The sequence below is a fragment of the Theobroma cacao genome, chromosome 1, assembly GCF_053813885.1.
Source record: "Theobroma cacao isolate CCN51 chromosome 1, ASM5381388v1, whole genome shotgun sequence".
NCBI lineage: Eukaryota > Viridiplantae > Streptophyta > Magnoliopsida > Malvales > Malvaceae > Theobroma > Theobroma cacao.
In genome coordinates, this window is record NC_142639.1 from 16,395,951 (window position 1) to 16,468,039 (window position 72,089).

Below are 72,089 nucleotides of genomic sequence, written 5' to 3' on the forward strand. Positions count from 1 at the left end.
TGCATATGTTGAACATCTATTCAAATGCATATTTTTTTAGTTCCATGAATACTTGAGTATTAGGGAAATAAATTGAATATCCATATGAATGCTCATTTATTCTAGGCTCATGATTTTTCTCCTAATATTTGATCTATTGAGGATCTCTAACAATTTGTGCTGAGCTTATGATTTCTTAAGGGGGAGTCAATTATTGTCATTGATATCATAACGAATTAAGATCTTCAACAACAAGGTTTGGTGAGAATTCAACATTTGGTGTTCTTCGCTACCGGTAACATCTTTCTAAACACCAAAATAGATATTGTGCCTTATATCGCCTCTCACTTAAACTTGAATGTTGAAATGCATAATTGGTATCAAGCTTTAAGTTTTCTCAATTAGTGTCTAGCTTAAAAATTAGCATCAAGCTTTATAATTGTCTCTCCTCTCTTGAGCTTTAAATTTAATCATATCTTTCTTAAATATTTTAAGCCTTGAAGTTGATATGCTTGGAATGCTTAATGATAAGGGAAGTCTTTACTAGTGCTTTACCAATTGATATAATGAGCTTTAAAAAGATTTCATCTCTCATAATTGATATTGTGCTTTACTAAAGGAGAGATTTTACTTATATCTATCAATTGGTATATTGAGTTTTAACACTTGGTATTGGAGTTCAAACATGGCTTATGTGCTTATTGAACATCTTTTTGATAATCTTTGTTGGACTTCATAATCGTTATGCACACATTTGGCTTGTAGTATATATTCATGTGGTTAAGTGCATATATATGATGACTTGGTGACTTTATGGTTACATATTCATGGTCTTCATGCTTATATTCTTGATGGATTTTGCTAACCATTATCTCTTGAGCTTAAGTGTTTAATGCTCACTCTTCTTAACCTTTTTGATATAACAAAAAGGAAAGTTTATGAGCAAATTTAATTTTATGCATATGTTGAGGGGGAGATTTTAAACTCATTTCAAATGCAAATTATGCTCATAGTTTTGTCATATCAAAAAAGGGGAGATAAGTAGAATTTAGAGTGGTTTAGTCCAAGACCTACATCCACTACCTTGATTGTTCAACTAAGGATTTTTCAATCAATCCACTAAGAATGGTGAAATTCACAAGCTTTCTCCAAGCTTTACAATGGCTTTTACCAGGCTTAGCCAAAACCTTTCACAATGGTTTTTATCAAAATCAACCAAAACCCAAAGTGATTTTTCAAAAACTCAACCACAACCTTTAACAATGGTTTTTCACGAGCTCAACCAAAACCCAAAGTGGTTTTTCAAAGGCTCAACCACAACCTACAACAATGGATTTTCACAGGATCAATCAAAACCCAACAACTAACTTTTCAAGGCTAAGTTAAAACCTATTTACTCAACAACCAAGCTGACCCAAGCTTGATCAACCCCTTCGAGTACCTTGCACACTCTAAGTAATCAAGAAATGAAGAAAAGATGAAGTACAATTGATCACCTAGCTTATCTACGATGTACAAAGCTAAGCTCAAACACTTTTTCAAAGGATATGAGTGAAATACATGTGAAAAGAGAAGGTTTTTGGTCTTCTAAGCTCAAAATCACTTTGGATCACTTCTCTCTCTTATTTTTGACTATTGGAAAGGCTTTAAATTCTTGCAAAATCAATTCTGCCCGTTGGAGACAGAAACTAGCTATTTCTAGTTGTTATTTTGTCTTTTAGTGCTCAATTCAAATTTTTTGGCAAAATGATCTTAGTTGACTAACTACACTCTTAGTTGACTAAGTTGTCTCTGTTTTCTAATCCCAGTTTTTGACAGTGAGCTCTTAGTTGACTAACTTCCTTCTTAGTTGATTAAGTTGTTTTTGTCTCGAAGTCTAGATTTCTAGCAGTAGGCTCTTAGTCGACTAACTTACTTCTTGGTCGACTAAGTCTTCTCTATTTCTGAACCAGCCATCTTCATTTTTGAGTTATTAATTTATTATTGACATACATTTTGTCCTGCACACTCAAGTAGTAGAGTTAGACATATATGAATGGGAATATTTTAATATCATCAAAAACTTATGGAGCCGACAATCTTCCTTTTTTTTTTGGATGATGACAAAACATTCCTTGATTAATAGCACAGTGTCTATTAGCTCTTTTTGTTCTGCACAAGATGAGGAATTTCTCCCCTTGAGTGTTTGCTCCTCCTTAATGTATGCATGATCTTTTCAAGTTATTTTGTTATCCAACTTAGCAGGTCAGTTAATTTTTTATCTATTTCTTAATGAAAATAACAAGCATTGATTCAAACATTTGATAGAGCATATTCATGAATTGTCTTACGAGCTTGCAGAGTTGCCAGTTATAAGTAACAAGATATTATTAATATTATGACCATTTATACCATCATCAGCATATTATCAACAAACCATATCCATTTTAGAATCAAATGTCATTAACAAGCCAACAAAGATAACATAAAAGCATAACAAAAGTAAGTCATCAGCATCCAAATCCTAACCATCAGCAATTATCACAGCAGAATGCCAAATCCTAACCATCAGCAATTATCACAGCAGAATATCATAACTAACTAAGCATCACACACATAAATTAAACATGAAAACCTATCAAACTCTATTTAACTTAGTCTTCCTTCTCTCTTTTTTCTTTTTCATCATTAAACAAGATATTCAAAATTCCCCTTTAATGAGTGCATCCAGATTTTCCTTTAATCTTCAAATCAAACTTTAATGAATGAGAATCTTAAGCACTCATACACTTAAGTCATACAAGCTTATAGATATAGTTCAATAACTTCAAGAGTCAAGCTTGTGTCTATGTAAAACCAAATGTATGGGAGTTAAATCATTTCAAGAAATTGTCAAAGATTACTCAAATAATGTTCAAGCAAATTTGATCATTTTTTCATAATCAAAACTATAATAATTTTAAAGCTAACACACAGCACGAAGGTTGATCCTAGGATGAGCCAAAGAATGAAGTAGCTACTTAAAAGACTTAGAATCAACCCCTTAATGCTTGTAGGCCAATTGCAAGATGAAACAAAATGTAAAGAAGATATTGGAAGCTCAGAAGATCAACACCCTAACATAAAAAGGTTGATCCTAGGAAAAAGTAGAAGAAAAGTTAAGCTATTGGATTTTTGGAAGGTCGACCCTCATAATCCCAAGGTCAATCCTTGAAGAAGAAAGGAATAAATAATACAAACACGTGGACCTAGGATCGACACCCATGTTTAAAAGCTCGATCTTACAATTAAAATTGAAGACAAATTTGAAGCAAGGATTGACACCCTTAACTACCAAGGTCGATCCCAGAGTCGCAGTAGACTAGCATTTAATGCTCCAACGACTAGTTTTTGGTCCAATTGGTATCTAACAACTCTAATTGATTGAGAGGCTTTAAAAGGAAGCTTCCTACCTAATTTGAAAGCCAAGAAGACTATAAAAATCATCTCCACACTTGAGAAAAAGCTTCAAGCACATTTATTCACTTCTCATAGAGCTTTTAAGTCTTTTTTCAAGCATTCATTGAGCCGATTTTTCTAACATCTTTGTACCGATCTCTTTCAAGCTTAACCTTGTAGCTCATTAGCCTTTAAAAGGCATTTATAGCTCTTCATTTATTGTAAACTTTTGTGTGGTTATACCTTAATCGATTGAAAAGGTAGTGTTGAGAGGGTATATTTAACCTAAGTAAAAGGTAGAGACGCTATAGTCTCATCCTTAAAAAAAAAAAAAAAAAACTAATGTAAAGGTTATTCTTGAGCCTTAAAAAGTATTTTCATAGTGGATTCAAAATTTTTTAGTGAACTAAAGGAAAAAACGTAGACAAAGAGGCCGAACCTCTATAAAAATATTATGTTCTTATTTTTACATTGCTTTGATTTTTAGTGTTACAATTTGTTTCTAAAAAAAATCAATTTTCACTAAAATTGCAAAGAATTTTCAAAAAAGTCAATTCACCCCCTTCCACTAACATTATTGTTACTTAAGTTATTATTATTAAAAATTATCAATTAAATATATAAATAAAATAATAATATAATATTATTTTATATGTCATTATAATTATCTTCATAAGTTAATAATAAGTGCAATATCATATATTATTAATAATATATGTTCATTGGTATTATTATTTATATACTTAAATTATTATTATTATTAATGTATATAGTTATATTTTTTTTTGAAAGGTTAGTTATATTATATATAGACTAATAGGTTAATTTTAACATAACATAAGTTCATATATAATAGATAGAATTTAATAATATAGTATTTTAATAATATATGGTTAGAAAATAAATATTATTTATTTATATTATTAACAATATATATTATATGTAATTTATAATATAGTATAATATTATTACGTAATAACTAGATTACATATTGATATGTATAATACAATTTACTATTAAATTTACATGATAAGTGCTATCTTTTCTTTATAATGACATTTAATATATTTTTATTTTCTATTTGTTTTTATGATAAGGGCAATTATTGCAGTCAAAGGCGATGGGCCGACTACTGACAGTCTCTAAGCTTTTCAACCGCACCCGCACGCATTTGAAAAGGAACAGAGATTTTGTAGATGGAAAGTCCAAGTCTGTCAATGCAAGAAAAATCTACAGTTCTGTTTATTTTATAATTTTATATTTTTTGAATTGCCATTATTATTTCACACCTTTTATTTTAGAAATTAATTAGTTTATTGATTTTTTTTTTTTGTAGCAAACCTATGCTTCTGCATTTTCATAGAATTATGGCTATGAGTCTGCGTCTTGACTGAAGTTATTGGAAGGGTGCGGACCAACTTCACCTATATTCACAGATTTGGCACTAAGTTCCCGACTGCATCATTACTTGATGAAGCTACACGAGTGCTCCAACATCTGAGTTTGCATGTGGTCTTATACCCTTCCGCCAACGTTGCAATCCTGCCACCGATTTCTAACAAGGCTTATGAGACGTTGAAGCTAGAAGTAAATTCTGTCAAGAGCATGATACAAAATTTGTACTCAACCATTACGGAGCTCGTTCACTAAGTCAAGGGAAACGCCTCTGGTTCTTCGTTAAAACAGACGGAGCTAGTCTAATGTTGAAGACATTGCTCCGAGGGACGACAAGACTTCTTAGGCTTCACTGCTTTTGTAAAATAATATGATGGATATAAATTTTTTTATTTATAATAAATTTGTACATTGTTAACAAATTTGTTCATAATGAAATGTCAACTTATTGATTTCATTTAAGAATTATTATTATGAGCTTAGTCAAATCAAATCTGTGCATTTAACTAACAATTGTTTTTTCTTTTAGTTAGAGCATGCTAGTGAGTGGAAACTAAATTTTTTTGGGGGTTTGAATTTAGTGTTTGCCTTTTTAGTGTTTTGTACCCTTTGTAATTTACACGGTTATAGTAAATTCTTCTCTCGTCTGCAGATGTAGACAATAAGTGTCAAATAACGTTAAATATTGTCATTTGTATGTTAAAAATTCATTGATTTGGTCACATAAAACCAACCAAACAAAAAGACCATACAATCTAACTGAAATCCACAAAATTTAATGTCCAAATCAGCGGTACCAAAACAGGCCAGCACCATCCGAGATTCAATCTTCGTGTCCTAAAATCTTCCCCAACGTGTCATCTTTTCACTGGCTACCAACATAGTACCATATTTAATGCTACATAATTCCCCTCCAACTACTGCATGCGCTCATCGTGTCCTTTCAAAAACGGCTCGCTCTTTCTCAGTCCTTCACCATTTCCAGCAACCCACCAAAACGCCTCCTTTAACCCTTTCTCTCCCTCAATCTCAAATATAATTTCTTTTAATCTTTTGAAAGGAAAACGGAAGAAAACATAAAGAGATGGGGAGGAAGAGAAGTTCACCAGTGACCCAGCTGTTCTTATGGATAAGAGGGCAGTCGACGGAGGTGAAGATCTTCCTTGCAGCAGTGCCTTTGCTATTTTCTTTGGTGGCATTGAAGCTTCTGGTGAAAGATCACAATCACTTTTTTATTGCCTCTGAACTCATCCATGTGGCTGGGATTTCTGTCTTGGCTTATAAGCTTACTACCAAGAAAACATGTTCCGGTATCGATATATCATCCTCTGTTTCTTCTTTTTTATTTTTTGTATATTTCGTGTAACTGATATTCTCTTAAGGTTGATTTCGATATGTTTTATTCAGAAATATGGTGATGATTTTATATCCAAATGAGTCTAATATCCGAATGGTGTTTACTAATTAGAAATGGCTAGCTTATTGGAGTTATATGTGTCGATGCAGGATAGTGGACGATTGGGTGTAAGAAATTTGCAATATTCAAACATTATGACACTTGTTTTCCATCTAATTTCTCTCTTTCATTTGGTAAGATGGGAAATGGGAGTAATTGTGAAAAATCAGTAAAAGGATCAAATTGGTGAGAAGGAAAACGATCTGAACAAAATTAAACTGGAGAAGGATTCGCATTGTTTCATTAAACAAAAAATAGAATAAATAAACACTTTCAATGAAACATTTTTTGTTAAAATAATTAAATTGTTAGCAAGTAACATCAACTTCGAAAGTAATTGCATAAGAAATACAAACATTTTTAATGTATAACTCGCCTCCATGATGATTCAGATTTTTTTTTTTTTTAGTGTTGGTGATGCCCTTTTGTACGACATACATGGCAATAATCAAGTTTTCTCTTCCTGCTTCAGGCCTTTCACTGAAGTCTCAAGAACTCACAGCAATATTCTTAGCTGTAAGACTTGTCTGCAGTTTCATGTTGGAAGGTGACATTCATACATTGCTAGATTTTGCCACCCTCATTTTTACTGCATGGGTTGTATTTATGATTCGATACAAGTTGAAGTCAACTTATATCAAGGAGCTAGATAACTTTCCAATCTACTATATGGTAAATGCATTCTTCAGTTGTTATATATATTGATTAAACCATGTTAGATTCTTCTCTATAAACTTAGAATGGATGTATATGCTATTTTTATTTTTATTTTTCCAACATTATCATATATATACACACATAGTAGAGATATCGTCTGTAGCATTATGAGTTATAGATTCATAGACGACCATCCCAGCTCTGCTATATGGATTTGATTGATTAAAGTATTTCATTAGAGACTAGCACTTTGTTTAGAACGAAATGAAAATGGAATTCATTCCATTTGTAAGTCAATCCTACAATATAATATTCGTATCCAAATGATAATATAGAGTATTGGGAACACTATATATTAAACTATAGAATTCATTTTTAAATCAGGAAATTAATGAGTATTGAACCAAAAATAAAATAAAAGAACTCGCAGTTCCTTTCATTTTTTCATGGATTTAGTTTGCAATTTATATTAATTTTGAATAATTTGCAAAGAGTAATAAAATCAGGAAAGTATATATAATTGATCATTGGAAATCTACAAATTTGTTTTAAGGATCCTCAAGACTTTGCAAAATGTGGAAATTGAGATACTGGTGGATTATTAGTCTGTGTTTGACATACTCTTGAAATCCAACTTGTACAGTAAATGAAGGTTAATAGGCTTGAATTAATAGAAAAGCAAGTGTCTGGTTTTCATAGAATACTATGTACTATTTGCTAAAGATGACAAAAAAGTAAGAGCCATGGAGTACTTAACGAAATTACTCAAGGATAAAAATCCAGTATAGAGTATGACTGTGATCTATGTTACACAGGTGGTGCCTTCTGCTATCCTTGCTGTGTTAATCCATCCATATAACACACATATATACATAAGTCAAGTTCTCTGGGCCTTTTGTGTTTATTTGGAGGCAGTTTCAGTGCTGCCACAGCTTCGTATGATGCAGAATGCAAAGGTTTCAGCTCCATTTCCGATTCATTCATATATTTACTTTATTACTTTTTGTTTGTCAGTATATTAGCTAACGAGTACCTTGTTTAAGATGATTGAACCATTCACAGCCCACTATGTATTTGCACTGGGTGTGGCAAGATTCCTGGCGTGCGCTCATTGGATCATCAAGGTTAGAAAATCATGCTTGACACATACTGGAGCTCATTGAAACTCCTCATGACATGAATAAAAGTATTCCTAATTACCAAATTAATCGCTTAAAGCATAGAAAAAATCATGAAAAATACCCTTTTATAAGCAGTTGAAATTGTTGAAGTTAATGCTTGCATGTGTCAAGTGGACAAAATGAAAAGTGAAAATCCACTTGGATATTATGCATGTTTGTATGTGTTTTACTTAGTGCTGAAAACCACTACGTGTAGCTATGCATGTTACTATAATAATCATGTTTTACACTTGTTTCTCAAGTATTAACAAGTGTTATATCTGTTGATGATTTGTGTTAATGAAGCTGTTTATATATTTGTTGAAAATGAATGAAACTGGTGTGGCCTTCTCTCTTTGTTTATCTGTGTTTAAGAGATATAAAACAGAGGCTGCATCTAGCAGCCATTTACTCCCTTTCTCCCAAAATTATAACAGAAATAATTAGAAGATTCATATATATTAAAACATTATTGTTCCTATTTCCATGAAAGGTTTATGAGACTGGGGGCAGATATCTTTTCTTGGTCGGAGCTGGGCACTTTTGGTTCCCCGTGGCTGTCTTTGCAGAAATTGTTCAAACCTTCATCTTGGCAGACTTTTGTTACTATTACATTAAGAGGTGAGGCATTTTTTTTTTCAAACACACTTTCTTCCACCTCTCTTTCTCTTAAAGTCAATTAATTACTCAGTCAATTATTACTCAAACAGCGAATTAGTATTGTAAAATCAGGTAATAATATCTTAGATTGGTTCTTTTGCAGTTTCATGGAGGGCCGACTGATAATGAGGATGCCAGTTTAGAAATTTTAAATTTAAACGGTAATAATGAACATTCAGTTCATCTGTTTTCAGGTTTTTTTAACTCAAAACAAGCATATGGTGGCATCAAAGGCTTAACTTCGGTGGTTTTTTTTTTTCTGGCTTGTCTTTTTCTCCTAACTTTGAGATATAGTACAAATCAAAACAATTTTTGAGACTTAAGTTATACAATTTTAATGCAACTTTGGAAGTGATTGCAAGGGTTTGAGTGTTGAGGTACATTCATTCATTCCAACGAAGATATTGGGCACACAATCTTCGTTGGCGTGCTGAAGTGAAATCCATCATTTATCATCTACCATATATTGAAACTCAACTACAAGGGTGTGCTGTAGTTTTGGGTGCCTGAGAACCTGACAGCTGGTTTTTCTTCTTGTCGTTTTCTCTAGGATGAAAATTTTCAAAATTTTTAAAATAATTTTTCTTGATTGCCAATTAACCAAACAAAAAACAGGAGAGTTGAGCGAAAGGGGATGGTAAGAGAGAAGAGAAAACGGCGCAAAGGGCGGCAAGGCGAAGGACCGGTGGCCGGAGCAGCCAAGAGAGAGTGGAGGAAGGAGGAGAGAAAGAAACGATTTCGGCCGGAGCAAAAAGATTCTGGCGACAATAAGAGTTCAAAGTTCAAACCCGCCATTCAAGCGATCCAAGCTCACAGTTTCTAAAAATATACAGAGAAATTTGAGAGAGATTGGCTTAAAAATAATAATGAAGTGTACAGTACCCAATAGCTTTTTGTGCGATGGTTACCTTTTAAGTGTACAGATAATTTATGCTCTACTCAGAATTTTATGCCATAGGAAGTTTTTGGCAGATCAACTTGAGATTTACAATGGCATGTCGGTTTGAAAGATTAATAAAATTATTTTTTTAAAAAAATAATATAAAGAAGCAAGAAAGGCTGGACAAATTATTGATCATGGTTCAAAGAAACGTTAAACTTTATGCATAATAATTTAAAGGTATAATATTTTAAAAAATTCTTACCGAATTTGATAAAATTCAAATAAATTTTATAATTTTATTTCGTTTAATTAAGTTTTTATATTTTTATTTTAAACCAAACAACCCTTTATATTTTTATTTGAGATCAAATGAACTTTTATAACTAATAATTAATTTAGTGACATTGATATGTTAAGCTAATATATTACAATTGATGATAATACTACATGTAGGCATATTATAATTGATAATGACGTAACATGCTAATTTAACATGATAACATATTCATGTGATATTTTTTACCCTCCACATCAATACCTTATGGATATAAAATAACAAGTAATATTTTAACTATTTACAATTAGTCAATCATTAGTTATAAGGACTTATTTAATCCAAAATAAAAGTACAAAGACTTGATTGAATGCAATAAAAAAATAAAAATTTATTTAAATTTTCTTGAATAGTTTAAGGACTTATTTGAACATTATGTTTTTTTTCTTCCCATTATACTAATTTTGATTAGTATATATATTGTATTAGCTATGACTCAATATTGGCAAATTCATCCAAAGTTACATGATATTTGATTCTTGATTTAAAATTTGATATCGAAAACAATATTAATCAAATTAATTGTTGGAATTCGTTAGGATTTAATGCATTAAAATCTTTTTTGTTTTAATCTACAACTCTAAGTACAATCCTTAACTTTTTCTGTAAACAAAAAAAAAGGAGATTTAATCATATCTTTATACAATGAATCTCTAGTGTCACCATCATAGGGTTTTTTATACAAGCTTACATTATATAAACCCACACAAAACATTATAGTCTAGCCCAATTTATTATATCATAATTGAGACTACAATATTGTTTCTTTATCAAGATCAAATTAACTTAACTTGATTTTCATAAAATTCTAAAATAATTTAAATAATGTAATTCCACATTTTGATTATTTAGAAAAATCTAACACACCCCTACTTGAACTACATTATTGAAATCAAATTTTGAAAACTCATTTTCTTAAAAATGACTTACAAGCTATAACAACTTAAAATTTATGAGCCTAATTTAAAAATCAAACTAGTCTTGAGACTACGTCGAAAGATCTTTTTGTTTAATAAAATTTGTGATATAGAAAAGTGACAGTAACTACATCTATTAAGAAACAGTACTAACTATAATTACATATCTCGGTCAATCTTATCCACATGAAGTCAATGTGGTAGTATAGCAATGAACAACAACAAGAATTTATTTCATGTGCTGAATTCATTTGTCGATCACTTTATTCTCTACTTTAAGCAACCTACTCTTGCAATAGAAACATTTATGGTTCAATCAATAAACTTGGATGTCTACCTTATATATCTCTAGATATAGTTTTTGTATCAAAGACATACCTTTAAGGCTATCAATTTATGCTTCAATTTATGCTTAAAATTGACATATGCTGTAAAACCAGACCCTATAAACACATGTCATGATATACATGCACTGAATAACATGTTATTACTCTAAGAAAGTCCCTAAGAATAGACGAAACCTGGTATTGTACCTAACGGTACACATGAGTTGATTTAACCTCGAACTAGTTCAAATAGGAATCGTAGGATGAAATTTAATATTTTACAATCCAGGAATGACTAAAAATGATTGTTCGGAGTTTGAAGGTTCATTTGGGGAAAAATTGAAAATTTTGATGTTCAGGGGCAAAATCGTCATTTTACCACCTAAGATAATAATTTGATCATGGAGTGAAATTTTTGACCAAGATTAACTATTTGGAGTATAATTTAATGATAGGAAGTGAAAATTTTCAATTTTGGCAATTTTCGAAACATAGGGGCAAAACGGTAATTTTGTTACCCCGAGATAAATAGTAATTTTCACCACCCAAAACTTGTCAAAATCATAGGATTTATTTATTTTTGGTATGAATAACTATGGTATTTTAAGTGGTGAAAAATTGAAGTGTAAAGGACAAAATTTTAAAAACGGACCAATGGAAAAGTGACACATGACACTTTTTAATGATTTAATATTATTTTAAAGGAAAATCAGCCCATTTAAACCCCACATCAGGTGATGGTCGGCCATAAGGAGAAAATAAGAGAGAAAATAGAGAGGAAAGGAAGAAAAGAGAAAAACCAAAGGAAAACTAGAAAATTCAAAGGGAAATTCACGTTTTTCGTCCGTTTACACGTCTAACGATAAGATTTTTCGACTTTAACTTGATTTCTACCTTTCCTATGCCTTTGTTTCCATTTAGCATGCTTGAGGAGAGAGATCAAAAAGTGATACCAAGGGCTGGCCGAATTTCAAGGGGAAGGATTTTGAAATTTTTATGGTTTGATTCTTAGTTAAATTGGTAGTTTTAGTTAGTTAAATGTGTATAGAAATCAAATTGGGCAAGAAAGCATGAAATTCTCATAATACCCACCCTTGGCCGAATATTCAATGATGTACAATGATGATGAACTGATTTTATTCTAAGAGAAATGAAGAGAAAATAACGAAAAATGGTTAAATGTGATAGAAAAACAAAGTGAAAAATTAATCGAGTTAATGTCCCATTTTTGACCGAATTTTTCAAGGAGGAAAGTGAGCTGATTTTGATGATTTTAGAAGGTTATTGGCTGATATTTAATGGTTAGAAATGTTGGAGAGAAAATGGGACAATTTAGAGCTAAAATGGAGCGCGTTAACAATTTATCGGGTAAAGTGCCAAAAATAGGTTAATATCGCGTTTAAGCCGTTTTAGGCTATTGCATTTCATACCATGCATTAGTATAGGATTTAAGTCAATTATATAGTGATTTAGCATCAATGTGGTGAATTGTGTAATTTTTGCAATGTGTCTAGGAGGAGAGCCTTCTAGTAAAGGCTAGGAAGTCGTACCCGACAAAAAGTGATCGGGGCACCTAGAAAGCATTTAATTTGTACAAACGGTGAGTAAACCTATTATTATTGTAAATTATCTAGAGTTTATTTTTAAATGCTCTTTATGTATTTTATGAAACGAAAATGAGATTAAAATGGGACTTTTGATGTTTTAGAAATAAATGTGACAAATAAATATATTGTGTTGATTATCTGAAATAAGAAACTTTTGATTATGAAATTGAGTAATTGGAGGCTGTCAATTGTCTTGAAAAATATATTTTCCTATGAATGGCTTATGATATATGAGTATATGTGGCTATATTTTATAATTGCATTGGGAATTTATGTAAGCTGTCTTTTACTATGCAAGCTAGGTAAATAAATAAAAGCCACGTTATACTGTCAAAATTTTATTAAAATTGGTGGGTTTAGTCACTGCAGTGATGGGTTTTCCTGGACTGCCTATTAGAGGGGTACGGTAATCCCGGTTACATAGTTACTCCGGTTGTAGAGGCGATGAGGGTAACTCCCGGGGTAGTGTTAGAGCTCACTTCACGTCGAACCCCCACGTGAATGTGTAACTCGGCCAACGCCAAGGAACGACTTGTTTTGAAAACTAACATGTGTTTAACATGTAAATATCTTAACAACCTTGACGGACTCGGTTAGATGCCTCAGCCAAGGTATCCCCGAGGACTAGTTTTTGACTTGAGCCCTGTTTCTAATAAAAGTCATAAGCCTTAACAACTGTTTTGGTAAATTACAAATATTTTATGGTTTAAGAAATAAATTGAAAACCTTATGAAATGGTTTGTGATTTGTTGTTTAAACTTACCTCCATTTTACTTGCCTTTAGATATTTATAATAATGTATGTTTACTCATTGGGATTGCAAAATCTTAACCACCTCCTTTCCAAATATTTCAGGCTTGTGGTAGCTTGTAGGTACTTAATTTTGTCAAGGATTCCAGTTGACCCCTCTATCTCATAAACAGTAGATTACTATCACCAACACTTGGTGTGTTTATGGGCCACTTGTCATTGTAATTATTATTGTACATTATAACTTTGTAAATTATTGTATGTATAAATTTTTTTTACTTCCATGTTACAAAAGATTACTTACACGTGTTTCTATAATTATTGTTTTATATAAAAATGCTATATTTTAATCAATATTTTGAATAGTAATGTTTGTCTATAAATCCTTTAAAAATAAATAAATAAATATTTTTGTCTTTTGATTTACTTGAGTTGGAAACGATCGGTAATTGTTTAAAACGGAATGTTTAACAACGATTGCACACAAGAAAAGCAAGAAACTGATACGTAAGCCTTGCGAGGTTCCAATTGGCATTCTAGGTAATGATTGTCAATCGGAACATCGCGACGGTTGTCATGGGCCCGAGGGAGGTTCCGGGTCGTGACAATTCAGTTGGTATCAGAGCTTTCGGTTTAAAAGTATATGGTTTTGAAAAAAGTTTTTGACTTTTAAAGTTCTTGGATTTAAAGTTATTTTAAAATAATTTACAATTTCAGTGTGGCCCAGTTAAGATTAGTTAGTTACAAGTAGTTACATATAGAGTTTTAAGTCGTCTAAACCAATTCTGTTCTTTTTGTAGATCATTATGCCTCTTCGACATGAGCTACCACCTATCACTAGATCTACCGGTAGGGGAAGAGGTCGCCCCAGACAAAGTCAGTCGGATTCCATAGAATAAGAGTCGGTTGCGTCTTCTTTTAGAGCAGCTCCTATTGCTGAGTCTACTGACATTCCTGTACCTCCTCCACCACCTATTGCTGCTCCTGACGTACCTGCCATGTCTCCCGAGGTAGCTCAAGCATTAGCGGCTTTTCTCGCTGCTCTTACGGGCCAAACTCAGGCTGGTCCAATTCCACCCGCTGTTTCCCCTGTAACAGCCCTAGTACCACCACCTCCTATTCCACCCCAAACACCAAACGTCTCCATTTCTAAGAAATTGAAAGAAGCTAGACAGTTAGGTTGTGTCTCATTTACTGGTGAGTTGGATGCGACCGTAGCTAAAGATTGGGTTATTCAGGTATCGGAGACACTAACAGATATGGGATTAGATGATGAGATGAAATTGAAGGTGGCTACAGGGTTATTTGAGAAGAGAGCTCGTACCTGGTGGAGTTCAGTAAAGTCTCGCTCTCCTATACTGCTAACTTGGTCGAATTTCCTCCTAGAGTTTGATGGTCAGTACTACACCTATTTCCATCAAAAAGAGAAAAAAAGAGAATTTCTGAGCTTGAAACAAGGGAACATGACCATTGAGGAGTATGAAACTCGTTTTAACGAACTGATGTCTTATGTACCTGAGTTGGTGAGATTGAAGCAAGACCAGGTGAACTACTTTGAGGAGGGACTCCGTAATGAGATACGAGAGCGTATGATAGTGATTGGCAAGGAGTCGTATAAGGAAGTTGTTCAAATGGCCTTATGGGCTGAGAAGCTCGCCACTAAGAATAGACGGATCCGAGCTGAGTTCGTAAAGAAAAAGAATCCGCCTACGTTCCCGGGTCAGTCTTCAAAGAGAGGCAGAGAATCGACATCTACTGCAAGAAGTACTACCTTAGAGCTTGTGGCATCCACTAGACCTCCATCTTAGCAGTCACAGCCGAGATCTTCTAGATTTGATCAGCTAGTGATGAGTAGTCAGGGGGGGACTTCAGGAGGATTGGACAAATGCCGTAATTACGAAGGATTTCATGTTGGGTCATGTAGAAGCCTGTAAAATGTTTTCAATGCGGCCAATAGGGGCATAGCAAGAGAGATTGTCTGTCACGACCCAGAACTCCCATCGAGCTCGTGACAACCACCGTAAAGCCTCGACAGACATTCTTCCCCTAAATGTCTTTCGAGACCTCGCAAGGCTTTTGTACTAGTTTTTCCATTCCTCTCTCTCTTTTCTTTTTTTTTGAATAATAAAATAAAATAAAAATATTAATTAAAATAATCTATTTTAATGTAGAACAATATATATATATATATATATATATATATTTGAAACATTAAAAATTAATTTTTTACACATAAAAACAAAATAAATTTATACATACTGTAATATAGAAAATTGGAGTATGCAATTTAAATTACAATGACACATGGGCCCCTAAATAACTGAGAAGGTTTAAGTCTATAACCTTGCTTTCTAGGATGCAACTTTGAAATTTACTTCTCGATGCAATTGACAGTCTATTGCCTTATCTGAACCTAAAAAATGTATAAGAAGAACGGGTGAGATTATAAAATCCCAATGAGTAGACAGACATCATCAAAATAATCTAAAGCCGAGTAATAGGAGACAGTTAAAATAATTCATCCTAACCCATATAAATAATTGGATTTCATCCAATTACTCAACATGGCTTATGCACTTTTCAAAAACTTGGCCCTTGCCAAAAATTCATTCTTAGGGATGCCCCGCGAAGGCATCTTACCAAGACCGCCAAGGCTGTTTATTGTCACACACACAAACACATTTCACCTATGACAACACAGCCGTTCCTCGGCGTTGGCTGAGTCCCAATTTCACGTGGTGGCCAGCGTGAAGTGTACTCAAATCCTACCTTTGGAGTTATCCTATGCGCCTCTCCAATCGAGGTAAGCTCAATAATTGGGAACCATGCCCCTCTAATTAGGCTGGCCCACGGAACTCCCGTCACTGCAGTGCCCACTTTATAATCTACAAACCAATAAAATCACAATAGTATGACATGGCTCACTTAACACATTCAAGGCAAATCAAAGCAGTTCACATATTCTTAAAATCATAAAAATAACCAGTCATACCCACATTTATCATAAGCCATTTAATGTAAAATCATGGATAAACAACACAATCATAGTATAGGTCTCCAATTACTCTATTTTTGAAATCATTATTAAATTTTCAAAAATTTTATAAAATTATTCTATAAAATCCCATTTTCCCATTAAACACAATAATTTAACCATGAAAAATAAGGAGAAATGCATGGAAAGGATAAATCTTAAGCTAAGCTTGAAAAATCATACCTTTAAACACTTGATTCCTTGAAAAATCACACTTTTTCTTTGAATTTTCTCACTCTAGGGTTTGTTCTTATTTCTCTCTCTCTCTCTCCTGCTGGTATTGGCTGACCCTCCCGATGAAGAATTCTGGAATTTTCAAGCCTTTTAATAGGCTTAATAAAATATTATTATTATATTTACCTTTTAAATATTTTATTATTTTATTTTTTTTAGCCATCTTTTTGACTTTCTTTTTCTACCACTCAAACCTCTTCACTTATCCATGTCTTCCATGAAATTTCTCGACTTTTCCAAAGTTTTGGTGGAGTAAATTTTTAAAAATTACACTTTTACCCCTGTAAAGTGAAAAATTACATTTTTACCCCAAAAACTAAAAAATTGCCCATAGATATATTTTTCATCCCTTGTACTCATACCATTCTCCAATTTGTCAAATGTGATCTAAATTCTCTCAAAATCTCAAATTTTATCCGCAGGTGAAAAACTTACGATTTTGCCCCTAGATAGTGAAAATTTTGGTTTGACTCCGAATTGATATTCGAACTCCGAATTACCATTTTGAGTCATCCCTGAACTGTGAAACTCTTAATTTCACCTTAAAATTCCTATTTGAACTAGTTCGAGGCTTAATCGACTCAATGGTACCATTAGGGGCAATATCGTCTTTTAACTATTTCTCGAACTTCCTAAATATACAAACATTCTATCGAGCATGTGAATGACATTATAATTATTTTACAAAGCAGAGTTTGACATTGTCCTCAGTTGAGACGAGGTACAGTAGCTACTTCTACTCCTCCGACTTGTCCTAGTATACCCCGGAGAGACACTTCGGGATCACAATCTAGACAAGGCCTAGTGATACAGTCAGGCATGGGGAGTAATACCCCAGAGCAGCCATCTTCCAGACCGCAACCCTAAATTTTGACCATGATTTTTGCAGTGACTGAGGATGAAGCCCGGGTTCGACCTAGCACAGTGACAGGTACTATGATTGTGTTTGATAAAAATGCATATGTTTTGATAGATTCGGGCTCCGATAGATCATACGTGAGCATATCATTTGCATCATTCTCAGATAGGAACCTGTCACCATTAGAGGAAGAGATTGTAGTGCATACTCCTCTAGGCGAGCGGTTAGTAAGAAATACGTATCATAGAGACTGTGGTATTAAAGTTGGGGAAGAAGAATTTATGGGTGATTTAATCCCTTTGGAGATTCAGGATTTTGATTTGATCTTGGGTATGGATTGGTTGTCCACTCATAGAGCAAAGGTGGATTGTTTTAAGAAAGAAGTGATTCTCCAGAGTTTAGAGGGAGCAGAAGTTGTATTTACTGGGGAGCGTCGAGTATTACCGTTTTGTGTAATCTCGACCCTCAAAGCTTTGAAATTGGTGCGAAAGGGATATCCAGCATACTTGGCTCACATGATTGATATATCGAGGGAGGAACCTAAGTTAGAGAATGTCCCCATAGTAAGTGAGTTCCCTGATGTATTTCCTGATGAATTATCGGGACTTCCTCCCAATCATGAGCTCGAATTCACCATTGACTTATTTTCGAATACTGCCCCTATCTCTATTCCTCCATATAGAATGGCTCCGGCAGAGTTGAAGGAGTTGAAAGTACAATTGAAAGAGTTAGTGGACAAGGGTTTTATACACCCTAGTACATCTTCATAGGGAGCATCAATTTTATTTGTGAAAAAGAAAGACGGTATACTTCGGTTATGTATAAATTATCGACAGCTTAACAGAATGACCATTAAGAAAAAGTATCCGTTGTCGAGGATTGATGATCTTTTCGATCAATTACAGAGAGCTACAGTGTTTTCTAAGGTTGATCTGAGGTTTGGGTATCATCAATTGAAGATTAAAGAACAAGATGTAGACAGCGTTCAGAACTCGATATTGTCATTATGAGTTCTTGGTCATGCCTTTCAGGTTAACTAACACACCAGCAACTTTTATGGATCTCATGAACAGGGTGTTCCACCCTTACTTGGACAAGTTTGTTATTGTGTTCATTGATGACATCCTGGTTTACTCGAGAGATAATGATGAGCACGCTACCCACTTGAGTATAGTATTACAAACTTTGCGAGAAAGACAGTTGTATGCAAAGTTTTTGAAGTGTGAGTTTTGGTTACAGGAAGTGGTATTCTTGGGACACGTAGTATCGAGAGCTGGAATATATGTTGATCCTAAGAAGATAGAGGCAATTTTACAATGGGAGCAACCTAAGATAGTGACGGAGATTCGTAGTTTCCTCGAATTAACCGGTTATTATCAGAGGTTTGTTCAGGGGTTTTCCTTAATAGCAGCTCCTTTGACCTGTCTAACTCGTAAAGGAGTTAAGTTTAAGTGGGACGATGTGTGTGAAAGTTGATTTCAGAAGATAAAGAACCGGTTAACATCTACTCCAATATTGACACTTCCTGTGAATGGTAAGGGATTTGTAGTATATAGTGATGCCTCAAAGTTCGGGTTGGGGTGCGTACTGATGCAGGATGAAAAAGTTGTGGCTTATGCTTCTAGACAGCTAAAGAGGCATGAAGCAAATTACCCTACCCATGATTTAGAGTTAGCAGCAGTGGTGTTTGCTTTAAAAATCTGGAGGCATTACTTGTATGGTGAGCATTGTCGGATATTTACGGATCACAAAAGTTTAAAATATTTGCTCACTTAAAAGGAGCTTAATTTGAGGCAAAGGCGATGGTTGGAGTTGATAAAAGATTATGACTTGGTGATAGACTATCATCCAGGAAAGGCGAATGTTGTAGTTGATGCCTTAAGTCGTAAGTCTTCATTGTCTTTAGCCACACTTCAGAGTTGTTATTTTCCAACATTATTAGAGATGAAATCTCTTGGGGTCCAGTTGAGAAATGGTGATGATGGATCCTTATTGGCAAGCTTCATTGTGCGACCTTCGTTACTTAATCAGATCAAGGACATTCAGAGGTCTGATGATGAGTTAAGAAAAGAAATTCAAAAATTGACCGATGGGAGAGTTAGTGAGTTCAGATTCAGAGAGGATAACGTTTTGATGTTTAGAAACTGAGTTTATGTTCCTGAGGGAAACCAGCTGAGACAGGCGATCATGGAATAAGCCCATTTATCTGCCTATGCATTACATCCGGGAAGCACCAAGATGTATAGGACTATAAGGGAGAATTATTGGTGGCCAGGTATGAAGCGAGACGTAGCAGAATTCGTAGCAAAGTGTCTCGTATGTCAGCAAGTTAAGGCGGAGCATCAGAGGCCAGCAGGTACACTTCAGTCTTTACTTGTTCCCGAGTGGAAATGGGAGCATGTAACTATGGATTTTGTTTTGGGACTACCGCGGACACAGAGGGGAAATGATGCAATTTGGGTGATCGTAGATCGGTTGACTAAGTCCGCTCACGTTTTAGCTATCCATAGTACATACTCTATTGAGAAGTTGGCTCAGCTCTATATAGATGAGATTGTGAGGCTACATAGAGTTCCCGTTTCTATAGTGTCAAACTGAGATCCTCGATTCACTTCTCGATTTTGGCACGAAATTTTAAGAAGCTCTCGAAACCAAATTGAAATTTAGCACTACTTTTCACCCACAGACGGATGGTCAGTCAAAGAGGACTATCCAGACTATAGAGGATATGTTGAGGGCTTGTGTCATGGATTTTCTTGGGAGTTAGGATAGACACTTGCCGTTAGTGGAATTTGCTTACAATAATAACTTTCAGTCTAACATTGGTATGGCACCGTACGAAGCTTTATATGGAAGGAAATTTCAAACTCCACTTTATTGGGATGAAGTGGGTGAAAGAAAGTTAGTTAGTGTGGAATTGATCGATCTAACTAATGACAAGATCAAGGTTATATGAGAGAGGTTAAAGGTAGCCCAGGATAGGCAGAAGAGCTATGCAAATAAACGAAGAAAAGACTTGGAGTTTGAGATCGATGATAGAGTTTTTCTTAAGGTTTCCTGTGGAAAGGTGTGATTCGATTTGCAAAGCAAGGAAAGCTTAACCCGAGGTATATTGGACCATTCCGAATCATTGAGAGAATTGGACTAGTGGCTTATCGGTTAGAACTACCTCCGGAGTTAGATCGGATCCACAACATTTTCTATGTCTCCATGCTTAAGAAATATGTACCAGATCCCTCTCACATCCTTGAAGCACCTTCGATCGAGTTGCATGACGATTTGAAGTTCGAGGTGCAACCTGTGAGTATTTTGGATCGAAAGGATCGAGTATTGAGGAACAAGAGTATTTCAATGGTCAAAGTGTTGTGGAAAAGTGCTCGAATGGAGGAAATGACATGGGAAGTAGAGCATCAGATGAGGAACTAATACCCGTATCTATTTGTCGAATCTGGCAATTAAAATTTTGAGGTCAAAATTTTATTTTAAGGGGGGTAGAATTATAAAACCTGACCCTATAAACACATGTCATGACATACATGCACTGAGTAGCATGTTACTACGCTAAGAAAGTCCTTAAGAATAGATGAAACTCGGTATTGTACCTAACAATACACTTGAGTTGATTTAACCTCGAACTAGTTCAAATAGGAATTGTAGGATGAAATTTAATATTTTACAGTCCAGGAATGACTAAAAATGATTGTTCGGAGTTCAAGGATTCATTTGGGGAAAAATCGAAAATTTCGATGTTCAAGGGCAAAATCGTCATTTTGCCACCTAAGATAATAATTTAATCATGGAGTGAAATTTTTGACCAAGATTAATTATTTGGAGTATAATTTAATGATAGGAAGTGAAAATTTTCAATTCTGGCAATTTTCGAAACATAGGGGCAAAACGGTAATTTTGTCATCCCGAGGTAAAACCGTAATTTTCACCACCCAAAACTTGTCAAAATCATAGGATTTATTTACTTTTGGTATGAATAACTATGGTATTTTAAGTGGTGAAAAATTGAAGTGTAAAGGATGAAATTTTAAAAACGGGCCAATGGAAAAGTGACACATGGCACTTTTTAATGATTTAATATTATTTTAAAGGAAAATCAGCCCATTTAAACCCCACATCAGGTGATGGTCGGCCATAAGGAGAAAATAAGAGATTTTTACCTTTCCTATGCCTTTGTTTCCATTTAGCATGCTTGAGGAGAGAGATCAAAAAGTGATACCAAGGGCTGGCCGAATTTCAAGGGGAAGGATTTGGAAATTTTTATGGTTTGATTCTTAGTAAATTGGTAGTTTTAGTTAGTTAAATGTGTATAGAAATCAAACTGGGCAAGAAAGCATGAAATTCTCACAATACCCACCCTTGGCCGAATATTCAATGATGTACAATGATGGTGAACTGATTTTTATTCTAAGAGAAATGAAGAGAAAATGATGAAAAATGGTTAAATGTGATAGGAAAACAAAGTGAAAAATTAACCGAGTTAATGTTCCATTTTTGACCGAATTTTTCAAGGAGGAAAGTGAGCTGATTTTGATGATTTTAGAAGGTTATTGGCTGATATTTAATGGTTAGAAATGTTGGAGAGAAAATGGGACAATTTAGAGCTAAATGGAGCGCGTTAGTAATTTATCGGGTAAAATGCCAAAAATAGGTTAATACCGCGTTTAAACCGTTTTAGGCTATTGCATTTCATACCATGCATTAGTATAGGATTTAAGTCAATTATATAGTGATTTAGCATCAATGTGGTGAATTGTGTAATTTTTGCAATGTGTCTAGGAGGAGAGCCTTCAGGTAAAGGTAAGGAAGTCGTACCCGACGAACAGTGATCGGGGCACCTAGAAAGCATTTAATTTGTACAAACGGTCAGTAAACCTATTATTATTGTAAATTATCTAGAGTTTATTTTTAAATGCTCTTTATGTATTTTATGAAACGAAAATGAGATTAAAATGGGACTTTTGATGTTTTAGAAATAAATATGACAAATAAATATATTGTGTTGATTATCTGAAATAAGAAACTTTTGATTATGAAATTGAGTAATTGGAGGCTGCCAATTGTCTTGAAAAATATATTTTCCTATGAATGGCTTATGATATATGAGTATATGTGGCTATATTTTATAATTGCATTGAGAAATTATGTAAGTTGTCTTTTACTATGCAGGCTGGGTAAATAAATAAAAGTCACGTTATACTGTCAAAATTTTATTAAAATTGGTGGGTTTAGTCACTGCAGTGATTGGTTTTCGTGGACTACCTATTAGAGGGGTACGGTAAACCTAGTTACATAGTTACTCCGGTTGTAGAGGTAATGAGGGTAACTCCCGGGGTAGTGTTAGAGCTCACTTCAGGTCGAACCCCCACGTGAATGTATAACTCGGCCAATGCCAAGGAATGGCTTGTTTTCAAAACTAACATGTGTTTAACATGTAAATATCTTAACAACCTTGGTGGACTCAGTTAGATGCCTCGGCCAAGGTATCCTCGAGGATTAGTTTTTGGCTTGAGCCCTGTTTGTAATAAAAGTTATAAGCCTTAACAACTGTTTTGGTAAATTACAAATATTTTATGGTTTAAGAAATAAATTGAAAACCTTATGAAATGGTTTGTGATTTGTTGTTTAAACTTGCCTCCATTTTACTCGCCTTTAGATATTTATAATAATGTATGTTTACTCATTGGGATTGCAAAATCTCACCCACCTCTTTTCCAAATATTTCAGGCCTGTGGTAGCTTGTAGATACCCGATTTTGTCTAAGATTCCAGTTGACCCTTCTATCTCACAAACTGTAAATTACTATCACCAACACTTGGTGTGTTTATGGGCCACTTGTCATTGTAATTATTATTGTACATTATAACTTTCTAAATTATTGTATATATGAATTTATTTTACTTTCACGTTACAAAAGATTACTTACACATGTTTCTATAAATATTTTTTTATATAAAAATACTATATTTTAATCAATATTTTAAATAGTAATATTTGTCTATAAATCCTTTTAAAAATAAATAAATAAATAAATATTTTTGTCTTTTGATTTACTTGAGCCAGAAACGACTGGTAATTATTTAAAACGGAATGTTTAACAACGATTGCTCACAGGAAAAGCAAGAAATTGATACGTAAGCCTTGTGGGGTTCCGATTGGTATTCTGGATAATGAGTGTCAATCGGACGGTTGTTTTGGGCTCGAGGGAGGTTCCGGGTCGTGACATATGTCTTAAGTCTTCACTTATGCAAAATGTATATATATGAGAACATGTTATTAGTGAATATCATTATTTAAATAAATCCAAATACATCATTAAAGATATGTACCAAACAAATTAAGCATAAAACATAAAGTAGAACAATATCAAATTCTCTCATTAATCAAGTGAATCAAAAGACTCCACAACACTTATGTTATAAACATGTTTCTTGAAAGTGATAGGGCAGTCTCTTAGTTTAAAGATCAACTATGATGTCATCATTCTAATATGTTTTACTAAAATAGTATATTTTTTTCACAATTCTTTAACTGTAAGGTATTTTATCTCCATATGCTTAATCATTGTGATACTTTTATTGTTGTTGGTGAACAAAATTGTTATAATGTTATCATAATACAACTATATGGGTATAGTAAAAGAGCTAACTACCAACAATTTTTTAATAAGATTTCTTAACCAGACAGCCAATGCAGTTGTTCCATAGCATGCTAAAGATTTTGATTGCATAGTGGCAGAGGTCACAAGTATTTTCTTTATACTTTTCTAAGATATTGCATCACCTTTCAACATAATAATGTATCTTGATATGGACTTTTTATTATTTGAATAATTGATAAAGTCTGAATTTATATAATACACCAACTTAAGGTCTTTAACCTTTTGATAAACTAGCATAAAATCTTTAGTTCTCTTCAAATATCTCATCACCCTTTTTTGCAACTTCCCAACAATCTTTATCGGGATTAGACAAATATCTCCCCAAAAGATCGAATGCATAAACAATGTCAAGCTTTGTGTATACTTGAGCATACATAAAGCTCTTAATTGCACTAGCATATAACACAATTTTCATAGATTCCTCATAACATTATTTTAAGACATTGTGTTGAGTTCTATTTGTTAGGAATTTTGAAAATATGGTGCCCCGAAAAGTAATTATATTCTCATATTTAATTTCATTTAATTTATTTGCAAAGAAAGTACATTTTGATAATAAGACAAAGAGTTTGTTTTAAGTGAGCATTCATTATCTAGTTATTAAGGTACCATGATTCTATTGAGATATTAAAATATATTTGTATGAAAAGTTATACATAGGAGACATGTATTTTAATTTAATCTAAAAATTGTTCATAGTCATATAATAAAGCTAGTCACTTTATTGTGTTAAGGCTGTAGTGTCTAGATTATTTTTAACGAAGCGAATGTGATTTACTTCAAGAGAATGATAAGCCTCATATCATCGAAATGGTTGACTTCAAGTAACAATACTATAACATAAACTGGAATCATGTGAAAATCAAATTTAATTTTAATCGTTACTTAAATGATGATCTCACACTTATGCATTTACTTATAGTAAAACTGAAATCTTGATGAATAATGGACTCGTGTTTAATCTCCTTATGATCTTTGATATACCATGAGCATAATTATCATAAAGTGTTGATCTAGTCTTCGTATGTTGGGATTATAATCGAGATGAACGTTTGGGAACATATACCCAAACAATGGAGTTTATAGTATTAACATCACTTCTAGTGATTTCAAGAAGATTGGCGATTAATCTAGGCCCAATGGATTGATAAATTAGCTATTCATCAAATCTGGATACTCAAAAGATTAGCTCTAGAGTATTGAATTACTAATTGGATGAAATTTGATACTTGGAGACCAAATTGACATAAAGGGTAAAATAGTAATTTCACCTTTTGTCCTTTGATTGTTATGAGAGTTCACAATATAAGGTTTGCAATTGGACAACTAATAATTAATATCATTTACTAAATCATTTCTTATTATTATAGTTAATCCAAGAGTGCAACTATGAATTTATGGTGGAGTGATTTCATGGTTAATAAGCTTGAATTATCTTAATGAAATTAAGAATAATACTAAGTTTATTGGAGCTTTGAATATCTATGTCCAAATAGATTCTCCACTTAGGTTCATAGAATTCAACTTGTTTAAGTTGGAATGCATGTTTTATTTGATTAATTACATTATGTACAAAAATGGCAGTTTTAACATATTTTGTCCTAATTTAGACAAGAAAATATATTTGTCTTAGTTTAGATAAGAAAACAAGTTTTGCCTTAATTTAGACAAGAAAACATGTTTTGCCTTACTTTAGACAAGAAAACATGTTTGTCTTAATTTAGACAAAAAAAACATGTTTTGTCTTAATTTAGACAAGAAAATATGTTTGTCTTAATTTAAGACAAGTAAAATATGTTTTGTCTTAATCTAGACAAGAAAATATATTTGTTTCAATTTAGACAAGATAACATGTTTTATCTTAATTAAAGATAAGAGTGGTCTTAAATTAAAATAATGCTATGAGGATTCTTGCAAAATGAATCTAGACGTCAATGTTGATAAAAAGAGACTCCATGTTTGACTATCACTATTATATTTATTATTAATTCTTTTTAAATAAAGATGCATAATAATAAAATAAGAGTTATTATTCAACAAGGAGTTTTATTTTATCAAGAACTCTAAATGATAATTAAATAATTAAATTATTTATTTTTTAATTTTAATTTTGATAATTATGGAGTATGTTTGATGCTTCCATATCTCTAAATGGATGGTAAATATTGATTCAAAGGTATTTGATTTTGATTAAACCTTTAAGACAAGAGTTTTAATAAAAAGAGAAGAGATTGGAAGAAAAAAAAACATACGTATCTTTTCTTGAAAAAAGTTTTAGTTGTCACTTCTTTTCTCTTCCTCCTCCTCCTCCTAACTTTGTCGAATCTATCTTCCTCTCTCCCATTCTTGGCTGATTTCTTACAAGAAAAATAGCCATTAATTTTTAGGAAGAAAAAAGAGACAATATCGGTTGCCATCTTATAGTTTAGCATTCCACACCTTATCCAGTCAAGGTTCAAGTTGAAAGCATTCTTAAATAATAAGTGGTAAGCTTGTTTGGTCAAGAAATTAATCGTTGGTGTGGTGGTGTCTGAAAATAAGAATCTCAAAATAAAAGGTATGTTTTGTCTTACTTAATAGATTCTTATTTTTAGGATGTGATTATGTTACTTGTAATAAGAATGTTGTGTCTTTTCGCTTGTATAATTGGATTGCTTGCTTCCTTTATAAAAAAAAAAATTATTGAAATCTATGCTTTACACAGTCACATCAATCCATTTAGATCCAACTCCATCAATTGATATCAGGGTAAGGATTATTGCAAGTTTTGTTTCCTATATCTATTATGCATGGTTGTCACCTTTGCATGTATTCAACTATCTTGATGTGATCAATGTATGGTTCTATGTTATGATGCATTATTCAATGTTTTTACCTCATTAATTGTCTTAAAAAATTTTACATGAAACCTTTTTTCTTTTGGCCATGTAACAAGAAAGATGGCCTATCATCGCAATGTTTCCTTCTTAATTTTTTTTATATTTCCTTAGATTTATATAACTAGGAAAAGCCGGTAATTTTAATATTACTTGACGTATTTGGTGCATCTATGGAGAAAGAAGATGATAGCCAAAATGAAAAAGGTAATTAGGTAATGTTTGGTCTCTTTATTTTTTTTATGGCTATTAATATTTTTTTTTAAGAAAAAGGAGTTTTTCTTGTATCAAGTTTTTTTGAAGAAAAGAGTTTTTCTTACATTAAAATTCTGTTTTTATAATATATATATATATATATATTACCTTTGTTAAAATATTTTTTATTAAAAGAAAAGGAAAGAGGGGTGAGGTGTGCTGTTGGGTAGCACAACCCTTTGTTGTGTGCTACCAGGCAGCATACAACCCCTTATTGTGTGTTGTTCGACAATTAAAGCACACTTCTGTGTGCTACTGCACATGCTACTGCCAGGTGCAATAACACATGCTACCGTAAGGTGGCAGCAAGTGTAGCTTGCATGCAGTAGTAGGCTGCTACATGTGTGCAGCCCAACCTTGGGCTGTTGGGCAACAGCCCATGGGTTGGCGTGGGCCCCCCTCTAATATTTTTTTAGGGAAAAAAACATATATTCTTAAAAAAAATTTTAAATTTATTTTTTTGGAAAATTAATTTATTTAGCTTTGGATTGAAAATTATTTTATTATGGCATTAATTAATAAGATTAATTAATTAGACAAAATAAAATTATTTTCTCAAATTGGGTTAAAATTAAAATTAAAATTGAGAATTTTAAATAGTCATAAAATTAAAAAGAGTACCAAATGGATGTGATCCTAGCAAGCAGCAAAAGCAAGCAAGATTGAAGAGAATTACAAGTTGTAATTGTTTATTTTAACTTTTTTCTAGGGCGGACATTAATGTGGCTTATTGTTATATATATTTATATGTATATATATATATATATATATATATATATATATATATATATAATATAAGATATTATTTGTATGCTTGAAAACATGTCATCTAGAAAAGGTGCCAACCTCTTAAGGATAGCCATGCATTCATTATGTATTTTAGTTTAAAAAGAGTTTTATGCAATGTGATACATAATGAATATAGGAAAATAAATCACATCTAGACAAAATGGTAATATGAACTTAGTTATATACTAAAAGCGTTTAGTTGGAAACATAACCAAGCCCATAATTTGACTTAGGATATTTTAAATATGCATCTAGAAAATCCAGTAAAAAGTCCATAAAAACCCCAAGTATAAAAATATTGAGTGGGAGAAGATGCTAGAGTCCACTGTCTCCATTGTTGACCCGTTGGCATGTGAAACATATCACTCCCTATAAGCAAACATGAATCTAGATCATGACAAACTGGGTCTTCGAAAAGAAAAATCCTTTTAGGTGGATTATGAAGTGAGACCTCCCACAAAGGCTTACTTATTAAGGAGCTTAAACAAAATGAAAGAACGGTTGTTACACTCAACATGAATTTACTATTAACTTGTCTACAGTAGCTTTGTTAGTAAACTTTGTGGACCAAATGACGGTGCTCCTTAACCATGTTAAGTATGAAGATACTGGGTAACATAGTTAAGTGGGAGGGTCTTAGTTTGCCTAGTAGTAAATTCTCACAGTCCACAATCAATTAATTTATTAGGGAAAGGTAAATGACCGTCGTACTAATAATACAATTTATTGGGTTTTATATATTGTCATCATGTATACATCCATCATGAAATGTTCAAAGTCCATGAATAACTAGCATGCTTACATAATTACAACTGTACTTTCAAAAACATATCTGCATCACAAATATGAATCCACTTTCAATTTTGCTGAACAAATGCACTCTAAATAGTGATAACTACACTGAATGGAAAAGAAACCTTAATATCGCCCTTAATTGTGACAAAATCACATGGGTTCTTTTTGACCATGAGCTTGAAACACTAACTCCCTAATCAACTCCACAAGATATTGAATATCATAAGAAGCGGCATGATACAAATGAGCTAGCTAAATGCTATATATTGGCCTTTATGAACAGTATATTAACAAAACAACACAAAGGTATGGGTAATGCTGCTGACATAATGTTGCACCTACATAAGATGTTTGGTACAAAAACAAGGTTTACTAAGGTGATAGTAATCAATGCTTTTAAGGACATTAAGCAGAAACCTGGAGAGCTAATTAAAGATTACATGCTGAAAGTGATCTCATCTCAATGAGGCAAATCTACATGGCGTTGAGATAAATGTGGAAACGTAAATAATAATGATCGTTCATAGCTTGAATTTGTTATTTCACAATTCAAATTAGATTATAAACTGCACACTAGGGATTACACCGTAAGTGGGCTAATGAATGATCTCCAAAATATGGAAAAGGTTCTTGATATGAAAAAAAAGCTTGAAGCACATGTAGTTTCTACTTCTAAGCCCAAACCCAAGGGTAAAAAGAATAAAATTGAAAATAAAAAGTCTACTAAAGGCTTAATGGGAGTAAAGAAAAAGCCCATGACGAAATAAACGGGTTCAAAAAACAACAGCAAAGGAAAATGTTTCCATTATGGTGTGAAAAGACGTTGGAAGTGGAACTGCAAGGTTTACCTTAAAGAAATCTAGAAGATTATCCAAGGTATGGGTTTTCTCAATATGTTAGAAGCCTGTTTTGTGGTTGATTCTATGGATACTTGGATAGTAGATTCTGCAGCCATTAACAATGTTTGCAATTCCTTACAAGGGTTTTAACAAAGGAGAAAATTGAGTAAAGAGTAGTTTCAAATGAGGATGGAAAATGGCACATTCGTTTCAGCATTAGTAGTGGGAGACATTATTCTTCAATTTCCTTAAGTTCATAGCTTAGTTTTGGAAAATGTTTATTACATTCCAAAGACTTATAGAAATTTGATTTCTGTCTTTTGTTTAATAAAGTCTAGATATTCCGTTATTTTAGTGAGGCACTCACTATTTATTCGAATAAGGATTTTATTTGTTTTGGAATTGTAAGCTATAATCTTTATTTCCTTAAGCCTACAACTTATTCTACAAATGATGTAGAACCAATATGATTTAAAACTGAAAAAGCCAAAGAATTTAACATAAATCAAAATTATCTTTGCCATTTATGTTTAGGTCATATCAATCAAAATAAACTCAATAGGCTTATAAAGGATGATACTTTACCAGACATGGGTGAGGGTCTTTTGCTAGTATATGAGTCATCCACTAAAGTAAAAATGACTAAAAGGCCATTTAAGGCAAAAAGCAACAAAATGCTAAATGTTAGAAACTTGGTGCACACAAATGTGTGTGGACCAATGAACATACAAGCTAAAAGAGTTTATGAATATTTCATAATTTTTATTGATGACTATTCAAGACATAGCTCTGTGAATTTAATGCACAAAAAAAGTGAATCCTTTGAAAAGTTTCAATAATTCAAAGTAGAAGTTGAAAAGCAACTAGGCAAGCCATTGAAACAACTTCAATCAAATCAGGGCGGTGAGTATTTATCAGATGAATTTCAACAATATCCCACTGAAAATGGGATAATTTTCAATTTGTCAATACTCCGAAAACCTCAACATAATGGTGTAGCTAAAAGAAGAAATAAGACTCTTATAGAAATGGTTAGATCAATGATGTCTTATGCTAACCTTCCGATCTCATTCTGGGGATATTGTATGCAAACTGTTGAGTACTTGCTTAATTTTACTCCAACTAAGGCCGTGCCTAAGACACTAAGGGAGCTATGGATAAGGCATAAATCATCTATATGTCATCTGCGAACTTAGGGGTGTCCTACACATGTTTTAAAGCTTGAGTCCACAAAGATGGAACCAAAGATTAAGGTGTGCTTGTTTGTAGGGTATCCAAAGGGAATAAGAGGTTATTACTTCCATAGTCCTCAAGATAAGAAAGGTTTCATTAATGCGAATGCCACTTTCTTAGAGTAGGAGTTTGTGAAAAATGGCAAACCTAGAATTAAAATTGTCTTAAAAGAATTGTCTAACTCTTTAGATTTAAAAGTTAATCCTAAATATGTCATAACACAGTCTGATTCAAGGGTTGAAAAAGAAACACAACCTGAACATCAAATAATGGTGCCTCGACATAGTGAGAGGGTTGTGAGACAACCAAAGAGGCACATGGGTCTAGGAGAAAACATGATTGCACTCTAAGATGAACATGAATTTGACCTTATTACACATAAGAAAGCTATTAAAGATGTAGATGTCGAAGAATGGCATAAGATAATGAAATCTGAGTTGGACTCCATGGATTTCAACAAAGTCTGAACTTTAATAAATCCACCTAAAGGGATAAAACCCATAAGGTGCAAATGGATTTACAAGAGAAAAAGAGGAAGTGATGGGAAGGTGGAGACCTTTAAGACTAGACTAGTGGCCAAGGGTTTTACCTAAAGAGAAGGGATTGACTATGAAAAAACCTTCTCATCGGTTGGTATGTTTAAATCCATCAGGATCTTCCTATCCATAGCTTCACATCTTGATTATGAGATATGGTGAATGGTTGTTAAAATCGCAATTTTAAATGGGGATCTTGAAGAACGCATTTATATGGCTTAACCAGAAGGTTTCATTAAAAAAAGCCACGAGCATAAGGTCTATGAATTGCATAGGTTTATTTATAGACTTTAGTAAGCATCTAGATCTTGGAACATAATATTTGATATTGTTATCAAATCATACAGTTTCCAACAAAATGTTGATTAACCCTATGTCTATAAAAAGGATACAGAATAAAAAGGTTGTTTTTTTAATCCTTTATGTTGATGACATTCTATTTATTGGGAATGATGGAGGTATGTTATCAACAGTTAAAGGTTGGCTAAACTAACAATTCAATATGAAGGATTTGGGAGAAGCTAGCTATGTTATAGGGATCAAACTTATAAGGGATCATAAGAACAAGTAGATAGCATTATCTGAACCATCTTACATAGATAAGATTTTGGCCAAGTTTGCTATGTAAGATTCCAAGAAAGGTTTTATGTTCTTTAGACATGGAATCAAACTTTCTAAAGAGATGTCACCTAAAAGTCTAGAGGACGTTCAAAACATTAGATGGATTCATTATGCATCTGCTATTGGAAAGCTCATGTATTTTATACTATGCACTAGGCTAGATATTTGCTATGCAGTTGGACTGGTTAGCATATTTCAATCTAAACTAAGCATGGAGCACTATACTGTAGTCAAGTGCACTTTTAAATATCTTCGTAGAGCGAAGAATTACATGCTTATATATTCTAGAAGTAACCTTGTAGCAATAGCGTACACTGATTCAAATTTTCAATCTGATGTTGATTTTAGGAAATCGACATCAGGATTTGTTTTCAGCATTGGAGGAGAAGCCATAGTTTGGAGGAGTGTAAAGCAATCTAGTATTGCAGACCCTACTATGGAGGTAGAGTATATTGTGGGTTGTAAAGCTGCAGAGGAAGCTGTATGGCTTCGTAAAGTCTTTATGGACCTTAAAGTAATTCCATATGTAGACAAGCTTATTACACTCTATTGTAATAACAATGGAGCAGTGGCTAACTCAAAAAAACTGCAAAATCATAAAGTAGCAAAACATATTGAAAGGAAGTATCATCTCATTCGGGAGATCATACAACATGGAGAAGTACTTGTGAAGAAAATTCCAAAAGAGTAAAACTTCGTCGATCCATTCACAAAGACTCTAACACAAAAGAGTTTCAACAATCACTTAAAAAGTCTTGGAATGAGGGATATGTCATACTTGCTTTTAGGTAAGTGGGAGATTGTTAAGAATTTTAAGCATTTAGTACCCTGGAAAGCAAGTATATTCTCATGTTTAATTTTTTTTAATTTATTTGTAATGAAAGTACATTTTGATAATAAGACGAAGAGCTTTTTTTAATGAAGCATTCATTATCTAGTTATTAAGGTACCATGATTCTATTGAGATATTAAATAACATTTGTATGAAAAGTCATACATAGGAGACATGTATTTTAATTGAATCTAAAAATTATTCATAGCCATATAATAAACCCGGTGACATTATTGTTTAAGGTTGTAGTGTCCAGATTACTTCCAATAAAATGAATATGATTCACTTTAAGGGAATGATGTGTCTTAAATCATCGAAATGGTTGATTTCGAGTAATGATAGTATAACATGAACTAGAATCATGTGAGAATCAAATTTAAGTTTAACCGTTACTTAAATCTTGATCTCACACTTATGCATTTACTTATAGTAGAACATAAAGCTTGATAGATAATGGACTCGTGTTTAATCTCCTTATAATCTTTGATATACCATGAGCATGGTCATCATAAAGTGTTGATCTAAACTCCGTATGTCACGACCCGGTACTCCCCTCGAGCCCGTGACAACCGCCGCGGTGTCCCGGTAGACACTTATTGCTCGGAATGTCAACCCGAAACCCCGCAAGGCTTTACTATCAGTTTCTCTGTTCCCTTGTGAGCAACCATTGTCAAATATCGTGTTCTAAAATATTTTAAGCTGTTTCCAACTTTAAACAAATAAAATATTAATTTTTCGTCTCACAAGGGTATTTTGGTCATTTTTCTCAAAAATTTTAAAACTGGCTAAAACGTAATATACAAGTACAAAACACACAATTCATATTCAAAATGAGTTTAAAAGTCTAAAATCTTCATTTAAAACGAAATTATGGTTATTTGAATATAATAAGAAAATAAAAGAAATATTAAGTAAAATATTCTATTTTCTTATAAAACAATATTTATAGAGTTATACGTGAATAATTTTTATAACGTAAAAGTTAAATAAATTTATACATACTTAAATACAGTAAGCCAAAATATTTAATTTAATTTACAATAACAAGAGTGCCCCCGAATAAACAAAAATAAAGAGGACTGTGAACCTACGGTTTGGAAAATGCAGATCCCACTGTAGTCCTCGATGAGATCAGCTATCTACAGTCTATACTGAACCTGAAATGGGTGGAAAGGAGGGTGGTGAGATTATAAAATCTCAATGAGTAAACAAACATCATCATAAACATCTAGAGTTGAGTACATGGAGACAATAAAGTAAATCATCATAAACTGGGTTATAGCATTAGAACACATTTTGTTCAAAACACGTAAAGAGGCTTATGAATCTCATAAAAATCTAGGCTTGTGCCATAAATCCATTCTCGGGGACACCTTGGCCGAGGCATCCTACCGAGACCGCCAAGGCTATTAAAATTCACATTTCACATAAATCATGTTTTTGTTTTGAAAACATAGCCGTTCCTTGGCGTTGGCTGAGTTTCCCCTCACGTGGTGGTTTAGCGTGAAGTGAACCCTAAACTTTACCCCAGGAGATACCCTACGCGCCTCTCCGTTCGAGGTAAGAATATAATGGGGTTTACCGTGCCCCTCTAAAAGGCTGGTCCACAGAAACCCCCTACTGCAGTGATTAATTAATATATAATCCACCATATAATAAAACTCAATAACATGATATGGCAATTTTGTAATTCGTAGTTTTTCAAGGTAACCAAACAATTCGCATTTCAATACAATTGCCAACTAGCCAATCATGCTCGATTTATCATAAGCCAGTTAATTTAAACAATCAAATTGTCACAATTAACAGTCTCCGTGTACTCTATTTTTCAAAATCACTATTAATTTCAAAACAATTTATAATTTAATTTCATTGAAACTCATTTATTCATAAAACATGAAAATTTATCTTTTTAAATTCCTTTTTTCATAGAATTCATGAAAGCATCTAAAAACCACCCTAGATAATTAAAATGACAGTAAGTTTACTCACAATGTCTAGAATGCAGACTTTCGAAGCACTCTGTCTACTGGTCCTCGGATGCAATTTCCTTGCCTTTATCGGAGGACTCACCACCTTGACACAATACAAAATCGAGAGTTTCACCAAGTTGGTACTAAATCAAAATTAAACTAATTTAGATTACCAAGGCATGATATGGAATGCAAAAATGCACTGGTAACTATTTAAACCCAGTATTGGCCTAATTCGTCTTATCACCCGATTAAATTCCTAACGGGTCCGTTTAAACTCCAATTTAATTCTTTTCAGTTTCTATACCTCAATTGCACCCAAATTAACTTAATGTCCCTCAGTGTGGTGCAAATTATTAGTCCCAACAACAAATTACGAAAATACCCCTAGTGGGTAAAAATTCGTATTTTTGCTCCGAAAATTCCCATTATTTTTCTAGGCTCATAATTCATCATTCCTTAACCAATTCTCCTAGAATAAAATCAAACTCATCCTCACTCACTACATGGTAAATTCAGCCATTAATGGTTGGGGGAGAAAATAAATTCTTTTCTTGTTGTTTTGTTTCTAAATATGCTAAACTAACTAAAAACACTAACATAAATTAAAATCAAATAAATCCAACAACTTTCTCTCTCCTAACCCATTTTTTCAGAATTGAATTCATCATGAAAACATGTAATTTAATCATGGAAAATAAAGAGAAATGCTTGGGAATAAGAAAACTCAAGCTTAATAGAAAAAATCTCACCTTTTTCACTTAATTTTCTTGAAAATTCACACTTTTTCTTTGATTTTCTCTCTCTAGGGTTTTGTTTTCTCCTTTCTCTCTCTTGTTTCTTGCTTGGCCGAATGTTGAAGAAGAAGAATGGGTGGGCTGATTTTTTTTTATGCCTTTTTATTGTTTAATGAAATAATATTATTTTATTCATATTTTAAATATTTTATTAATTCATTTTTTTTTCTAGCCATCCACTTGTCCTATTTTTTTCACCATGCATTCCCTTTGACTTATCCAAGTCTTAAGTGAAATTTCCAGATTTTTCCAAAGTTTTGGTGGAGCAAATTTTTCAAAATTACACTTTTGCCCCCGAACTTTTCAAAAATTATATTTTTACCCCAAAAATTGAAAATTTTCCATAATGCATAATTTTCTCTCCTCATACTCATTTCACACTCCAAATAATTAAATTTGATCAAAATCCTTTCAAAAAATTAAATTTTCGATTTCGAATGGTAAAATTACCATTTTACCCTTTTACTCCAAATTATACCGAAATTAAAATTTTTCACTTCTAAACCTCAAATCTTACTCCAATAAGTCAAATGAGGCCAAAAATCTTTTCTAAAAATTTCCATTTTGTCCCAAGGTGGCAAATGACAATTTTACCCCTAGTTAGTGAAAATTCCAATTTGACTCCAAATTGATCCTCAAACTCCAAATTACCATTTTAAGTCATCCATGAACTGTGAAACTCTTAATCTCACCTTAAAATTCCTATTTGATCTAGTTCGAGGATTAAATAAACTTTGTTGTACCTCTAGGTACAATACCGACTTTTGTAAATTTTTCGGGACTCTCCTAGCATGCAATCATGCTATCATCACATGTATGTCATGAATAGTATTTTATAAGGTCGGGCTTTACAGCACTACCCCCCTTAAAATAAAATTTTGACCTCAAAATTTCACTTACCTGATTCGAATAAAAGATGTGGATATTGGTTTCTCATCTGGCTCTCGACTTCCCACGTCATCTCCTCCATTCGAGCATTCTTCCACAATACTTTCACCATTGGAATGCTCTTGTTCCTTAGCACTCGATCCTTTCGATCTAGAATACGTACAGGCTGCACCTCGAACTTCAAATCCTCATGCAACTCAATGGGAGGTGTCTCTAAAATGTGAGAGGGATTGGGAACATACTTTTTCAACATCGAGACATGGAAGACATTATGAATCCGATCTAACTCTGGGGGTAATTCAAGCCTGTAAGCCACTGGCCCAATCCTTTCAATGATACGAAAAGGTCCAATGTATCTTGGATTGAGCTTTCCCCTCTTCGCGAATCGAATCACACCTTTCATCATCCAATAAATACCACAAATTATCACAATAGTATAATCAAATAAGATTTAATACTTGGAAATTTCAAATTATTACCTTTCCAAGGAGAAACCTTAAGAAAAACTTTATCGTCGATTTCAAACTCCAAATCTTTCCTTCATTTATCCGAATAATTCTTCTGCCTATCTTGAGCTGTCTTTAATCGCTCTCGGATAACTTTGACCTTATCGTTTGTCAAATCAATCAATTTCACATTCACCAATTTCCTCTCACCTACTTCATCCCAACAGAGCGGAGTTCGGCATTTCCTTCCATACAAAGCCTCGTATGGTGCCATCCCAATACTAGACTGAAAACTGTTATTATAAGCAAACTCCACCAATGGCAAGTGTCTGTCCCAACTCCCGATAAAGTCAATGACACAAGCCCGTAACATATCCTCCAAGGTCTGAATAGTTCTCTCAGATTGACCATCTGTCTGTGGATGAAAGGCAGTACTAAATCTCAATTTAGTTCCAAGAGCTTCCTGAAATTTTGGCCAAAATCAAGAAGTAAATCGAGGGTCTCGATCTGACACAATAGAAACTGGGACTCCGTGTAATCTCACAATCTCATCTATATAAAGTCTTGCCAGCCTCTCAATAGAATACGTGCTATGGATAGCCAAGAAATGGGCGGACTTAGTCAATTTATCCACAATCACCCAAATAGCATCCTTCCCACTTTGTGTCCGCGGCAAACCCAATACAAAGTCCATAGTCACATGTTCCCACTTCCATTCAGGAATCGGTAAAGGTTGAAGAGTACCTGACGGTTTTTGATGCTCCGCCTTGATCTGTTGGCATGTGAGACATTTCGCTACAAACTCTGCTATGTCTCGTTTCATACCCGGCCACCAATAACTTTCTTTAATAGTCCGATACATCTTGGTGCTTCCGGGATGTAAAGTGTAGGCGGAAGAATGAGCTTCCTCCAAAATAGCTCGTCTCAACTGATCATCCTTAGGGACACAAATTCGATCTCTAAGCATCAAAGTACCATCATCGCTGAGTCTAAACTCACTAGCTTTTCCATCTTGCAGCTTTTGAACTTCCTGTTTCAACCAATCATCAGATTTCTGCAATTCTCTTATCTGATTCAACAATGAAGGTCTCACGACGAAACTAGCAAGTAGGGTTCCATCCTCACCATTATTCAACTGGATCCCTAGAGATTTCATCTTAAGTAACATCGGAAAATAAGAACTCCGAAGTGTTGCTAACGACGATGAGGATTTACGACTTAAAGCATCCGCTACAACATTTGCTTTTCCCGGATGATAATCAATCACTAAGTCATAATCCTTAATCAACTCCAACCATCGTCTCTGTCTCAAGTTAAGCTCTTTCTGGGTGAGCAAATACTTCAAACTTTTATGATCAGAAAAAATCCAACAACGCTCACCATATAAATAATGTCTCCAAATCTTCAATGCGAATACTACTGCTACTAACTCCAAGTCATGAGTAGGGTAATTCGTCTCGTGCTTCTTCAACTGTCGGGAAGCATAAGCTATTACTTTCTCATCTTGCATCAACACACACCCTAATCCCAACTTAGATGCATCGCTATATACCACAAATTCTTTTCCACTAACAGGAAGTGTTAAAACGGGAGCGGAGGTTAACTGGTTCTTTAGCTCCTGAAATCGATTCTCACAAACATCATCCCACTCATACTTAACTCCTTTACGAGTCAAACGAGTCAGAGGAGCTGCTATCAAAGAAAATCCCTGAACAAATCTCCGGTAATAACCGGCTAAGCCAAGGAAACTACGAATCTCAGTTACCGTTCTCGGTTGCTCCCATTGCAAGATTGCCTCAATCTTCTTGGGATCGACATAAATTCCAGCTCCGGACACCACATGTCCCAAGAAAACCACTTCCTTCAACCAGAATTCACATTTAGAGAACTTGGCATAGAGTTGTCTCTCGCGCAAAGTTTGCAACACAATGCGCAAATGGGCAGCATGTTCATCATCATTCTTCGAATAAACCAAGATGTCATCGATGAATACTATCACAAACTTATCCAAGTATGGATGGAACACCCTGTTCATAAGATCCATAAAAACTGCCGGGGCATTAGTCAAACCAAACGGCATCACCAGAAACTCATAATGCCCATAACGCGTCCTGAAGGCAGTCTTAGGTACATCCTGCTCCTTAATCCTCAACTGATAGTACCCAGATCTCAAATCAATCTTAGAGAATACCATAGCACCTCGTAATTGATCAAAAAGATCATCTATCCGGGGTAAAGGGTATTTATTCTTGATGGTCACTCGGTTCAGCTGACGGTAATCAATACACAATCGAAGAGTGCCATCTTTCTTCTTTACAAATAGGACTGGTGCTCCCCAAGGAGAAATGCTAGGGCGAATGAAACCTTCATCCACCAAATCTTGCAACTGGGCTTTCAGTTCCTTCAACTCTGCTGGAGCCATTCTATATGGAGGAATAGAAATAGGTGCAGTACCCGGAAGTAAATCAATAGGGAACTCAAGCTCTCGATTAGGAGGTATTCCCGGTAACTCATCAGGAAATACATCAGGAAACTCACTTACTATTGGGACATCCTCTAACTTAGGTTCCCCCTTTGAAGTATCGATCACGTATGCCAAATAAGTCGGATACCCTTTTTGCGCTAATTTTGAAGCTTTGATGGCCGAGATTACACAAGATGGTAATACTCGACGTTCCCCTACAAACACAATCTCTACTCCCTCTGAATTCCGAAGAACAACTTCTTTTCGGAAACAATCCACGTTCGCCCGATGTGCAGTTAACCAGTCCATACCTAATATTAAATCAAAATCCAAGATCTCTAGAGGAATTAAGTCACCCCTAAATTCTTCCTCACCTACCCTTACCCCACAGTCTCTATAACAAGTATTTCTAATCAACTGTTCTCCTAGAGAGGTATGCACTACAATTTCTTCCTCTAATGGTGACAGGTTTCTATCAGTAATTGATGCAAATGTCGTGCTCACATAAGATCTATCTGAGCCAGAATCTATCAAAACATAAGCATCTTTATCAAATAAAGACATAGTACCTGTCACTGCTCCAGGTCGGACTCGTGCCTCATCTTCTGTCACAGCAAAAACTCTTGTCGCGGTACGAGTCTGTGGTCTCGAAGGTGGATGTGACGGGGTATTACTCTCCACACCAGACCGTATGGCTACTCCCTGTCTCGGTGGTAACCCAGAAGAATCTCTCCTCTGTATATCTGTGCGAGCTGATGGAGATGATGCAGCTACAGTGGCTCGTCCTAACTGTGGGCAATTACTCCTAATGTGACCCGTCTGTTCACATTGGAAACATCTTGTTGGCCCTCTACATAGCCCACTATGATAATTCCCACAATTTCTGCATCTGTCAGAACCTCCGAGACTCTTCCCAGAACCAGTCATAGCAGATCTGCTAAACCTCGAAGGTCTCTGCTGTGATGGTGGAAATGGAGGTCGAGGAGATGTCACGGAAACAGAAGTAGTGCTCCCTGAAGTCGCTGAGTCCTTGCCTCTTTTTACTGGCTGACTATAAGACATACCAGGATTCCTCCTTTTTGCAAACTCAGTCCGAATCCTTCTATTCTCAGTCGCGAGCTTCTCAGCCCGTAAAGCCATCTGTACCACCTCCTTATGTGGCTCCCTACCAATCACTGTCATTCGCTCTCTGATCTCATTACGGAGCCCTTCTTCGAAATAGCTGGCCTGATCCTGCTCAGATTTCACCAGATCCGGCACATATAACATCAACTCGTTAAAACGAGTCTCGTACTCCTCTACAGTTAGATTTCCCTGTTTCAAACTCAGAAATTCTCTCTTCTTTTCTTTTTGATGGAAATAAGTGAAATACTGACCATCGAATTCCCTGAGAAAATCGGACCATGTCTGAGGAGTAGCGGAACGGGATTTCACCGAATTCCACCAAGTACGAGCCCTCTTCTCTAATAATCTCGTAGCCACCATCAGCTTCATGTCATCATCTAATCTCATATCAGAGAGAGTCTCAGACACCTGATTAATCCAGTCCTTTGCCACAGTGGCATCCAACTCACCAGTGAAAGATACACAACCCAATTGCCTAGCCTCCTTCAGCTTCTTGGAAATGGATACATCCTGTATTGGTGGTGGAACTAAATGAGTAGCTGGAGGCACTACAGGTGGAACTTGACCAGTCTGAGCTTGACCAGCCATTGCTGCAAAGAAAGCTGCCAATGCCTGTGCTGCCTCAGTAGGCATGGCGGGAATACCAGTAGGTGGCTGAGGAGATGGAGGATGTGGAGGACTATCGGCCTGCTCAGCAGCAGGTGCTGCCCGAATGGTAGATGCAGCTGATTCCTCCTCTACTGTATCTGGCTGATGACGTTGGGAACGACCTCTTCCCCTCCCAATCGATCTAGTGAGAGGTGGGCGTCCGCGTCGAGGAGGCATTATAATCTATAAAAAAAAAATACGAGCAAGTTTAGGTAACCTTAGGCTCTATATGCAAATGCATGCATTCTATTCAACCTAACCTAACTTAACTTAATCCGGGGCCACACTGATATTGTAAATATTTAAAACAACTTTAAAACTAAAAACTTTGATCTTGAAAACCAAAAGCTCTGATACCAATCGAATTGTCACGACCCGGTACTCCCCTCGAGCTAGTGACAACCGCCGCGGTGTCCCGGTAGACACTTATTGCTCGGAATGTCAACCCGAAACCCCGCAAGGCTTTACTATCAGTTTCTCTGTTCCCTTGTGAGCAACCATTGTCAAATATCGTGTTCTAAAATATTTTAAGCTGTTTCCAACTTTAAACAAATAAAATATTAATTTTTCGTCTCACAAGGGTATTTTGGTCATTTTTCTCAAAAATTTTAAAACTGGCTAAAACGTAATATACAAGTACAAAACACACAATTCATATTCAAAATGAGTTTAAAAGTCTAAAATCTTCATTTAAAACGAAATTATGGTTATTTGAATATAATAAGAAAATAAAAGAAATATTAAGTAAAATATTCTATTTTCTTATAAAACAATATTTATAGAGTTATACGTGAATAATTTTTATAACGTAAAAGTTAAATAAATTTATACATACTTAAATACAGTAAGCCAAAATATTTAATTTAATTTACAATAACAAGAGTGCCCCCGAATAAACAAAAATAAAGAGGACTGTGAACCTATGGTTTGGAAAATGCAGATCCCACTGTAGTCCTCGATGAGATCAGCTATCTACAGTCTATACTGAACCTGAAATGGGTGGAAAGGAGGGTGGTGAGATTATAAAATCCCAATGAGTAAACAAACATCATCATAAACATCTAGAGTTGAGTACATGGAGACAATAAAGTAAATCATCATAAACTGGGTTATAGCATTAGAACACATTTTGTTCAAAACACGTAAAGAGGCTTATGAATCTCATAAAAATCTAGGCTTGTGCCATAAATCCATTCTCGGGGACACCTTGGCCGAGGCATCCTACCGAGACCGCCAAGGCTATTAAAATTCACATTTCACATAAAATCATGTTTTTGTTTTGAAAACATAGCCGTTCCTTGGCGTTGGCTGAGTTCCCCCTCACGTGGTGGTTTAGCGTGAAGTGAACCCTAAACTTTACCCCAGGAGATACCCTACGCGCCTCTCCGTTCGAGGTAAGAATATAATGGGGTTTACCGTGCCCCTCTAAAAGGCTGGTCCACAGAAACCCCCTACTGCAGTGATTAATTAATATATAATCCACCATATAATAAAACTCAATAACATGATATGGCAATTTTGTAATTCGTAGTTTTTCAAGGTAACCAAACAATTCGCATTTCAATACAATTGCCAACTAGCCAATCATGCTCGATTTATCATAAGCCAGTTAATTTAAACAATCAAATTGCCACAATTAACAGTCTCCGTGTACTCTATTTTTCAAAATCACTATTAATTTCAAAACAATTTATAATTTAATTTCATTGAAACTCATTTATTCATAAAACATGAAAATTTATCTTTTTAAATTCCTTTTTCCATAGAATTCATGAAAGCATCTAAAAACCACCCTAGATAATTAAAATGACAGTAAGTTTACTCACAATGTCTAGAATGCAGACTTTCGAAACACTCTGTTTACTGGTCCTCGGATGCAATTTCCTTGCCTTTATCGGAGGACTCACCACCTTGACACAATACAAAATCGAGAGTTTCACCAAGTTGGTACTAAATCAAAATTAAACTAATTTAGATTACCAATGCATGATATGGAATGCAAAAATGCACTGGTAACTATTTAAACCCGGTATTGGCCTAATTCGTCTTATCACCCGATTAAATTCCTAACGGGTCCGTTTAAACTCCAATTTAATTCTTTTCAGTTTCTATACCTCAATTGCACCCAAATTAACTTAATGTCCCTCAGTGTGGTGCAAATTATCAGTCCCAACAACAAATTACGAAAATACCCCTAGTGGGTAAAAATTCGTATTTTTGCTCCGAAAATTCCCATTATTTTTCTAGGCTCATAATTCATCATTCCTTAACCAATTCTCCTAGAATAAAATCAAACTCATCCTCACTCACTACATGGTAAATTCAGCCATTAATGGTTGGGGGAGAAAATAAATTCTTTTCTTGTTGTTTTGTTTCTAAATATACTAAACTAACTAAAAACACTAACATAAATTAAAATCAAATAAATCCAACAACTTTCTCTCTCCTAACCCATTTTTTCAGAATTGAATTCATCATGAAAACATGTAATTTAATCATGGAAAATAAAGAGAAATGCTTGGGAATAAGAAAACTCAAGCTTAATAGAAAAAATCTCACCTTTTTCACTTAATTTCCTTGAAAATTCACACTTTTTCTTTGATTTTCTCTCTCTAGGGTTTTGTTTTCTCCTTTCTCTCTCTTGTTTCTTGCTTGGCCGAATGTTGAAGAAGAAGAATGGGTGGGCTGATTTTTTTTTATGCCTTTTTATTGTTTAATGAAATAATATTATTTTATTCATATTTTAAATATTTTATTAATTCATTTTTTTTTCTAGCCATCCACTTGTCCTATTTTTTTCACCATGCATTCCCTTTGACTTATCCAAGTCTTAAGTGAAATTTCCAGATTTTTCCAAAGTTTTGGTGGAGTAAATTTTTCAAAATTACACTTTTGCCCCCGAACTTTTCAAAAATTACATTTTTACCCCAAAAATTGAAAATTTTCCATAATGCATAATTTTCACTCCTCATACTCATTTCACACTCCAAATAATTAAATTTGATCAAAATCCTTTCAAAAAATTAAATTTTCGATTTCGAATGGTAAAATTACCATTTTACCCTTTTACTCCAAATTATACCGAAATTAAAATTTTTCACTTCTAAACCTCAAATCTTACTCCAATAAGTCAAATGGGGACAAAAATCTTTTCTAAAAATTTCCATTTTGTCCCAAGGTGGCAAATGACAATTTTGCCCCTAGTTAGTGAAAATTCCGATTTGACTCCAAATTGATCCTCAAACTCCAAATTACCATTTTAAGTCATCCATGAACTGTGAAACTCTTAATCTCACCTTAAAATTCCTATTTGATCTAGTTCGAGGATTAAATAAACTTTGTTGTACCTTTAGGTACAATACCGACTTTTGTAAATTTTTCGGGACTCTCCTAGCATGCAATCATGCTATCATCACATGTATGTCATGAATAGTATTTTATAAGGTCGGGCTTTACACCGTATGTTGAGATTATAATCGAGATGAACATTTGGGAACATATATCCAAATAATGAAGTTCATAGCATTAACATCACTTCTAATGATTTCAAGAAGATTGGTGATTAATCTAGGCCTAGCGGATGGATGAATTAGCTACTCATCACATCTAGATCCTCAAAAGATTACATCTACAGTATTAAATCACTAATTTGATGAAACTTGAGACTAGAGGACAAAATTGACATAAAGCGTAAAACGGTAATTTTATCTTTTATCGTTGGATGGTTATGAGGGTTCACAATATAAAGTTTGCAATTGGACAACTAATAATTAATATCAAATATTGAATTATTTCTTGTAGTTATAGTTAATCCAATAATGCAACCATGAATCTATGGTGGAGTGATTTCATGGTTAATAAGCTTGAATTATCTTAATGAGATTAAGAATAATACTAAGTTTGTTGGAGCTTGGAATATCTATGTCCAAATAGATTCTCCACTTAGGTTCGTAAAATTCAACTTGTTTAAGTTGGAATGCATGTTTTATTTGATTAATAAATTGCGTACACAAATGACAGCTTTTTAACATGTTTTGTATAATTTAGACAAAAAAACATGTTTTGTCTTAATTTAGACAAGAAAAACATGTTTGTTTTAATTCATACAAGAAAACATGTTTTGTCTTAATTTGAGACAAGAAAAATATGTTTTGTCATAATCTAGATAAGAAAACTTATTTGTCTCAATTTAGACAAGATAACATGTTTTATGTTAACTAAAGACAATAGTTGTTTTAAATTAAGAAAATGCTCGGAGGATTTTTGCAAAATGAATCTAGACATCCATGTTTATTAAAGGAAACTCTATGTTTGACTACCACTCTTTTATTTATTATTACTTTTTTGTAAATAAAGATGGATAATAATAAAATAAGAGTTATTATTCAACAAAGAGTTTTATTTTATAAAAAACTCTAAATGATAATTAAAAAATCAAATTATTTATTCTTTAATTTTAATTTTGATAATTATGGAGCATGTTTGATGCATCCATAACTCTAAATAAATGGTCAAGATTGATTCCAAGGTATTTGATTTTGACTAAACCTTTGAGGAAAGAGCTTTAATAAAAAGAGAAGAGACTGAAAGAAAAAAAATGTACGTATCTTTTCTTGAAAAGAGTTTCAACTGTCACTTCTCTCTTCTTCCTCCTAACTTTGTCGTATCTCTCTTCTTTTTTCCCATTCTTGGCTGATTTCTTAAAAAAGAAATAACCATTAATTTTTAAGGAGAAAAAAGAGACAAAATCGGTTTCCATCTTGTAATCTAGGATTCCACATGTAACACCCCGTGCTTTGATATGGTGACTAATAAAACTTTTTGGATGTCAACTGAGGTTAATTAGTGAGTTAAAAGGTGCTTTGGAAGTGAACCAGGGTATAATAAGACATTTTGAGACCCGAGAAGACAAGTGAAGAATTTTAGAATAAAATAATATTTTATTAATAAAATATTATTATAATATTTATATTTTATTAATTGTGAAAATTATTCATGAATGAGAAGTATATGACTAATCCAAGTGGGAGAGAAGAAATAAGAAAGAATTTCGAAGAAAAATGGTGTTAACGGGGCCACGTGCCTTTATTAAATAGAGCACGAACAGGTAATTATATATTTAAGTATTCTGGTGACACTTTGGTGAAGTGCGACTTTGATATTTTGATTGTATACGTGTAGAGGAAGAAAAAAAGAAATTATAATTTAAAACGTGTTGGAAGGACCTAATTGTAAAGAATGAAAGTTAAAGGGGTCACATAGTAAATAAGGAAAAGTTAGAGGACTCATTTGCAATTTCAACATTTGGAGTTCAAAAAAGGAATTTACTAACCAAGGAAGGTTAGAATATGTGGAATATAGGATGTACATGTGAGAATTACTATTACATGCAATCATAGCATGCAAAAAGGAAAAGTTAGTGGGGAACATGTGGGACCCCCACCATGTGAAGTAAAAGAAAACATAAGATTAAAATTTGCTTGCATGAGATGTGATTGGTGCAATTGTGGTCACATGAAGGAAGAGGAAAGTGGGGTGAATGTGGTTTGGATAGGACAATGAAAGATTAAATAAAGCATAAAGTAAAAAAATGGTGTAAGAAATAAAGAAATGAAAAAAAAAAAGAAAGAAAAGTAAAGGAAAAAGGTGGCATTGGGCAATCCGCCCATGGGTGAGTGTAAACAAGAAAAAAGAAAATCATTTTTTTTCAATGCTCGGCCTTGAGGAATCTACCACAACCAAGAAGGAAAGAGAAGGAAGAAGAAAGGAGGAAGGAAAGGAAAGAAAGAAAGGAAGAAAAAGAGAGAAAGAAAGGAAAAGGCTCGGGTTTGCACCAAAATTAAGATAAAACCGTGAGGTTTCCTCCCTCTCCTTGAAAATTTGTGTTGATTCATTAATCAAAGAGTCTTCAAATTCAAGAGAGGGAACCCATGGAGTGTCAATGGAGGTATTAAGCTCGGTTTTGTGATCTAAGCAAGGAAAGGTAAGGAGTTTGGTTTTTAGCTTGAGTAATCTTGAAAATGAGTTGGTGACTAAGAGAAATGTTTTATGGTAGCAAAGATCAGCTTGCTTGGAGACCCTTTGTTGACATGCAAGCCACCAAACCCGTAGGTGCATTGTAGATTTAAAGTGAAAGAAAAGTGGTAAGTTTAATACTACATTTTGAGGCTTATGGTTAGTTTAATGTTGTGAAGGATAATTGTGTAATTGTTGGCAACTTGGTGAGGGAAATATTGGAGGAATATTGAGGTTATGAATGTTAGTTTGCATGGATGAGTATTGATGTTGTGCTTGGTGGCAGCATATGAATATAAACTTAGAAAAATGCTTGATAAAAATAGATTTATAATTGATGCCATGCATGAGTACATAAGAGAATTGTGTTTGAATGATTGCTAGGAAACGTGTAAAAAGAGGAAGTTTGCCATGGTGGCGTGCCAAGTGATGTAATGAGTAATTAGCAATTAGAGTTGCTAGATATGCACTTGAATTAACAGTGACGTAGTGTCCCACTATTGTAAGGTGAGTAAGGGCTGTCGATTTCTAAAATCCCCATGCTATATATATATATATATATTGCCATACGATTAATAGCCGTGTTGATTTATTTTAAATGCGATTTGTGGAAAGCATGAGTTGGTAGAAACCATAGGAAATTGTGAATGCCAAAGTGATTTGAAGGTTGTTTTGGATGTATCTATAGAAAGTTATGTATATATGTAAAGTGTTTTAGAAACGGGGAAATAAGCCTTTTTACGATGTTTGCATCAAAATTTGTGCCTTGTATTTTTATGTGATTTGCTTAGCTAAATGCATTCGTTAAAATGATTTAAATACAAGTTTTGAGCATCGGTTTTATTTAGACCTTTGTACACATGTTTACACCATGCCAATAAATGAGAAAAGCAAATTTGACGGGTTATCAACCTTGTTTTCAAACGATTTAAGGAAAAAGTCTCAAAAAATTTGATTTGGTTTTGAAAATGGTTTTAACAAACCAAAAGCATCAAGAGTAGGTTGAATGTCACCTCGGTTAAGTGAAACCCTCGTGCACGAGTGAGCTCTAGCTAGAGAACCATTGGGTCACCAACGAGCTTTTAGACATGGCTGGGGCCATGGTCTGTTATATACGTGGCAAGGCCACAGGTTGTTATATGTGGCGAGGCCACTAGTGATATTCGCGGTTGAGACTGCTTGATTCTCCGATGTCGACCAACATCGTTGAGACTACCATGGCATGTGGGAATTCGATGGAAGCGAGGTTCTCATATGTTATTATGTGGAAGTGGGTCCATGTGTTGATATTATGCTTTTTTACTCGAGAGCCTTGTGAGTTTTTTGACACATACTCTTTTGCATGGTGGAGAGTTAAGATTTTCTTTGCAACTCCCCTTATTTGAATAAAAGCTTTCAGCACTTATTTAACGATCATGAATTGGTTTATGTGGCTTTATGAGTTGATTTGTTTACATGCCACACCTTCTGGGAGCATGCATGTTTTTATATTGTGTTTCGTACTTTGATAACAAGTGATGTTTCTTATGATTGAACTCTGTTTTGCTACACATGATTTCGGCATAGTTTTGCCAAGTGAAATATTGCATGATGATTTTACAGCATCATTTTTACAAGGCAGGAACACTCTATTCGCAAGTCAATTTAACTAAGATTACTATTTTTATTTCGGATTTATCATTCCACTGATCTGTATTATACTTGTTTCCCATCTACTCCCTACCCACGAAGCCGATGATCACTGAATCTGTGAGACTCACCCCCTTATTTTCCTTTTACAATTATTGATCGGCCTAGCGTGCAATCATTGGCGCTTACGGTCTATCGCGAATAGATAATGGTATCTCATAGCCTTTATTTTAGAGTCGCTCTACTACTAGAGGTTGAGCCATTCATAACTTGATGTATTTGAAAATAGTGTCAGTGTAAACGTGCAGTTAAATACTACAGACTTTAATGTATCCTTACGATTATGGTGAATAAATGATAAGATGGTTTATTATGATTTGTGTTCAATTTTTATTACAAAAAGGTGTATGGTTCAAAATAATTTTATAGATTGATGGCATAATAACTAAAGTTTCAACTAAGGCTTGTCCGTGGCTTGGCGGGTACTCTTGCGAGACTCGGACGTAGGTAGCAACCGAGGAGTGGTCATTACACCACACCTTGTCCACTCAAGGTTCAAGTTAAAAGCATTCTTGAAAAATAAGCGGTAAACTTATTTGGTTAAGAAATCAATCATTGGTGTGGTAGTGTCCGAAAATAAGAATCTCAAAATAAAAAGTACATTTTATCTTACTTAATAGATTCTTATTTTTAGAATGTGATTATGTTACTTGCAATAAGAATGATGTGTTTTTTTGCTTGTGTAATTGGATTGCTTACTTCATTTATAAAAGAAATTGATTGAAATCCATACTTTACACAATCACATCAATCCATTCAGATCCAACTTCATCACTATTGATCATCTTTAACAATTGACACATCGTTACCTTTGCAATAATGATATAAGAAAGTCCACTAATAGGTATGCAAGAATTGACCTATTAATAATAGGTAGATAAAATTTATTGGGTCTTTTCCATGCCTCAAAGACTTCTCTATCACTTTAAGAACTTTCAACAGTAGGTTTGCAAGCTTATGTACATTTATAGTCAGACCTATGTTTACTATTTGAATGACAAACCTTACATCCTTTTTTCAATTCTTAAAATTTAACCCAATCAAAATCTCAATGGTGACTATATTGTTATTGATAGAAGATGTGACTAAATCTTTAAACAATGCAACTTAGAATGAAAAAGGTATTAAATACTCTACAATCTTAAATAAGAATAACCAAAGAATCCATACAGATCATCATGTAAACACTTTTAGGCTAAATGCATGACATTTGTTTGGGAATCCTGTTATGTAAAAGCTATCATGAGAATTTAACACAACTTTTATAACTTACCACCTTTAAGTGAGTAAATTGTCAGAGCTAGTCAATTTCCACACACATACTTTTATGTGCTACACTCTAATTTTAATATACGAAACCACCTTTAGTTAAATGAACGCACACCTAAACTAGAGGCATCTTTAAAGCATATGGAAAAAAATGATTTCAAAACAATAGCCAATTGGTCACTTTAATGACTACAAATTAACTTGTATAATGAAACTTCTTCCATAACGAGACATCTCCTTATGTTACCTACACAAATTTAATTGTATGATCTTTTTTTTTAATTAACTTAATGAGTATAGCATCATGTATCAAAGCCATACTTACTTATGTGACATAACCATAAGAGATACTTAATCATTATGTTTCCATTCATGTCACCAAATAAATTTGTTGCATCGACAAATCACTTTATAACTTTATCTTGCAAGTATATAAAATACACAAATCTTTAAGGAAAGTACATGTTACTGTTAAACTAAAAAATATGCATAATATTTTCCTTTACATGCATTTTAAAAATATTTCATACAAATATAATATCCTTTTAAGCTCGATTTTATGCTTCAAGTTCTTGTTACCATAACATCAATGCCAAACATAGTTAACCTTATTTCCATGTGTTAATTAAAATTAATTGGAGTCAAACTCGAAGATCCATACTCATGAGTATAATATTCTAAAATAGAAGCACTTGATTTAATGAAAGCAATGGATTTAATAAAGCTTTATGGCCTTAATAACAATCTTAACTCATCAAGAAATAATAACTTTAAGGCAATTTAACAAAAATTACATAAATCAAGTTATTTTTTTGTTATGAATATATGTGTGAATGTCCATTATGTTATGACCTAAGAAGTTCAGACCAAGTCAAACTGTGCAACTGGTTAGACACAAAAAGTATAATTTGTTTGAACTTGTAGATTTGATTATGTATATCTCAATTTGGATATAAATTGAATTGGATTAAGATTAGGATTTAAGGGGTTATTAGCTATAATAGGCCCCTCAATTTATTTGAAAATACACATTTGAATAAAATTTTTCTTACTTTACTAATACTTTTATCTCATAGTTGTTCTTTCAAGCTTATATTTTATAACACGTTATCGACATGATCGTTTAATCTCTCAAGCTTTAGTATCATTTAGTTTTAAGTTTTAGTTCTTTCAGGCTTTTAAAAGGATTTCAATTGTCAGTCTTTGATTTTTGGTTATACCAAATCAAGTAAGTGACTTGATATCTATTTAGTATTTCATTCCCTAAAAATCAATCTTAATGGGAATTTACTATCATACAGTATATATTATATTTTGACCCTTGATTAGAAAGCGAATTTGCTATTATATAGTATGCATTATATTTTGTCCCTTGATTTATTAAATTGGAATATGAATTTCTATCATGTAGTATGTATCATATTTTATCCCTTAATTTATTAAATTGAATTGAGCATGTAAATATATATTAATTACATATGATCTCTTTGTTCTGATATTGGAATATGATTTGCTCAACACGTGATTTCTTTGTTTTGAATTTCAAATATGATTATATTATATATATATATCTATCTTTAATACTATGAGATTTTGCATAAAACATTTTTAATTGAACATATGAAACTGAGTTTATATGATATCTATTTTGTAACAAGTGGGCAATACTATACTTTGGGAAATCTATACATACATTTTGTTTTGGATTTAAAGTCTTTTGGTAGTTAAGTAAAATAACAAACTACTAATAAAAAATCATAAACCACGTCTATTCCCTTAAATGAATGCAATATTATTTAATAATTATAGTCATGAATGTGGAAAAAGTCACCTTAATTATTGTAATCATGGTGGTTACACTAATAACTATTCTAATAATAAGAATACTTTTAACCCACCAAGAGTGGATGAATACTTTTAACCACAAGAAGTGGATAAATAGTAAAGAGATAAAAGAAAAAAACAAAGGTGGACAAAATAAAAAGAATATAAAAAATGTCTATTATTGATGTGGCATGAACGGCTATTGGTCACGTACTTGTTGTACACCGAGACATCTTGTTAAACTTTATCAAGCATCATTGAAAGCCAAAAAAACAAAGAAAAAATATATATCGAAAAAAATATTGTTCAAGCACATCTAGATGTTATTGATTTTTTTGTCCACCCTGAAGAAGGAATTGATCATCTTATTAATGATGTAAATCCAAAAAAAAAAATTTCCTATTAGTTTATCTCTATGTTAAAATTTCTCATTATATTTAAATAATATATTCTTATTATGTGATTTAATAATCAATTCTATATTTAATGTTCTCTTATGTTAACTTGCAAGTTTCTAACTATCTATTTTATTTTAAAATATAAATACTTATTTAGTTGGATCCAATATCAATAATGCAGATATATGTCTACCAAACAATGGTACAACGCACATTATATTTAAAGACAAGAAATATTTTTTCCACTCAATAATAGAAGAAGCCGATATCAATATAATATTCGGTAGTACAAGATTAATTGAAAGCTCAAGATGAGCCAATATTTTATTACTTGGAGGAACAAAGTTCATAATCGAGGATATATTATTTTCAACTAAGTCTCAAAGAAATTTAAGTTTTAAAGATATTTTTCTGAATGGATATTATATTGAGACGACAAATGAAAGAAACACTTAATATCTCTATATTACATCCATTATCTAGAGTAAGAAGTATATATTGAAAAAAAATTACCCAAAGAGCCACTCACTTAACTTTGATGATTGTTCGCCCGAGGTGAACCAGACAGTAGTCAGGATTTTGTCTATTACTAGCTTGAGTGGGGTGGGACCACTCAATAGATCGTGGATGAGGCCGATATGCTATTCACAAGAACATGCTAAGAACGTAAAATAGTGAGGGTTAAACCACTATTCGTCAAAATAGGGTAGACCCACTCATAGTTAAAATGTTATGATGAATGGGATAAATGAGTTAGAGAAATGATTGAATGAGTATTGCTTCATGATTTATGCTTAAATGCCTAGCTTATGACTATATGAGCATTAATGATGTCATTCACACTGTAATGTGGTGATATTGGCTTGGTTAGATAGAACCATAGCCTTGGGAATGATCCCTTAATGCTAGAAAGACATATGAATGAGTTAGATTTAAGAAATTGTCTAGAAAGTTAGATTCTGTGGCAAAAGTATCAATACATATTCAACAAAATACTGCATGAGGCATTCTGTGTGAAATGTATCGATACATTACCAAGGGTATCGATAGATTCCTTGCATGTATCGATATATTCTAGAATGTATCAATAGAATTGTTGCAGAATTGGCTTCTTAAGTGATGTTAAAGGGGTTTTCAAGATTAAATGATTTATAATAATTTATGTAAAGATGTTTTCCATGCAATGTTATTCAAAGGATGATTAAATGCTATGTTTCATGAACATCCTAGTAATGTGAAAGGATTTGTAAATCATAAGTATTTATAATTGCATGGTTAGAAAAAACTCATATCTCCTAGCTTGGTCCCTTCCCCGTATCTACTCACGGAGTCTTTAGACTTACATGTTATTTTTCCTCATTATTTTTGTTCCAGATCATTGATAACTCTTTTACTAGTAGCTAATGTTATGGAGACGTGATTTGTTCATTTTTCATTAGTAGGTGTATAACAGCCTTTCGATGCCTAACAAACTAGGTCATGTTTCGCTGACGAGTTAGTCTATTTTATGTTTATGTTTACAAACTTTAAACATGTTTATGGATTATGAGTATGTTACAATAATGTAGCCAAATGTTTGGGCATATTACATCATGAATGTTATGTTAAATGTGTAAAGTGATTCGAGAGCCCATATGGACACCCTAGGGTGTTGAGACATGTAAATATTACGATGCACTAGAAATGTGGCACTCTGATGATATATGAAATGTGGCAATCTGATGATATATGAAATGTTGCACTTACATTAATATGTTGAGAAGTTCCATCTATGTGTAATGTTGCGTATGATGGTATGCATAAGTTGACATTGTATGTCTATGGATGCTTATGCATGCTTTCGCATTGATGAATGTTTAATGATGAACGTTAAAGAGGCTTACTTGGCCTAGTGGGTTATACTCGTCTGGGTTCATGCGCCGGTCACGATCCCTCTAGGAAATGGGATGTGATGAACACAGAAGACATTAAGCATATTATCACATCCAAAGCAAATAGAAAGAAATCATAGATTGAAGTTTTCACATTTTAAAGTTTATTAAGGTGTTAAAAATATATACGTTTCAAAATTTTCAAAGGTCATAAAACTTTAAAGCTTTATTTCAATAGGAATTCACCTATAGGTTAAAATTTGTTAACTTACAAAAAAGGTTAAAATTTGTTTATTTTCTTATCGCATTATAACACTTGAAGTCCATTTTTAATTTGAATTGGATTTCGTTTATTAATTTTCAATTGTATTATAACGCTTGAAATTACTTTTTAATTTGAATTGGAATCCTGATATCAAGAATATAAAAGCTTAATTTTTTTATATTTAAATACCATTACTTGGATTGTAAAACTTCAAAAGAAGCAAAACGTATTAAGTACAAAGCTAGGTAATCTTCTTTTCAATTTATTTTCTTTAATCTATGGGGGTTTTTTTACTTTTTCAAATTTGTTCATTAACAAAAGAATTCCTTTTTTGTTTGACTATTGATATAGAAAAGCATGGAGAATGCTAAAGCAAATTAGAAAAATCTTGCGAGACTTTATCTTTTTTAAGTTCCTAACAAATTAGATGCTCATAGCAAATTAGTTTGATTTGGTGCAATCTGTTAGCATTAGCATTCAGTCTTCAATAATTCTCTTGACTCAAAATGGTGATTATCACTTAATCTAGTTCCCATATTGTTGATTCCAATGAGAATGAGCAACAGAGTTCGACAATTATGCAGCTTACCAACCAAAAAAATCATCTACAACATTGAGTTACCAAAGTCTCATACCAAGAGATCTGTTAGCTTTATTTTTGTTTTGACATGATAAAATTGATTAAACTTAATGAGCTTTAAAAATAAATGAAAGATATTTTTCTTAATATAAAGAAAATCCTCAAAAGAGTGTTAAAGTTGAACTTAAAAGAAGATATATTGAAATGCTTTGATTGTTTGAATATATTTTGAATATGAATGATCATGCTCTTAAACTCAAAGAAATATCTTTTAATTTTCTCAAAGATCTCGTATTTTCAAAATGCCATCTTAAGAATTAAATTCTCAAAAGAAAAAACATGATTTTTAAATAAAAGAAGTAAAATTTATTTCTTTGATTATAGGAAGAATCCATTCAGGAGAAGAAGAAGTCAATTCTTAAGTAGAGATAAACAGTTAATAATCGATTCTAATAAAAGAAAAAGTTGGTTTTTGAAAGGCAGAAACTTTAGGAATTGTAAAGAACCAACACCTTAAACACAAAGAATCAATTCTGAAGATACATAATGCAAAAGGTAGAAAAACAAAGAAGAAATAATCAATTTGTTGGCTCCATTAGTTTTTGATGATAATAAAACATTCTCATTTATTTGTGTCTAATTCCTTTACTTAAGTGTGCAAGAAATTAATTTCTTAAATCTTTAAAGAGTATTTTTGAAAGAAAAAGGGGGATAAAATCAACAAGATGTAACTGAATAACAAGGAGGAAGCTTGTTGGTTAAACAAAGAAGAACATTAGTTGACCAAATTTCAAATTGAACAAATGGCGGGCTGAAGAGTTTGAGAAACAGAACCAACTTAGTCAACCAAGTCAGTCGACTAAGTGCCCTCTGCCAGAATTTGCAAACCAGAAATAGAATCAACTTAGTCAACCAAGTTAGTCGACTAAGAGCTTTTTGTTTGCAACTTGAACCAGAGCACTACAAGACAAATTAAAGGCTAGAACTCATCTTCAACTGTTTCCAATGGGCATAAACTGCCTAACTGCCATCAGAGTTGCATCTTCAAGTATAAAAGGGTCTTCCAACAATGAAAAAGAAGTTTTTTAAAGCTTTGAATGAGATTTGAGCTATAAAAAGTTGAAAAACCAGAAAAGCTTCACTGCACTTGTCTGCACCTCAATGCCTACTCCTTGCATTTGTGATTAGTACTCAATCCTGTACCAATCAGATCATCCAGTGATCATAGGTACTTCCTTTTACCACTTCTTCTTGTATACTTAGAGTGAGGGAGTCACTCTAAGGGGTTGTTCAAGCTTGGGAAAGCTTGAATGTTATAGGTTGTGGTTGAGCCGTGGAAAACCACTTTAGGTTTTAGTTTAGCCTGGGAAAAACTAGTGTAAAGGTTATGGTTGAGCCTGCGAAAAGCCATTGTAAAAGCTTGGTGGAAGCTTGTAAATTTCACCGGATTCTTAGTGAATTGTTGGGAAAATCCTTGGTTGGATAATCAAGGTAGTGGATGTAGGTCTTGGACCTAACCACTCTAAATTGTTGTCCATTGTCTACTCTGTTTTTACTTTCCTTGTTTTGGAAATTAGTTCCTCATCTTGTCAAGAGCCAAATTTGTGCTATTCACCCCTACTCTAGCACATATTAACGAGACCAAAAATTGGTATCAGAGCTTGTTCCCTATTGTTAAGGCTTAACATCCTTAGGTAAGATCCATATGGCTATTCAAAAATTAGTTGTAACTGAGGGACAATCAACAAACAGACCACCTCTGTTTGATGGTTCTAATTATCTTTATTGGAGCACTAGAATGTCTATTTACATTAGAGCTATAGATTATAAAATGTGGGATGTCTTAATCGATGGTCCCTATGTTCCCTCAACATTAAATGTGGTAACAAATGAGTTGATGCACAAGCCAAGGTCTGAATGGACTAAGGCTAAAACAAAGAAAGTTTAAATAAATTTTAAAGCCATTAACACATTGCATTGTGCATTAACTCCCACTGAGTTCAACAAAGTCTCAAGCTGTACAACAGCTAGACAAGTGTGGGAAAAACTTAGGATAATCCATGAAGGGACTTATCAAGTGAAGGAGTCCAAAATTGTTCTCTTAACTCATAGTTTTGAGATGTTCAAAATGGAGCCTAGTGAAGACATCACCAGCATGTTTGATAGGTTTACAAATATTACAAATAAGTTAAGTCAACTAGGCAAGCTTATCCCTGAACATGAATTAGTTAAGAGATTGCTTAGATGCCTACCAAAATCCTGAAAACCAAAAGTCGCTGCCATTAGAGAAACTAAAGACCTTAACATCATCACTCTCGATGAGATATGTGGTTCTCTTCTCACTCATGAGTTAGAGCTCAAGGAAGAAGAAGAAGACCAAAAGGAAGCAAAGGAAAAGAAAAAGAGCATTGCACTTAAAGTCAGCATTCTTGAAGAAGAGTTGGAAGAGCTTTCTTGTGATTATGGTGAAGATTTAGCTCTAGTTGCAAGAAAATTCAGAAAACTAATGAGCAGAAGAAATTGAAGGCTAACTAGAAGAGGTCTCAGGAAAGACTAAGGTACTTCATGGAAAATTAAGAACAAAAATGACTCCAACAAAAAAGAGGAAATGGTTTGCTACGAATGCAAGAAGCCTGGTCACTTCAAGTCCGAGTGTCCATTGTTGAGAGATGAAACCCCCAATAAAAATAAGAGATCCAAGAAAGCAATGGTGGCTGTTGCATAGTCGAACAGTGACACATCAAGCTCTAAAACTGATGATGAAAAATATGAGGAAAGAGTAAACATCTGTCTAATGGCACAAGAGGATGAAACAGAGGTACCCTCATCCCACTGCATTAATTCTTATGATGATTTACAGGATGAATATGAATGCCTCTATGATGAATTTGAAAAACTTTTTTCAAAATACAAGTCATTGAAGAAAAGGGGTGTATTACTTGAAAATGATTTGGAACAAATCAAACAAGAGTTCACCTCTGTTTTTTAGCAAAGAAATATTTTGCAAGCTGAGTTAGAACACTCAAAAACAGACTTTGAGTCTTTAAAACAAGAGCTGCAAAATAAGTCTGAAGTCTTGCAAATAACTCTTGATGAAAACACAGCTCTTAAATGCTTGAAAAATGAATCTTCAAAAAGAGATGCATACCATAATAAATATTCAACTAAAGCATTATCTACATGTTATAATTGTGGTAAACATGGTCATTTGTTATATGACTGTTTTAAGAAAAAGAAAGTGCAGAAAGTTAAGAAAATTTGGGTTCCTAAGGGATCCTTTGCTGCAACTAGCACTCAAGGAGCCATCAAAGCATAGGTACCTATAAAGAAAAACTGAAATTCTGCTTTGTAGGTTGAGCTAAACTTAAAATAGACATGTTCAAGAGCTCAACTTGGGAAGAAACAGCCTTGGTACTTGGATAGTGGATGTTCACGGCACATGATAGGACATGAAAAGTTGTTTGCTTAGTTGAAAAAGAGAAAGGGAGGAACCGTATCCTTTGGAGATGATTCAGAAGGTAAAATCCATTGTATAGGTATGGTTGGTAAGAGTCCTCAAACTCAAATTAGTCATGTGTTGCTAGTTAAAGGCTTAAAGCATAATCTTCTAAGTATTAGTCAATTATGTGATAAAGGATTTATAGTATGCTTTAATTCAACAAAATGTGAAGTGATTGATATGAGTACAAATCAAATCTCATTTGTAGGAAAAAGGTTGAAGAATAAATATGTAATTTTTCTTGAAAACCTTGATATGAATAGTGAAGTTTATTTTGTTGTAAATGCTGAATGATAGCTGGTTATGGCATAGGAGATTAGGACATGTGAGCATGCATACAATGTCTAAATTAATAAAGAAAAATATTGTTGCTGGACTGGCGGAATTGAAATTTGAAAAAGATAAGATATGTGATGCTTGCCAACTAGGAAAACAAGTTAGAACTGTCATGACCCAAATTTCGAGCCATGACCGACGCATGGGTCCAATGGACGTAATCCACTAAACCCAAGCAAGCGTATTATTTATCTTACTCATCATACCATCAAATATTGTTAAGTCACAAATTGTAACTTTAAACCAAAATAGTAATATACATTGTCAACTCGTACTGGCATTACTCATTTAAAATATACATACGTTGCCTACAATATGTATCTTAATAATTTACATCAAGTTTGTCTATACAAAACAAAATAACACTCGACTTCCAGCCGAGTGACTCGGATGAATATACAGCTACCGAATGCCGAGACACCTACAAAAAGATGGACACAGGTCTACAAGGACACCTCATCCTAGTTACCGGCTGCCTCATGATCTGAAAACATGAATTTGAAAATGGTGAGTATAAACCCAGTGAGTGAACAAGGAAGGGAACAAGCAATAACAAAGGAAAATTTAAAATCATGATGCACTTGTTTCAAAATAATGCAATTTGGTTCATTCCTAATAAAACCCCTTATCGAGCCCTTAAGTGATTAATCATTTGAAAATCATGAACCCATACATAGCGAATCATTTGAAGAATGAAAGCTTCAATATTGCACAAGCAAGTCAAATACAACAACGAATCTTCGCTGCAGCGGAAAGTCATTCTCGCTGCAGCTACGCTTCAGCGAGAATGAATTTCCGTTGCAACGACGTTGGGATTTAGTTTTTAACCGAACGAGGGTTTCTCAACTGGCCAAGGGTTTCTCACTAAACCTCCTCATTTTAAACTTAACTCTTTTAATATTTAATGTTGGAAGTCCATGCTCCCATATGGTAGTAAAGAAGTGAAAGATAGGGCAGCAATTGGACAAGATAAAATACCAAAACAGAAAGTTTTTCGCTGCAGCGAGATTGAATCTCGCTGCAGCAAAATTTCAACCCTGAAACAGAATGTTTCTCGCTGCATCACAATTGCAACCCAGAAAACATAAAGTTTCTCACTGCAGCGAGAAGCTACAGTGTCATTCTCGTTGCAGCGAAAATGCATCCTTGCTGCAGCGAGTTTTTGACCAGTGTACACCTTCAAGTCCGAGAGTTTCTCGCTGCAACGAGAATGATTCTCGTTGCAGCGAAATACAGGGCATCAATGCAAAATTTACCTTACTCTTAAAGGAAAAACCACCCTGTTTGAAATGTTCAAAACCAATATGAAACACATAACAATTTCTCAAGGTTTAACATGTCAAGTTTCACATGCATTACAACCATAAACCATTATCCATCAATTTCCTATAACACACATATTTACATATATATATATATATATATATATATATATATATATATATACATATATACCCATCATCATCATCACACCATCCCATCATCATCATCACCAGCTCATGCGCACTCCCTACTCGCACATAACCGGGTCATCCTCAGCTTATGCGCACTCCCTACTCGCACATAGCCTAGTCAATATAATTACACAACATTATACTCAAGCATATATGTATATCAACATAATGCAGCCACATAAAAATCCATAATAATCACATTTCATAACATAAACCTTTTCTCAAAAGCTTGTTCCCAAGGCATTCATTTTCATGAAAAATTGTATAAAATCATTCAAACACTTTGTCAAATCCATCATATTCCCAAAATCAGTTTTGAAGGTAGTCCACTCACCAATTGATTGTAGAACCTTTAGTTGACTCAAATTCCCCTAATGATCCAATTGGTATGATGGTGCTTCCTTAAAAACCTAGGATCACATTAACATAAACAATAGATCAATTTACACACTATGAACTCTAAAAGCTATCTCTTAGCTAGTTTTCAATTGCCACTTTAAATGGCTATCTATGTTCACTATCTTAATCACTAAAAAGTAATGAACATACTAAACAATAAAATAGCTCATAAATCACAATTACTAGCCATTTTCTGCAGCTAAAAATCAAACTTGGTGCATCACTCACCCTAGGGTTCCTTTGTAGTTGGATTCTCTTCCAATAGCTTTCAAATCAATGGAGTGATTCTCTCTTTCTCTCTCTAGAACGCCCAACTAGTGAGAGAAAGTATGAAAATAAGATATTTCAAGGTTTTTGAAGTGAGAAGATGAAATAGCACAAGGGTTTATGAAAGGGTGCACCAAAAGCATGAAAATTGGAGCTAAAGAGAGAAAGTTATGGAAGATTGAAAATCAAGCTTCCATGGAGTTTAAAGAAACGTGAGAGAGGAGAAGCGAAGAAGAAGACTAGCTGCTGGAAAATTCAAGAAGCTGCTGGAAATTCAAGGTATTTATAGGCAATCTTATCCTTTCTTTTAAAATTACGAAAATGCCCTTCCACCAATTAACTTGCTCTCCTCCAATCTTTTATGCAATCTTTTTGCTCTTTTAACATTAGGACAATATCCATAATGGTCTAAACATGCTCGGGTTCATAAAAACTTAAAATTTTAACCCTAAGTGAAAAATGACCATTTTGCCCCTATTATGAAAATTGTTGAAACTTCTAGTTTTCTCCGTGTTTTCATTAGCACACATCATTTATACTGTCTTATGCCTATTTAGGCCTTAAAATATCATAAAACTTTCTTCTGAAAGCTTATTAAAGAAAATGACGAAACTACCCCTAGCTCATATTATTACATCTATACTTAGTTACAAGCCTATAGAAGTTGGGGTATCACAAGAACATCCTTTAAGACTAAGAAAATAGTGTCAACATCAAGACCTCTTGAATTGCTACACATTGATTTATTTGGTCCAATAAGCATAACTAGCTTAGGAGGTAAATCTTATGGCTTTGTAATAGTTGATGACTATTCTAGATATACTTGGGTTTACTTCCTTGCTCATAAGAATGATGCTTTACAAGCATTCTTAAGTTATTGTAAGAAAGTAGAAAATGAAAAAGGACTAGCCATAGTCAGCATAAGGAGTGACCATGGAGGAGAATTTGAGAATGATGAGTTTGAAAAACTCTGCAATGAAAAGGGGTTGGATCATAATTTTTCTGCACCTAGAACACCCCAGCAAAATAGAGTTGTAGAGAGGAAAAACAGAACATTAAAAGAAATGGCTAAGACCATGTTATGTGAGAATAACCTACCTAAATATCTTTAGGTTGAGGCAGTAAATACAGCAGCCTATATTCTTAATAAAGTCTCAACAAGACCCTTGATTTCAAAGACTCCATATGAACTTTACAAAGGTAGAAAACTAAATATTTCTCACCTTAGGAGTTTTAGCTGTAAATGCTTTGTATTGAACAATGGAAAACAGCCCCTAGGGAAGTTTGATGCAAAGAGTGATGAAACATTATTTTTAGGATATGCATTAAACTCAAAGGCCTATAGCGTTTTTAACAAAAAAACTCTAACTATTGAAGAGTCAGACCATGTAGTTTTTGATGAGTCAAACACTTTACAAAAAGAAGTTCATGATGATGACGATGATATAGAAATTCTAGAAAAAAAATGGAGAAAATGAGCTTAGAAAACAATAAAAATAATGAGGAAAGCTCATCTAGAAGAGAAAATGAAACTCCAATTCTAGAAAGTCTGTAAATAGCAGAAAATCAGCATGATGATCTACCAAGGAGTTAGAGATTGGTAAGAGGTCACCCACAAGACCAAATAATAGGTGACATTTCATAAGGAGTTAGAACTAGAAAAGCAACTAGAGAAACTTGTGAGTTTTCAACCTTTATATCTCAAATTGAACCTAAAAACTTTGAAAAAGCTAAAAATGAGGAAAGTTGGATAATGGCCATACAAGAAGAACTTGATCAATTCACTAGGAATCAAGTATGGTCATTGGTGCCTAGACCTTCAAATCATCCTATTGTTGGTACCAAATGGGTATTTAGAAATAAAGTAGATGAACAAGGAAATGTAGTTAGAAACAAAACTAGGCTTGTAGCAAAAGGATACAATCAAGAAGAAGGAATAGATTATTATGAAACCTTTACTCCCATAGCTAGGATTGAAGCCATAAGGTTGTTGCTAGCTTTTGCATGCTTCATGAATTTCAAGTTGTACCAAATGGATGTAAAATGTGCATTCTTAAATGGACTGATTCAAGAAGTTTTTATAGAACAACCACCTGGTTTTGAAGATTTTGAAAAGTCTGATCATGTTTTTAAACTTCACAAAGCATCGTATGGATTGAAACAAGCTCCTAAAGCTTGGTATGAGAGGCTTTCAAAATTTCTAGTTGAAAATGGATATGATAGAGGTAGCATTGATACTACATTGTTCATTAAGAGGTATCTAAATGATTTAATTATTGTACAAATATATGTGGATGATATTATATTTGGTGCAACTAATGAAGCTTTATGGAAGATCTTTGCAAAGGAAATGCAGAGTGAATTTGAGATGAGCATGATGGGAGAGTTGAAGAACTTCCTTGGTCTTCAAATTAAGCAAAGTAAGGAAGGGATCTTCATCAATCAAGAAAGATATACTCATGATATGCTCAAGAAATTTGATGTGCTGAAACTGAAATCAACCTTCACACCAATGAGTCCATCCACCAAACTCGATTTAGATGAAAAAGGTAAAGATATAAATCAAAAGCTCTATAGAGGTATGATCAGCTCTTTTCTTTACTTAACAGCAAGTAGACTAGACATTCAATTTTGTGTGTGGTTATGTGCTAGATTTCAGTCACAACCTAAGGAATCACACCTAACATATATGAAGAGAATTTTTAGATACCTCATAGACACTCAAGAACTTGGAATATGGTACTCTAGAAACTCAACTATTAACTTAGTTAGATATTCATATGCTGACTTTGCTGGCAGCAGAACTGATAGGAAAAGCACTAGTGGAACATGCCAATTTTTAGGAAGGATGCTTGTGTCTTGGTCTAGTAAGAAGCAAAACTCAGTAGCACTATCTACAACAGAGGCTGAATATGTTTCATTAAGTAGTTGCTGTGCACAAATCCTTTGGATCAAGCAACAATTAAAAGACTATGGAATAATTATGCATAATGTACCAATACACTGTGATAACACAAGTGCAATCAATATATCAAAAAATCCTGTGCAACATTCCAGGACTAAGCACATTGAAATTAGACACCATTTCATTAGAGACCATGTAGTGAAAAATGACATTAAAATAAACTTTGTGAATACTCTACACCAATTAGCAGACATTTTTACCAAACCACTAAGTGAAGATAGATTTTGTGAGATTAAAAGAAATTTGGGGATGGTTAATATGAAGGAATTATAAGAAAATCTTTGACTCTCACATTGAAAATAGAATGCATTCAGTCGCTTAAGGAATTCTTAGTTAACTAAGAGTGGCCTGACATCCTTAAATAATAAGACTCAGTGAGTTTAATGAAAAATGAGTAAATTATGGTAAAATTTTTATTTATCGGGTGTAAGTAGGAAAATAATAGAGTTGTCAAAGGTAAATAATCAAAATTTTAGAGGGAGATTTGAAAATATAAAGAAATACAAGTAGAGCGATTCTTAAAGGAAGATGAGAAGTTTTCTAAGCAATAACTACTGCCAACCTCTTCTTCCCTCTCCTCTGTAACCCACTGTTCTAAAAACAAAAACCTAAATCTTCCTAGTTGACTATAAAACTGACTCAAACATTCAAAAATTTTCAAAACCAAAATGGCTAGAACTTCTCAAAGTAAAGAAGTATCAGAGAAGAAGAAACAAAAAAGGCCAATGGAAGAAGAAACTGGAACAGAAAGTCAGAAAAAGAAACAAAAAATTGTGCCTGCCTTAGTGAAGGAAATAGTTGAGAAGGTGAGGGAAAACAAGCAGAAAATGCACAAAAAGAAAGATACAGAACCCTCACTCCAGAAAGGTATCAATTCCTCTTCTTCTTCGAAATTTAGAAATAAGTTGCATGAGTATCTATTCAAGAATATAGAAAATGCACTAATATTCTACGAAATGTTCATTGACTGGAAAAGTTTTAAGGAAAATATAGAAATCCTGACCAGTCTATCTGAGTACTTTGATGAACTTAAACTTAAAAGTTACAACACCTTTAAGAATAGGTCATATAGTCCAAGTCTGGTTAAGGAATTTTACTCTAGCATTGCTCTGAAAGAAAAGGAATTAGCAGAATCTGATGACTATGTAGAAGATGGGCTGAATGTCTATTTGAATGAAAAAGAGTTTATTGTAACTACTGAAGACTTAGGGAATCTGCTAGAAATAGAAGGTGAAATAGGTGAATTTCAACTTTAAAAAAATATGATCCATCCTCACTGTGGGAGATCATCACTGGAAAAAAAAGAAAAATACTCCTCTAAAAGTAATTCAGGACTAATAATCAATCCACAGATTAGGATATTGCATTACTTTATTACTGCAAATATTCAAGGGAAAAATGGAAGTCTTAGCTACATCAGCCTGTAGGATCTTTGGCTAATGGAGCATTCTTTTAATGGAGTGTCTCTAAATCAGGGGAGATTCATGATTGAGAAAATGAGAAGTGCTCGCAGACTTGATAAGGTCAATCTGCCATATGGAAATGTGATTACATCCCTAGTGCAGAAGAAAGGAATATGGGCTAAAAGGTATGATATGGACCTAGTGAAAACCAGAGACCAAGCCATTTATTATGATAGCTTAATTAAGATGGGGTATGTGCTAGATGGAGAGAAGTTTATCAAAAACTCTAAAACTGGCCCAAAAAAAGATCAAAGTCTGCCTGCTCAACCTGAAGAAGCTCCTTCTAGATTTTTGAATGAGATGATTTTTAATTTGCTTATAAGGATTGATGGTAAGCTGACTGACCAAGGAGTGACGCTGCAGAAAATGGAAGATAAGATCACTGAGTTAGAAAACAAGATGAAGGAAAAGGAAAACATGGGGTCTGAACTTGTGGCTGCAAACAATTCTACCACATCCAGCACTGCACCTACACAACAAGGTGCTAAAGGTTCAACAAAGCCAGTAGAGAAGTTTGTAAGTTTTGACACTCAAGCAGAAGGTTCTACCTACAAGTTTGCTAGTTTTGTTTTACAAACTAAGGACTCTCCACAAGGAGTTGAATAGCCAACCAAATCACCCTCCCTTGAACCTCAAAGCAAAAATGACTTAGAACAAGGGACTAAAGTAGTTGGTGCAGAAACTGAGAAACAGCAGGCCTCTTCTCCGAATTCAGAGGAAGTTTCCATTATGGACATTTTTCATCAAATGGTCAGAGAGGAACAAGCTAAAAAAGACACTGTCAAGACAACAACTCAAAAGGATGGTGCAAATGTAAGAAAAAGAAAGAAACCTGCTTCAACTCCCAAACTAAAGGCTAAAACAGGGAAACCAGAAGCTACCACAACACCACCAGCTGAGGCAAAACAATCAACCAAAGGAAGAAAGACTATGGCAACCAAGATAACTTTTCTCAAAAGAAGAAAGTCTTCCAGATTGGCAGAAAAGTCCAAACCAATTTCAGCCTCTTCTCCTCACAATCTAGTTCATAATTTAGACAAATCTACTCTAGAATTGTCACGACCCAAATTTCGGGTCATGACCGGCGCATGGGTCCAATGGACGTAATCCACTAAACCCAGGCAAGCCTATTATTTATCTTACTTATGATTCTATTTATTATCACTAAGTCCTATTTCATGACTTTGAGTCAAAATAGTGATATACATTGCCAACTCGTACTGGCATTACTCTTTTAAAATTTACATTAAGTTCATCTATACATAACAAAATAATACTCGACTTCCAGCGGAGTGATTCGGATGGATATACAGCTACCGAATGCCGAGACACCTACCAAAAGATGTACACAGATCTACAAGGACACCTCGTCCTAATTATCGGCTACCTCGTGATCTGAAAACATGAATTTGAAAATGGTGAGTATAAACCCAGTGAGTGAACAAGGAAGGGAACAAGCAACAATTAGGAAAAATTTAAAATCATGATTCACTTGTTTCAAAACAATGCAATTTAGTTCATTCCTATTTAAGACCCCTCCAAACCCCAGAGTTTTTCGCTACATCGAGCATGAGTTTCGATGCAGTGAAAACAAAGCAACAAGAGAAACATTTTTCCTCACTCAACAAAAAGCCATCTTGCTAAACAAATAAAATCAACCTAACATTCATGAAAATTCTCAAAGTACAATGTCTCAACTTTCATGTACATCACATCCATAAATCATTGTCCATCCATTTGCTATATCACACATATTTACATATGTATATATATATATATATATACCCATCATCATCACCAGCTCATCATCATCATCACCAGCTCATGCGCACTCCCTACTCGCACATGGTTGGGTCATCACCGGGTTATGTGCACTCCCTACTCGCACATAACCTGGTCATCCTCGACTTATGTGCACTCCCTACTCGCACATAGTCGAGTCAACATAATTACACAACATTATATTCAAGTGTATATGTATATCAACATAATACAACCACATAGAAATCCATAATAACCACATTTCATAACATAAACTTTTTCTCAAAAGCTTGTTCCCAAGGCATTCATTTTCATAAAAAAAAATTTATAAAATCATTCAAACACTCATATTCCCAAAACAATTTTAATAGGCAGTCCACTCACAAGTGTCAAAAATTCAGATTCCGGGTGAACTCTGACTAATAGTCCTCAGGCGTAATTCCTTTGCCTTTTCCGGACGTCTCACCACCTTGACAAATAACAAAGTCGAGGAATTTACTATATTGTCCCTAAATTGATATAAATTAATTTTAATTACTAATGCTTGATATGTAAATGCAAAAATATGTCCGATTACCGTTTAATCACGGTATCGATTAAGTTCGACCGATCACCCGATTAATTAGCGATTGTGTCCAAATCACCTCCAAATTAATTCATTTCTCCTCTAATACCTTAATTTACCACATTCATTTAAATAAAGCCAAATTCAGCATTAGAACCCTCACAGTTCCTTATAGAAAAATTTGGTCATTTGGTGCACTAGCATCAAATTTTTTTCTACATAACCGTTTCACCTTAATTCATCATTTTCCATGCCATTTTCCTAGAAATAAAAACAATCCCCCATTGATATTCAGCCCTCATGGTTCGGCCAACAAGGAACCCTAGAGAAATTGAATATTTCTTTTGTGTTTTTGTTCATAACCATGCTTAACTATCCCTAAACACTAACATAGTCTAAAATCAAATTATTCCAACAACAATTCCTCTTCCATACCCATTTTTCAGAATTGAATTCATCATGATAACTCAATATTCAACCATGAAAATCAAGAACAAAAGCATGGGTAAGCTAGGTATCAAGGAGAATTAAAGAAATTTTAACTTACCTAGCTTGTTTCCTTGATTTCTTCACTTTTTCTTTGAATTTCCACCTAGGTTTTCTTGTTTTTCCTTTTGTTCTTCTTTTTTTTTTTTTTTTGCTGGATGTCTAGGCCGAATATGGTGAGGGAATTGGGGATTTAATGGGCTGATTTCTATAGAAAATAATAAAATAATCAAGCATGCCATGTGTCACATGCTTATTGGCCCAATTTTTTTAACTTTTTGGCTTTTTCTTCTTAATTTTCCACCACAAATATTCTGGTATTTATCCAATCCTACCACAATTAAAATCCCTTGGTCTTGACAAGTGCTGGGCCGAAAATTTTACTGATTTGCCCTCGAGACAAAAAAATTACGATTTTGCCCTTATACTCCGAAATGTACCAAAATCTCATTATTTCTACTTTTTAACCTAAAATAACACTAATATTGATCAATATTAACCAAATGGGGCAAAAATTGTTTAAAAAAAATTTTCGTTTAGTCCTCTAGTGGCAAAATTACCATTTTGCCCTTCTGTTCCATAAATACCGAGAATCACAATTTTTCACTACTAAACATCATTTTATACTCCAATAATCATAATTATATTTCATATAATTATTCTTGGTCAAATGTGATCAAATCTTGGCTAAAAATCTCCATTTTATCATCAAATGGTAAAATGACCGTTTTGTCCCTAATTGGTCAATTTTCTGATGGACTCCAAACTGGACCTTGAACTCCAAATCACTATTCTAAGCCATTCTGTTGGTTTTAAAATTTTCAAATTCCTCTTAGAATTTCTATTTGAACTAGTTCAAGGCTCGATTTAACTTAGTTGTACCACTTGGTACAATACCATTTTTTAATCGAGCTTGACAGGGTCTCACAATAATCCTCTCCTAGAAAGTCATCTCCTATTTGAGAACCCTCTCCGTTTCCTCTTAACCCTTTTTATGGAACTAAATTCTCACCCTCTGCCTCATCCGATGAGTAGAACTCCCCTCCTTAGCTGATGACAAAAAGGGGGAGAAATATGGTACCAAGGACCAGGGGAGCAGAAACCAGGAACCAAAAAATAATGTTTAAAAAAAATGTTAGGGTAGAGGAACCAAGAACCTAGCAAAGGAAATAAAGCAAAACCAGAGGAGCATGAAATTAGAGAAATAGGAGATAGGAAGCATAACTAGTCTAGGGGTATTTTCGAAATACTTTTTATTTAACTGTTATTTGTGCCTTGGTGGTACTTAAACACTTAGCTTTAACTCTATTATTTATGTGAATGCATGTGAAATATAAATGCTGACATGTTTATGTTGCTTAACTGCTGAAAATTAAAATCTGCTGATATCTTATTTTTTGAGCATTTTGACTACCATGAACAAAATTTGCTGCTGCTATGCTGATATGGATTCACATGCTGATAGATGATTTTTGTTATACAATTGTGGATAATTTCTGGTTATAAATAGATATAGATTGTGTGTATTGTCTATAAGTTGAAACATGAATAATGTGGACAAAATTTGAATGTTAACAACAGCTGGAATATTAATGAAAATCTGTCAAAACTTCAGCTGAAAATTTTTTACTACAAATCACTTTACATTGATGAACATGTATATACACATATATAGAATCTAAATGTATATTGGCATTCTCTCCACGTAACAATGAACAAAATTTACTGGAATAAAGTAAGCAAATTATGCACACACTAAAGGGGAGCTTATACTTAAGGGGAGCAATCCTCAATTCCTGCAGAAAACTAAAAAGAATTTAAAATGACACTATGTTGTTAATCAAGGAGTGTTTTGTCATCATCAAAAAAGGGGAGATTGTTGGCTCTCCATTAATTTTTGATGATAATAAAACATTCTCATTTATTTGTGTCTAATTCTTTTCCTTAAGTGTGCAGAAAATTAATACATGAAATTAATTTTTTAAATCTTTAAAGAGTATTTTTGAAAGACAAAGAGGGATAAAATCAACAAGATGTAACTGAATAACAAAGAGGAAGCTTGTTGGTTAAACAAGGAAGAACATTGGTTGACAAAATTTCAAATTGGAGAAATAGTGGGCTAAAGAGTTTGAGAAACAGAACAAACTTAGTCAACCAAGTCAGTCAACTAAGTGCGCTATGCCAGAATCTGCAAACCAGAAATAGAATCAACTTAGTCAACCAAGTTAGTTGATTAATAGCTTTCTGTCTGCAACTTGAACTAGAGCACTACAAGATAGATTAACGGCTAGAACTCATCTTCAACTGTTTTCAACTGGCATAAACTGCCCAACTGCTATCAGAGTTGCATCTCCAAGTATAAAAGGGTCTTCCAACAATGAGAAAGAAGTTTTTTGAAGCTTTGAATGAGATTTGAGCTATAGAAAGTTGAAAAACTAGAAAAGCTTCACTGCACTTGTCTGCACCTCAATGCTTACTCCTTGCATTTATGATTAGCACTCAATCCTGTACCAATCAAATCATCCAGTGATCATAGGTACTTTCTTTTACCACTTCTTCTTGTATACTTAGAATGAGGGAGTCACTCTAAGGGGTTGTTCAAGCTTGGGAAAGCTTGAATGTTATAGGTTGTGGTTGAGCCTTGAAAAACCACTTTGGGTTTTAGTTTAGCCCGAGAAAAACTAGTGTAAAGGTTGTGGCTGAACCTGTAAAAAGCCATTGTAAAAGCTTGGTGGAAGCTTGTGAATTTCACCAAATTCTTAGTGAATTGTTGAGAAAATCCTTGGTTGGATAATCAAGGTAGTGGATGTAGGTCTTGGACCGAACAGCTCTAAATTGTTGTCCATTTTCTACTCTGTTTTTACTTTCCTTGTTTTGGAAATTAGTTCCTCATCTTGTCAAGAGCCAAATTTGTGCTATTCACCCCCCTTTTAGCACATATTAACGGGACCAACACAATTCTACATGGAGAAGATATAGGTTCTTGAAGCACCAAAAGTACAATTCAGAAACTTGGTGACTAAGAAAGAAATGGTACAATTGGACAAAAGTGGAGAAATGAAAATCTACCTTAGCTTCAAATTTTGGCACTAGACCATAATGAAGAACTGACACCTTGAGGTAAAAGAATCGATTCTTCAAGAAGGAAAAGGTCTCACCATTGAACTCAATTGTAAAAAAAATCAACAACTTAAAATAAAATAATTGATTCTCTAGAGACAGAAAGCTACAAACTTTGCAAAGAAATGAGAACTCAACAGCAAAGAATCAATCTACAAATATGATAGAATTTTACAAATGGGTTGAAAAGTACAACAAATTATTCAAATTTCACTTCAACGGGTAGAAAATCACAAAGGCTATAAATATGCACCTTGAGGACATTAAAGTAAGGATATTGGAGGAATTCGAAAGAATTTAAATCATCTTTGAAAAAGAAAAGAGCTGAAAAAACAAGAGAAAAAGCTATGAGCAAAAAATTCCTATCTTTGAGAAAGAGTAAAGCTTAAAGGTCACATTTTTATTCTT

General features: G+C 33.7%; 1 protein-coding gene, 2 long non-coding RNA genes and 1 pseudogene across 3 annotated transcripts; 2 read left to right on the forward strand and 2 right to left on the reverse strand.

Annotated features, from left to right (window-relative positions):
- The first annotated feature begins 5,794 nt into the window (after positions 1–5,794).
- LOC18612717 (ER lumen protein retaining receptor family protein) lies at positions 5,795–8,999 on the forward strand. Its single transcript, XM_018115949.2, has 6 exons — positions 5,795–6,101; positions 6,720–6,919; positions 7,720–7,860; positions 7,948–8,028; positions 8,558–8,685; positions 8,828–8,999. Exons 1-6 carry the CDS (start codon positions 5,876–5,878, stop codon positions 8,865–8,867), a joined length of 816 nt encoding a protein of 271 aa, XP_017971438.2. The 5' UTR covers positions 5,795–5,875; the 3' UTR covers positions 8,868–8,999.
- A 23,344-nt stretch (positions 9,000–32,343) lies between these two features.
- LOC148764586 (secreted RxLR effector protein 161 pseudogene) lies at positions 32,344–32,973 on the forward strand (annotated as a pseudogene).
- Positions 32,974–34,135: 1,162 nt separating this feature from the next.
- LOC148764587 (uncharacterized) lies at positions 34,136–35,977 on the reverse strand. Its single transcript, XR_016024172.1, has 3 exons — positions 35,840–35,977; positions 35,107–35,190; positions 34,136–34,271 (listed from the first exon to the last, which is right to left on the reverse strand). It is a non-coding gene; the product is annotated as an uncharacterized LOC148764587 (long non-coding RNA).
- A 6,387-nt stretch (positions 35,978–42,364) lies between these two features.
- On the reverse strand, positions 42,365–44,157 carry LOC148764588 (uncharacterized). Its single transcript, XR_016025319.1, has 3 exons — positions 44,015–44,157; positions 43,282–43,365; positions 42,365–42,445 (listed from the first exon to the last, which is right to left on the reverse strand). It is a non-coding gene; the product is annotated as an uncharacterized LOC148764588 (long non-coding RNA).
- Between the last annotated feature and the right edge of the window lie 27,932 nt (positions 44,158–72,089).

Bases quoted from the DNA above. Each gene is read 5' to 3' on its own strand.
- LOC18612717 (XM_018115949.2), top strand. From the start codon at position 5,876: ATGGGGAGGAAGAGAAGTTCACCAGTGACCCAGCTGTTCTTATGGATA. The intron at 6,102-6,719 runs GTATCGATATAT...TTCCTGCTTCAG, and splicing joins TACCAAGAAAACATGTTCCG to GCCTTTCACTGAAGTCTCAA. The intron at 6,920-7,719 runs GTAAATGCATTC...TATGTTACACAG, and splicing joins ACTTTCCAATCTACTATATG to GTGGTGCCTTCTGCTATCCT.